This window comes from Miniopterus natalensis, chromosome X (genome assembly GCF_054644295.1).
Source record: "Miniopterus natalensis isolate mMinNat1 chromosome X, mMinNat1.hap1, whole genome shotgun sequence".
In the NCBI taxonomy this organism is placed as follows: domain Eukaryota; kingdom Metazoa; phylum Chordata; class Mammalia; order Chiroptera; family Miniopteridae; genus Miniopterus; species Miniopterus natalensis.
The window spans coordinates 10,855,987-10,926,560 of record NC_142103.1 but is presented as its reverse complement, the minus strand read 5'-3'; the positions used below and the strand labels follow the sequence as shown (position 1 = coordinate 10,926,560).

Sequence of the window (70,574 nt, the reverse complement as noted above, 5' to 3'; positions counted from 1 at the left end):
TTCATAGTATGATGGCAACAACAAAGCATTAGATGGGGGGGCAAGGAATGGAGGGCAGGAAAATGCAGATTTGGGCAGAGCCTTGGACATCATGTGGGCTTGAGAGGACTTGTGGGGGAATGGAGGGAGAGGCTGGAAGCTCAGACAGAACCCCCCAAGATGTTCCACCTTGAGAGGAGGGCTGCAGGGGGAGAGTCAAGCTGGCCAGAGGCAGTCTGGGGCTATAGGCTCCGGGCCACAGGAGAATAGAGGAAACTGGAAGGGCTTCTTCCAAGAGTCCCAGAAGCCTCGGGCCTTTCCTGGCACAACTAAAAAGAGAAGCAGGCAGCTCCCAGAATCTTAATAAAAGACAGCTCAAAGGCTGTTTCCTCTTTCTTGAGGGGGTCACCCGAGATGCCCCTGGGCTGAAAGTTAGGAGGTCTGGCTGCCAGTCCCATCCCTGCTTCCTGGAGCCTTTCACTTTCTTGGGCCTTAGTGTCCCCATCTGTGCAGATGATGAGGCAAGGTAGAGTGGAATCATGATTTTCAAACTTTTTCATTTCGAAGCACTTCCTTTAAACAAAATCTGATGTAGCAGCTCAACATGTAAGAGAAATGAAAATAGAGCAGCTCCAGCCATGCTCCCCTCCTCAGAGGTTTCCCGCAAGTGCCTGAGGCAGCTCTGATCCCCCCTTTAAACATCACTAGTTTAGAGCAGTGGTTTGCAAACTTGACCGTGTATCAGCATCCCCTGGAAGGCTTGTTAAAATACAGATCAATGAGCCACACCCCTGAGTTTCTGATTGGGTACATATGGGATAGGGCCCAAAATCTGCATTTCTAACAAGTTCCCAGGTCATGCTGGTCCAAGGACCACACTGAGAATTACTGGGTTATGTTATACTTATGAACGTTTCTATAGTTCATGTCCAGTCCCTCAGTATTTACATTAATCCACCTCAGGTAGGTTATCTAAGATATTCAAGCATGGGAGAGCAGCTGACATTGTGCCTAGCACATAGTAGGCACTCAATCAAAGCTGGTGATATCTAATTCTAAATGCCCTGCCTGTAAATCTCTTTAGGTGTCAAGCCATGCTAGCAACTGGTCAAGGGATTGACAGAGGCACAAACCTTTCTGTTAATGAGTTTACAATCTGTTAAGGCCCCTCCACCCCCAGGAAATAACACCCCCACTAATTCCGCCAATAAAGGTTATTCCATGTTAAGCATTATTCCTTTCCAGACAATCTTTTTTCCTGGTCAACTCCCTAGAAAGAGGGTCGCCCTTTGGTCCCTGACCCCTCAGCGTTTCTCAGATGCTTTCTACATGTGTAGGGAGCAAATCCTCTGTCCTCTGTGAGTTCTTCAAGGCAATGGCCTTACCTGTATCATTCTTGCCAGCACCTCTCATGGCTTCTAGCCCAATGCTTGGCACCGAATGGGCACTTGATTACAAGTTTGCTGAGTAGAATAAAGAAAGCATGAGAGCCCCAATTCACCTAGTCCGTGCAAGTCATTGACCCACCCTCTGGTCAAGACTGCTCACTTGGGGACTTTGGAAGGGCATGTGGGGAGGGGCTTTCCCACCACAGTCACCGGAGATCGCTGCCCTGGGGGATCTTGTGAACCTTGCTTAAGGAATGTGTGGGGCTTCCCATTCCCCACGCCCTCCTTTGCAGCCTCACCACTTTCTTAACTAAATTGGCACTGACTCTGGTGACAGACTTGATCATTTCCCTTTGCTTCGTGATTGTGTGCAGTGACTGCCAAAGGCCTATTCCTGAGTAGTCAGCACATTCCTCAGGACCGTGAGTGGGAGCCCATCTGCTCTGGGAGTGCTTCCTCTCCTTTACTGTGCTATTCTGGCTTCAACTTCCTATTTGGACAGGAGCATCTTCCAGCCGGTGAGGCAGGGGAGGGGGCGGAGAGGAATGCCACGGCCTTCCTCCAGTTCTTACTCATCCCCCTGGTCTCTCTGGAAATACAGCAACAATAACTGGAGTATGTGCCATGCGCTGCTCTAAGCTCTCTATATGTGTTCATGCACTTAATCTTTATAACACCCCTGTGAGGAAGGTGCAAATACTACCTCCACTCTCCAGATGGTGAAATGGGTGCAGAGAGGTGAAGTGACTTGCCCAAGGTCATACACAATGTAATAGAGCTGGAATTGAACCCAGGCAAGTCTAGCTCTGGAAGCTAAATTCTTCCCCATTGGCTCTACCACCTGGCAGGGACTGGATTCCTGAGGCTCTAGATCTGGGCCCATTGTTGTCTGACTCCATGGCCTCCTTTCCCCTTCACTGTCTGTCAGCAGGACCTAAAGTCACTTGCATTCAAAATGAAATTTCTTGCATAGAAAAAGGTGTTCTCCCATCCCTTGCCAATGACCCACTCATTTAATATTTGTACTCCCAGATCCTAGGCCAGCAGGAGAATGTGGACTCTACCCTAGAGTTAGTTGCAAAGGGCTGATGTAATAATGCAAAACAGCTGTTGGGAATCGAGTACTCACTGCGTGCCCTTCTCTTAATGCATTGCCTCATTTAAGTTACAGGAACTCTCAAGCTGCAGGGAGGAACTGAGGTGCAAAGAGCTCCCAGCCAACTACCGACCTAGCAGTTGTGCACTTCATTGCTACACTAGATGTTAAATGGCTTGGTAGCCTTCATCGATTCATTGTATTGATTCATTCAATCCTCACTCTAACCCCATGAGGTAGGTACTATTATTTGCCCTATATCCCTATTTCACAGAAGAAGAAGCTGAGTTGTGGAGAGATCAAAGTAACTTGCCCAAGTTCATACAACCAGGAAGCAGTAGATCTGGGATTTGAACCCAGACTGTTGACTTAGACTGTAGGTTCTCTGGTGTATGCTCTTAACCACTATACTGCTACCTCTTGGCACTGAGACCACCTCAAGGCCCTTGAGGTGCCATGTTACCATAACCCTCTCTACCTCTTCTTTTCCATATCTCCCTGCTAGTCCAAGTGGACTTCCCAATAACCGTAACTGGAACCTCTGGAGCCAAACAGTCCTGGGTTCAAATTACAGCACTACAACTCACTAGCCATGTGACCTCTGCTTCTCTCTGTGCCTCAGTTTCTTGACCTGTAAAGTGGGGATAATAATGGCAATGACCTTGTAGGGTGGCTGTGAGCATTTGGATCAAGCAAGCTACATTCCCCCAGCACTACCACCACTTCCTCTTCTCCAAGCCAGCCCCAGCATCCTGCAGGGGGAAATGGTGCTTCACGCCCTTGCACTTAACAGTCTCGCCCTCTGTGCCTGTCTTTTCCTGTCCCAAATGAAAGGCTCCCTAGGCTTTTCACAACTTGGTGATTACAATTCCTCCCAGGAGATCAGAGAAACCTATTTTCCTAGCATTCTAAGCAGGAATTCTATTGTCATTTGGTAACTCAAACATGGCCAAGGTGGCCCAGCCCATCTCTTTTCCTCCCCACCCTTAATATAGGCAGAGAAGAGATAACTTCATGGAAACATACTCTAGCAGCATCCCATGACCAGTCTCCCAGAGAGAAATTCACAGCAAAGAACCCATTTCAAATAGTATTTATTTGGAACCCGAGAATTCCTTGCTACACCAGTGACTGTGGAAGTGAGCTCTCCTTGCCTTCTTTACAGAAAGTGTTTAAGTACTGGGCAGGGAATATCCAGTATCTTTCCCCACCTTCCTAAATGTCTTTGTCCCATAATTCCAGTCTCCTCTAGTATAGTGTCTTGTGACTTAAGCTCAGTAGGGGAGAGCACAGGGTGGCCTATAAGCAGGCAGTTGGGATTAGAAAAGGAAGGCCCTCCACTAAGTTCTTCATCCACAAGCTGAGCCCTAACCCTGGCCACTGACTGCCCTTGATCTTGTTCACAGGCTAAGTATAAAAGTGTAGAACGAGGTAACTTGAACTTAGAGAGGTAAAGCACTTGGGCTGCATCACACAGAACCAGTTCTCCATCCCAGTTATTTACTTACCATAAACTTCAGCCCATGGTTTTAGACAAAAAGGACAAGACAACAAGCATGTGGATGTATCAGTGCAAAGAGATCCTTATTGCTAGGGTTCCAACTCAAGGACAGGTGAACAGACAGCACACCTTTGTCTCTGAGGGAGAGCCCACTGTTCCATTCTCCTGGGGCTGTTGAAAAGGAATTTTGCCTAGGGAGAGTGATTTGAATGATGAAAGAAATCAATACATTGCTATTGAATGCAGTCCAACCTCACTTAGTCAAACTAATTGGAGGTAGCCCTTCAAATTAGTAAACCATTTGTATTGAAAGTTACTTGTAAGGAAATGAGCTTTATTGCTTTGAATAATTCACAGTAATACCAAGTAGGCTAACAAATTGTAGCCTAATCGAGGTCTTAGGAGACTTGACTTAATGAAATGAAAAGAATCCCCAACATCGACCATTTGTATGCAAATGGTGCTGACAAAGGAGTGACAATTTGCTGCCTTGAAGTATAGAAACTCAGAGCATAGAGTCCACTTATATTCAGAAGACTCTTTCTGCCCAGAATGGGTAATGTAAGGCCTGACAGGGCCCTCTGTAGCCATTTGGTACTTGCGGAGTGTCTTCTCCCGAAAGTTTTACTGTAAAAGGAAACAATCGAAATGACCTTAGAAGTAGCAGGTGCTCTCCTTCCACTGATGGAATAAAAGATGGTTTTGGAATACTGTCATTTCCTTTTATTTATTTTTCCTAAGAAGACATTGGAGGGAAAAGTTACCAACACAAGTCAAGTACCTCAGTGCTTTATCAAAACCCGGAACAAACACTAAGGAGAAAAAAATCTGAAGGTCGAGGAAGGGAAATAAACAAGAGTAAGTAAAGCATGAATCATTCATTGCCACCTGATAATTCCTTAAAAATAAAAATAAAACGTGGAAGGAAATAGAGTCCGTGCCACAGTCTGACATTTTTCTAGAAGACCTGGCACAGACTCCTGCCCTTTTATTTCATAGAACTGACCTTTGGCTTCTGACTTGGATTGCCTTTTCCTCAAGCCTTCACAAAGTGCAGGGTTAGGTGATGATTATCACCCAGAACCAGTGCTCATTTTGATCCCGGACCCTGAAGTAGAGACAGGAGCAATGCATTTTATTTGCATGGATTTAATTACTTACATCTTGTTTCCCAAAGACTTTGAAGTGACTTACAACAATAAAATAATAATAAAATAGAAACAGAGAGTCAGGCCAGGGATGATATCAATAGAACTTGTAAAAATACAGTGCAAAAAACCCTCAAAGGCCATATAGAGTTCATTAGAAGGGGTTAAAAAGAGCAGAATTAAGATTCAAACCAGGTCAGACCAATGAACCATCTCTTGAAAGAGGATAGGCTTCCCAGATGGACCTCCCTAGAAGTATGATCTTGGGCCCGATATCTAACTTCTCAGAGCCTCAATTTCCCCATTTGGATGATTAATCTAATAAATATTATCTATTTTATATAGAGTATTATAAGGATTCAATGAGATGATTCTATGAACCACTGAGTCCTGCTGCCTGGCAGAAGACACATGTTCAATAAATGGTAGATATGAGAACCGTATGAACAGAGCCTCAAAGCATTTGCCCAATGATAGGTTGTTGTTTGATTCTCACACCAGCCAGGACTTGGGCCCAGGATCACAGAGAAGAGACAGAAAAGGGGGTTTGTGTTTAGGGAAAGCTTTCTGCAGGAAGTGGTACTCTTCTGAAGACTGGATCTTCTGAAGGCCATATAGGATTTGTAGGCATAGAACTGAAGTACAGATGAGGAATGAAATGGCAGTGTACAGGAACAGTAAGAAGATCCTCCCTGCTAGAGCAGGGGGACAGGTAGGAAAATAAGAGTAGGGAGGGGAGGGTAGAGCAGGATCGACTTATGGAATTGCTTGACTCTGGCCAGATTGTGAAGGAATTTGGACCCCATTTGACAGGAAATGGGGAATCATTGAAGGATTTTGAGCAGGTTGAGCAAGGGAAGGATGTGACATGTTGAAAGGGATGTTTTCAAAGGTGGAGTTTGTCTGCTGCTGTCTGCTATGTGCAGGCTGGGATGGGGGTGGAGGGTTGGGAAGAGGAATAGACTGGCAGATCAGCTGCAGTGACCAAGGAAGAAACAGATGGTGAGAGCTCAAGCTAAGGAAATGGGAATGGAAAAGATGGGCAACTTCCAATTCCATTAGGGGCACCTGAGAGGGAAAGATTTGCAATCAACATATTTCTCTTCTAGACTCAACGTTCCATGAGGGCAGGGACTGTGCATGCCTTGTTCATCACTGTACCTCCCAGGATCTAGCATAATGCTTGACACATAGTAAGTGCTCAGCAAGTGTTGAATGAATGAATAAATGTGTTTATGCATGCCTCCATGCAGACAGACACTCAATAAGATTAAGAATAGTTGCTTGGTCAACAATAGGCAATAGTACAAGGAAAACAAAATAGAGGATTGTCCAGAATGTCTCATTGCTTTAAATGACTTTCTTTTACTGTCCCTGGATTCACACTGACAATCTGGTATAGGAAGGTAGCCGAGAAGAGAGCCAGACAGGCTGGTAAAGAAGCCACCTAAAGAAGAACACACCAACCACACATCCTCCAGACAATACAACCACAGAATACAGGAACATCACAAAGCAGGTAAGTTATGGATGAGAGGAGATTTTTTAAAATGGGACTATTTACTTTACAAAATAATTAGCTGATGCGGGAAAGGCCTTGGGAGGGGGTGGGAGGGGGAGGGGGGTCAATGGAGGAAAAAGGAGACATCCACAATAAAGATAAATTTAAAAAAGAATTAGCTGAGCATCCATATAAAGTAGCAAACTGCCTTGCTATTACACTTAATTTGAGACCAGGATATGACTTACTAAAACCAGGTTCCCATCCAAGACACTGTAGATTAATGATAACAGCCCTGACTTGGGAGTCTAGAAACCTAGCCCTTGCTCTAGGCGAACAGCAGAATGTAGTGGTTAATAGAACAGGTGCTGGAGTCAGGCTGCCTGGGTTTACATCCTGGCTGCACCTTGGGCAAATGGCTTAGCTTTTCTGAGCTGCAGTTTCTTCATCCATAAAACATGATAATAAAGCATCTGATTCTTCCTGATAAATTATTGTGAGGGTTAAGTGAGGCAATTTGTTCAGTAGTACCTATAGGATCTCAGTAAGTGTTGACTTTTACTTTAAATCTTAACTATATAGTCTAGGCAAGTCATTTTCCTTCTCTGGGCCTTGGTTTCCTCATGAACCTGAGGCTTCTTCCATTCATACCTTAAGGATGTGGTCCCTACCTGTACTATGAATTCATCATTGAACACACACTATGGTATCTCTACTCTCTAGGGTCCCCAGTTGATAACTCTGCCTTTACAAGGACCACTGGGACTTCAAGAGAAGTGAGAAGGCCCAAATACACACAATACTAGGATAAATGCATTTTCCTTAATATACTTTGTAAACATCCCAACTCACTCACACAGCTCCCACCCTTAAATTATAGTTCTTTTGGCCCCTCGCAAGCTGCCCTACTTCCTTAACCATGTTCATCCCAGGCCCTAATGGAGGCTGATCCCAAGAGCACTTCTCTCCTTTGGACAGCATTCCCAGCCCACCCTGCATTTGGGATTAGAACCCCAAGTTCCTTAGGTTTCTTTTCCCAACCCTACTTCAACCTAGGGAACTGTGATTGCATCAACCTCTGCTGCCCTCTGCTGTCTGGCTCCAAACATGCTGACTCCAGTTGGGCAGGTTAAGTCTGCTTCCAAGCACCTTTCAGTTTCTCCAGTCTCTAGCTGCCAACTTGACCTCAGAACACAGTGCAGGAGTGGGATGGGGAGTACTGGAAGAGATTAACCAAAGAACATATATGCATATATGCATAGCCGATGGGCACAGACAATAATGTGATGAAGGCCTGGTGGGGGGCAGGGGCTGGGTAGAGGGAGAAAAGGGGGAATGGGGGACATCTGTAATAGTGTCAACAATAAAAAATAAAAAAACACACACACACAATGAGGATATCTTCTGCAACATCCACATAACATAAATACACACAGTCTTTTCTATTTAGACTCAACATATCCAAGCCATAGCTGGTGTGTGGTCCATGAGTTTGGAGCTGTAGTCTTCAGCAAAGAAGGCAAATTTCTAGAGTTAGCCATGTTCTCATCTAAGCCTCTTTCTTGAAAATTCAATAATCATTTATTGAGCATTCTCTGTGTGCAGGGTACTATGCTAAATATTGCACATGCATTATCTTATTGTTTCTGGCAACTACCTTACAAGTAGGTAAAATTATTATCCTCATTTTACAGATGAAGGAACTGACACTCAGAGAAGTAGATGTCTTGCCTATGCTCACAGAGCTAGTGAGTGGCAGAGATGTGGCAACTGCCACAGACCCTAACTGGTTTGTTTGTCTCTACTCTTTTCCCTCCAAACTATCCTCCACGCCATGGTCACTGGTTGAGAACACAGACTTTGGAGTTAGATCTGGATGGCTCTAGCAGTTCACCTTCTTTGCTGAAGAAAACAGCTCCAAACTCAAAGACCACACCAGCTGTGGCTTGTGTATGTCAGATCTGAATACAGAAGACTGTGTGTGCATTTGTGTTGATTAGGGGAGAGCACAAATGTTGCAGAAGACAATCATGATGATCTTCAGACGTATTTAGGAAGTGAATTTGACCAAATACGGTGACTGAATATGAAGGCAATAAGAGGGAAGTGTCTGAAACGATTCTCAGCATTCTGGCTTGTGCAACTGGGTGTAAAGGGATGCTAATCATTAAAATAGAAACATTGAACATAACTTGGATGAGGAACATGTTGGAATGCAGAGGAAATGAATGAAGAGATTCATTTAGGACATGGTGTGTAAGATAGCTAGGTGGAGATGGTCAGTGAGCAATTGGTTTTATGAGTTCAGAGCTCAGGAGAGAAGTCTGGACTGGCATCAACTTATAGATGGGTGAGATTTTTCCAGGGACAGTGGGATGCAAGAGAAAAGATGAGGGCTGAAAGCAGAGCATCAATATTTAAGGGGAAGGTAGAATCAAAGGAGTGTAGGTAGATGACTAAGATGAAGCAGACATGGATAGAGGAGAAAAACTAGAAAAAAGAAAGTCAAAGAAAGGGAAGAGTTCTACCAGATCAACTACCATGGAAAGGTCTCTCATATGGTTGCAGTCAGAGAGTGGCTAGAGCTGGAGCATTGTAGGGAGGGAGGTGGTAGGCCAGTCATTTCTCTCTCTTCATATGGTCTCAGGGCCTTGAGAAATCACCTCTCTGCATGAACTACTTTGAGCTTCCTCATAGCCTGGAAATCCCAGGGTAGGTGAGCTGCTTACATGGCAGGTGAGGATCTCATCATGTTTTTATACATCAGCAACAAACAATCCAAAGAGAACTTATGAAAACAGTCCCATCAATAGTAGCATGCAAAAGAATTAAAGTATCTGTCAATAAATATAACCAAGGAAATGAAATAGAAAGATCTCCTGTATTCATGGATTGAAAGGCTTGATATTGTTAAGTGGCAATACTGCGTAATGTAATCTAAACTTTCAATGTCATCCCTATCAAAATTCCAGTGGCTTTTTTTTTTGCAAAATTGAAAAAGCTGAGCATCAAATTCATGTGGAATTACAAAGGGGCCTCAATAGCCAAAACAATCTTGAAGAAGAAAAAAGTTGAAGGACTCACACTTCTGGTTTCAAAACTTACTACGAAGCTACAGTAAACAAAATAGTGTGGTACTGGCATAAGGACAGACCTATAAGCCAATGGTACAGCATGGAGAATCTAGAAATAAACCCTTACATCCATGGCCAATTGATTTTCGACAAGGGTGCCAAGGTCATTATACAAAAATTAACTCAAAATGAATTAATGACCTAAATATGAGGGGGGAAAGTCTAAAACTCTTAGAAGAAAACATGGAGGAAAATCTTTATGACCTTAGATTTGGCAGCAGATTCTCAGATATGACACCAAAAACACAAGCAGCAAAAGGAAAATAAATAAATAAATAAATAAATAAATAAATAAATAAATAAATAAATTGGATTTTATCAAAATTTGACCTTTTGTTCATCAAAAAACATTATCAAGAAAGTGAAACGATAACCTATGAAATGGGAGAAAATATTTGCAAACCTTATATCTGATAAGGGCCTACTATTCAGAATATATATATTTTTTCGAAATTCTCAGAACCCAACAACAAACAAACCAATTTTAAAATGGGCAAGGGACTTAAATAGACATTTCTCTAAAGAAGACATACAAATGGCCAACAAGCACATGAAAAGATGATTAGCATCAATAGTCATTAAGAAAATGCAAATCAAAACCATGAGCTATCACTTCACACCCATTAGGATGGCTATAATTTTTAATAAACAGAATAACAAGTGTTGGTGAGGCTGTGAAGAAATTGAAACCCTCATACATTGCTAGTAGGAATGTAAACTGATGTGGAAAACAGTGTGCTGGTTCCTCAAAAGTTAAACAGAATTACCATGTGACCCAGCAATTTCCCTCTTAAGTATATACCCAAAAGAATTGAAAACAGGTGTTGAAACAAAAACTTACACATGAATGTTGATAGCTGCAGTCTTCACAATGGCCAAGAGGTGAAAACAACTCAAATTTCTGTCAACAGATGAATGGATGAAGAAATTGTAATATAACCATACAATGGAATATTATTCAGCCATTAGAAGAATGAAGTACTGATACATGGTACAACTTGGATGAACCATGAAGACATTATGCTAAGTGAAAGCAGCCATCCACAAAAGGTCACATAGTGCATGATACTATTTATATGAAAAGTCAAGAGTAGGCATATCTACAGAGACAGAAAGCACATTAGTGGTTGCCAGAGGCAGAAAGACAAAAGGACAGAATCATGTGTAACTGCTTAACAGGTATGGAGCTTCATTTTGGGGTGGTGGAAATGTTTTGAAACTAGATGAGGTGGTGGTTTCACAACGTTGCCAAGGTACTAAATGCCATTGTTCACTGTAAAATGATTAATTTTATGTTACGTTAATTTCACCTCAATTTTTTTTTTTTTTTAAGAAAAGGAATGTTGTAGTAAACAAAGCAGCATCACCCTTTCTGATCTAGCCTCAGAAACCACATGGTATCATGTTCACTGTGTGATATTGGCCAAAATAGTTACAAACCCTCCCAGCTTCAAAGGGAGTAAATATAGCCCCACTAACAAGAGAACCTGCAGTGGAGTGGGAGTGGCTAAAATCAGGCACCCATGGTGGGTGAGTGTGAGGATGGAAAAGTTGACCAAAGCACATAAAATACCTGAATTAATGAAATGATATGGTATGTTCCAGGCTAAAAAGACTCGGTCTTATAAAGATAGATATTCTCCCCAGATTAATCCAATCCGGGGAGACTGCATTTAATGCAATCTCGGCTTGAATCATACATAGATTTTTATAGGACTTGAGGAGCCGATCTTGAGACCATCTAGAGAAGAAAATATGTAATCATGACAAAGAAGTATTTGAAAAGGGGGGAGAGAGGCCATAGTAATCAAAACAGCATGGTACTGGCATAAAAACAGATACAGATCCCTGGAACAGATTAGAGAGCCCAGAAATAAACCCACGCCTTTATGATTAATTAATAGATATCAAAAGAGGCAAAAACATACAATGGGGTAAAGACAGTCTAGTCAATAAATGGTGATGGGAAAACTGGACAGATACATGCAAAAAATGAAACTAGATCACCTTCTTACACCAAGAATATACAAGAATAAACTAAAAATGAATTAAAGCCCAGCCGGTGTGGCTCAGTGGCTGAGAGTCGACCCATAAACCAAAAGGTCCCTGGTTCGGTTCTCAGTCAGGGCATATGCCAGGGATGGGGGCTCGATCCCCAATAGGGGGCGTGCCGGAGGCAGCCGATCAATGTCTCTCTCATGGATGTTTCTATATCTCTATCTCTCTCCCTTCCTCTCTCTCAAAATCAATAAAAACATATTAAAAAATAAAATATAAAATGGATTAAACTTAAATGTAAGACTCAAAACCATAAAACTCTTAGAAGAAAACATAGGCAGTAAACTCTGACATTTCTCCTAGCAATATTTTTTCAGACATATCTCCTCAGGCGAGGAAAACAAAAGAAAAAATAAACAAATGGGACTACATCAAACTAAAAAGGTTTTGCACAGCAAGGGAACCATTAACAAAAGGAAAAGACAACCAGCTGAATGGGAGAACATATTCACCAATGACACATCTGATAAGAGGTTAATATACAAAATTTATAAAAACTCATACAACACCAAAAAAATAAACAATTCAATTTTTAAAATGTACAAAGGACCTGAATAGATACTTCTTGAAAGAGGACATGTTGTTCCTTAAAAGGAGACAACAGGGAGAGGAAACAAGATGGCGGCGCAGGTAGCAGCTGCACCCACCGCCTCCTGCAACCACGTCAAAATTACAACTAAAATACAGAACCACCATCACTCAGAGCCTCCTGAAATCTGGCTGAACAGAAGCCCCACAACCAGGGAGTTAAAGGAGCATCGAGAGCGGTAGGAGGAGCGCGGATGCAGATGGATGGGGCTGTGTCATGGAGAGGCGGCCGCAGGCCCACACCCAGAGCCGCAGGTTGAACCCTGGAGGGTATCTCTGCGGTGGATGTTTCCCGGAGGAGGAAGGAGGGAGGGGTCCCAGTCCACAGCAGGACCCCAGCCCAGGGCTCCAGGGCGGGGAAGAGAAATTCCCACAACTCCGGACTGTGAAACCAGTGGGGACTGTCACTGAGCGTCCCGGAGGCTGCAGGAGCCCCAGGCTTTCCACAGACTCACTCAGACGCACTCCCTCTGAGCCCAGCTCCGGGCAGCAGTTTGAAAGGACCTGGGACACTCAGGAAGGAACTAACCTGCCTGAAATCGGGGCGAGAGGCGGAGGGGTAGCTTCCTCCCAGGCAGAAAGGCTGGCAGAGGCCATTGCTCCTTTGGCGAGTCCTCCCCCACAGAGCGGGCAGGCAGGTGCCATATTTGAATTGCCAGCACCTGACTCTCACCTTTGGCCCCACCCTGTGATTCCCAGAGGCCCCGCCCCTCCCCACCTGCAGGCTCATCCAGGCCATTTCCAGGGGCTTTTCTGTGCAAGTGGCCTCTCCAGCCTCATGCTTAGGACTTTCCTAAAATCTCTCAAACAAGCAGCAGCTGCCCCATACGGCTTGATAAGTGACACTAGTGGTAGCCTACATTGGCTCATAGCTTGGCATCTGCTGGACAACGCCAAGCCCAGCACAAGTAGCAGCCAACTACGGTTTGCTGTGTAGCTCATGCTGGGTGGTCCTGGGCAAGGCACTGGCACAAGCTGACTTTGCACCTCCCTGGAGGCCCCAGAGACAATGCACCTGGTGATCAGACTTGACCACGCTGGATTACAACCCTACCACATCCACGAGTGACACTCAAGGGGCGCACTTGGTGAACACCAAAGCTCCACTGAAGTAAATCCTGCTCCACAGGGGTGTCTCCAGCACAGCAGCTCTCTGGATGTACTTGCAGCTGGTCCTCACAGCTGATTGGCCTGGGGGTCAATTCCTCCCAGTGACTCCAATAGCAACCAAGGCTCAAGTACAACAGGACAGTGCACACAGCCCACACAGGGGAGAACCTAGAAGGCCCAGCTCAGGTGACTCTGGAGCCACTGGACCCTACAGGACACCTACTACACAAAGCCACTCTACCAATTCCAGGAGACACAGCAGCTCTACCCAATACATAGAAACAAACACCTGGAAGCAGCCAAAATATGGAGGCAAAGAAACATGTCACAAAGGAAAGAACAGAAGAAATCTCTACAAGAACTAAATGAAATAGATCCAAGCAAGCCAACAGATACAGAGTTCAGAATTTTGTTTGTAAGGATGCTCAACCATATTAGTAAGAGTTTTTTTGTTTTTTAAAAAATATATCTTTATTGATTTCAGAGAGAGGAAAGGAGAGGGAGAGACAGAGATAGAAGCATCAATGATGAGAGAGTCATTGATCGAGCCCTCAACCCGGTCAGGTGCCCTGACTGGGAATCGAACCCCGATGGCCTGGATCCTAGGTCGATGCTCAACCACTGAGCAATGCCCGGCCAGGCTATTAGTAAGAGTTTTACGAAAATAACTGAGAAAATCGATGACATCATAAAGGACCAATTTGAAATGAAGGCTTCACAAACTGAAATGAAGAATAATTTACAGGGAATCAACAGTAGAGTAGAGAACGCTGAGAATCAAATCAGCAATTTGGAACACGAGGAAACAAAAAACACCCAACCAGAAGAGCAAAAAGAAAAAAGAATCCAGAAATATGAAGATAGTATAAGGAGCCTCTGGGACAACTAAAAGAGGCCCAACATCCATATTATTGGGGTACCAGAAGGAGAAGAAAGAGAGCAAGAAATTGAAAACCTATTTGAAAAAGTAATTACAGAAAACTTCCCCTACCTGGGGAAGGAAATAGACTTACAATCCAGAAAACACAGAGGGTCCCAAACAAGAGGAACCCAAAGAGGCCCACAGCAAGACACATCATAATTAAAATGCCAAAGGTTAAAGACAAAGAGAGAATCTTAAAAGCAGCAAGAAAAAAGCAGTTAGTTACCTACAAGGGAGCACCCAAACTACTGTCAGCTGATTTCTCAACAGAAACCTTGCAGGCCAGAAGGGAGTGGCAAGAAATATTCAAAGTGATGAAAAACATGGAACTACAACCAAGATTACTCTACCCAGCAAAGCTATCATTTAGAACTGAAGGTCAGATAAAGAGCTTCTCAGACAAGGAAAAGCTAAAGGAGTTCATCACCACCAGACCAGCACTACAGGAAATGTTGAAGGGTCTTCTTTAAGAAGAAGCTAATGAACAAAAGAATCTGATGAACTAAATAGATCCAGAGACATTGACACATGCAACAGACGATCATATTTCAGAGGAAAGAGGGAAGGGAGGTGGAGGGTGGAGGGTGGGACGAGATTAACCAAAGAAGTTATATGCATATATGCATAACCCATGGACACAATCAATGATGGGGTGGAGCCCTGGGGAGGGATGGGAGTGAGGTGGAAGGGGTCAATTGGGAAAAAATGGGACACACCTGTAATACTTTCAACAATAAAGATAAATTAAAAAAAAAAAAAAAAAAGAGGTCGTACAGATGGCCAATAGACATATGAAAAATGCTAACTTGGCCATAAAAAAGAATGAAATGTTACCATTAGTGACAGCATGGATGGACCTAGAGGGCATTATGCTAAGTGAAATAAGCCAGTCAGAGAAAGACAAATACCATAGGATTTCACTTATATGTGGAATCTAATGAACAAAATAAACTAACAAACAAAATAGAAACAGACTCATAGATACAGAGAACAGACTGATGGTTGCCAGAGGGGAGGGGAGTTGGGGGTCTGGGGTCTGGGTGAAAAAGGTGAAGAGCTTAAGAAGTACAAATTGGTAGTTACAAAAAATCAAGGGGATGTAAATACAGCACAGGGAATACAGTCAATAATATTGTAATAACTATGTATGGTGCCAGGTGAGTACTGGAAATATCAGTGGGACTATTTTGTAAAGTATATAATTGTCTACCCACTATGCTGTACAGCTGAAACTAATATAAAATAATATTGAATGAATGTCAACTGTAATTAAAACTTAAAATTTATAAAAAGAAAAAAGGAAATATTGGTTAAAAAAAAAGTATACACCCTCTCTTGTTCATGATATAATTGTACATCTAAAAATTCCTCAAGAAATTATAATAAAATATTTCTGGAATAAATGAACAAGATGACATGTTGGATTTTTTTGTTTTTGTTTTTCTGTCTACACTAGCAATAACCATCTAGAACTGGAAATGGGGAAAATGTTGCATTCAGAATAATAAGAAAATTAATAAGGAAACAAGACCCATACATATGCTGCCTACAAGACACTTCAGATCGAAAGACACATGCAGACTGAAAGTAAAGGGATGGAAAAACATAATTCATGCAAATGGAAACAAACAACAAAAAAAGGTATGGTAGCAATACTTATGTCAGACAAAATAGGCCATGGTGCTGCCTGCCTGTGCCCTTGTAAGCTGTTGTTCGCATCGTTGCCCTCAGTCTGCTCCCTGACTGCTGACCCTCCCCATGACTACGCCTGAGGTGCCATTTCTGTGCCTCTCCTGGCAACGTCTGCCCCCTTGCTGCTCCCCAAGGCTACCAGGATGCCCTCTGCCACTTTGGCCAGCTGCCTCTCAGTTCTAGCAGAGGGTCCCACAGCATAGCGGCTTGGAAGCTGGTCGCTTTACGCACATTTTCTCAGTCAAATAGATGAAATGGCCTGTTACCGTGATCTGAACTCTGACTCAGGATGCCTGCTGTCACTGAGTGGGAGAAAGATGCAAGTCGGGTAGGTGCATTCAGATGGAAGTTAGGCGGCATTGCTGCCCAGAGTAGGCAGACCCAGTCAGAAGGCAAGGTGACAAGCCTGGCGAGGGATTAGGGTGCAAAAAAAGGCATAAACAGGAAAACCTCTGGAGAACTTCTCCAATTTCAGAATTTGGCTTTGAGGTGAGCCAGGGACCAAAAAGTGAGACCAGTAGAGATGGGCTGCCTGAGGAGGCCACAGCAAGTCTCCAGTGACCTTCCAAACATCTTTGGTACAAAGAGTCTTGGTAATTCACCCTCCCCACCCTGAATCATTGCTTTCACTTCAGGCCTGTTGCCAACTTGAGTTCAAGTCCCCAAAACTGATGACTAAAGTCATTGGTTTTGAGATAAGGAGATAAGGGAGGAGCTGAGCAGGAAGGCAGGTGAGGTCAACACCAGGGGAAAGACAGGGACCGTGAGGACAGAACCAGAGGGCTGAGGACTGTGCGGAGCCTGAGTAGCCTCCGAGACCATCCCTGGGGCAGAGTCCAGAAGATGGGGAGGGACACCAATAGTTTTATTTGCTTCCAGAGCTGGCACTTCAGCCCAGCTGATCTCTGGTATAATATTAACTGCCATTTCAGCAGTGTTGGATGCCAGGGGCAGAAAGAACAGGGTATAGATGAGGCAGGTATGAGTTCTAGTTATGGGTTTGGCTCAACAGACTCTTATGTAGCATTGACTCATTATGGCAAATAACATTCTGAAAGCTTCACAGACATTAGCTCATTTAATCATCATCACACTCCTAAGAAGTTAGTACTGTTATTACCCCATTTCACAGGCAAGGAAACTGAGGGATCACAGAAGTGAAGTCACTGGCCCAGTATCACGCAACTAGTGGGTGCTGGAGCTGGGATTGAAACCCTGGCAGTATGGCCCTTAGGTTCACTGGTGAAGGCAGGGCTGTTTGTCCTAAACAGCGGTCTTCAGGGTCATCTCCCCCCTTTCCACTCCCACCCCCCGCGTCACTCCATCAAGTTGACCTGCTTGCCCCTCAGAGAGTCCCAGAAGGCCCCCTTTTCCTCTTCAAAATGGTCTATTCCATTGTATTTGGATGGATTCTGTTAAAGCTGCCTTAAATTTGTCGGGCATGTAAGCAGAGTATAAATACACCAAAAACAAAACAAAACAAAACAAAATAAAATAAAATAATAAAATAAAATAAAATGAAATAAAAAAGGAATGAGTGGTTTGCCTCTAGGGCCCTCCAGGCTAGGTGAGCACCTGTCCATTGGGTCTGTGTGTGTCTCGGAAGTGTTCCGCTCCAGCTGAGATTCTAGAGGACATTTACTGGGAGCTGCTTTGGCACTGGTGCAGTGAGCTGTCATCTAATGCAGTGGCCGTAGGGACAAAGCTGGCCGCAGTTTCACCACTTCCTTTGTAGGGAGTCCTGCTGGGTAGGAGTGACCACAGGGGACGAAAGTCATGCTCTAGAAGCTATGGCAGAAACTCCATGTCTACTTAACCAAATTTGTCTCCTGGGAGCCCCCAGACTCCCTTCTCTGGGTCTTCTTTCCTCTTCAGTGGTATCCCCTGATCCCTCCAAACAGGCCTCTGGGCCTTGTTCCCTCTCAGGCATGAATGGCATTAACAGTCCCAAGAGAAGGGCAGCCTTCCCCTCTGCCAGGGGCCAGCCGCACTTTTACAGAGTGGGCTCTCCTGAGGGGACTCGCCCCAGCTCAAGAAAGTAACTCTCCAGCTCTAAACAACTTCCCTGGGGTGCAGTGGGCTTCTCAAGCACTAGGGAGAGAGGTCACTGACTTTTTCTGACACAGGCCACCTTGGAGAAGGAGGAAGGCTAAACATCCATCTGGAAGCAAAAGTGGGACTGTAGCCAGAGCCTGGGGTGGGGGAGCTAATGGGAAACAGCTTGCCGGAGGGAGGGGGACAGCATTCAGGAACGGCGGCCAAGGCTGGCTGCCGTACTTAAAGGGGGCTGGGAGAAGCAGGTTGATTGAGACCAGCTGCTGCTCCTCGGTCTCAGATCTTTGGACTCTGCCCTGGGTCAGGCTCACACCTTACTCCAGGAGACTGGGAGCCAGCAGAGGCTTCTCTGCCCACCCTGACTCCTGGATCCCTCGGAAACAACACACCAGAAGGGGGTTCTTCAGCCACCAGCCGCAAGCCTCCTCCGCATCACCAGCCCCTGCCCCGGAAAGGCCTGGAGGAAGAGGTCAGGGAAGGAAGAGACCTGCCCACTTTCCCAGTCCCGCCATTGACCCAGCACCAGCGTCTGGAGACTCCATGGCCTGGGCTTCCTGGGGCTACTGCCCCTGGCTTGTCCTCCTCTCTGGTACGTGCACCCCGGTCTCTCCACCCCCTCCCACGCTGGGAGGGCAGGTCCAGCTGGAGAGCAGCTCTTGCCTCCCCTTGTGGGCTCAGAAACGGTTGGAGTGAGGGCTGGGGCCCAGTTGTCTCTCTTTCTCTTGGTCTGCCTCTCTGTCTTGGGGAAAAAGAACACCAGGGCCAGTCCTCACAGACCTCAAGACTCAGGTCCAGTCTGGTTTGACACCTTGCCATTCCCATCTGTTGAAGAAAAAAAAATATCCTGGCACTTGTTTTATAAAGTAAGGAAGAGCCCTGGCCAGTGTGACTCAGTCGGTTGGAGCGTCCTCCTGTACACCAGAAGGTTGAGGGTTCAATTCCCAGTCAGGGCACATGCCCAGGTTGTGGGTTTGATCCCCGGTCGGGGTGTGTGCGGAAGGTGACCAATCAATCAATGTTCTCTCTCACATCGATATTTATTTCTTTCTCTCTCTCTCTCTCTCTTCCTCTCTCAATTTAAAAAAAAAAAAAAGTAAGGAAGATTTTATTCAAGACTATTGCAATAGGGACACTGCAATAGGGGAGGAAGATCAGGCCCAACTCTGAATACAGCAAAGATGGCCAATGAGCAGAGTAAGGAAGTTCGTGGATGGGCAATTCCTAAGAGGAGACATGAAGGGTAGGGAGATTCTTGCTAAACTGACTTAATGGGATACTTGTGGAAGGCAGGCCAGGATGATCAGAGTGAGAGTGAGGAATTTGATCAGGGGTGATCAGATATTAAGGGTGGGGAATTCTCTCTAAACTCACTTAGCAAGATTCTTTCTAAGACTGGTTGATTTAGGACCATCAAGGACAAGATGAACATGGCAGGCCAAAGTCAAGGCCTAATCGTGAAGAGGGCTCGGAGGAGCCTAACTAAAGCTTGATCTTTGTCACCCCTTATGGTACCCTGTTTGTCCTCTTTGGTCACAACTAACTGCCCAGCTCAGCATCCTCCATACCCACTCCACTCCCAGCTTTATGGAGGTCTTCCTTCCCTTTGCTCTCTGTCAGTAAGACTTTGCTCTTTCATTCAGTACCCAATTCCTGACCACTTCTCCAGTGCCGGGCCCTGTGTCAGGGACCACAGAATGATTCAGCTGCAGAGCCTTCCCTTGGGAGCCACAGCCTGGGCCTCAGAGAACAGCAATTTGGGTGTCCAGAAGACATAGGTTGACTGAGTCTTGCTTCTTATATTGTCATCTTAGCGCCACCATTTTGCTAGAGATCTGTTCCTGCAGAAGTAAGGGTTCATTTTCTTAAATCAATAAGATGTGGCTGATCTCCCCCTTGAATTTATAAGACCAAGACAACCAGGCAGGGCATTCATGGTGTTAAACCCCAGTCACCCTCCTTCCATCTATAGCTCAACCCACTCAGATGGGAAAAGTACAGTGTGAGTGTCCATACACAGGCCCCCATTACCCTTTGGGGAGATCTTCCGCAAAAGGTGGGGTGCTAGAGGGAAGGACTATCAGAGACCACTGGACTTTTAGGGCGCAAAGCCTGTAGGACTTAGCCCAGTGCCTGGCGTACAGTAGGCACTTAGGAAATGTTTGCTCAATGAATACTGGATGACTCCCTTAGGTCACACCAAATTTGGGGCACAGCCCAAGTCGGAAACTAAGTCTCCACGCTTCTGTCCTTCCATGGTTGGATTTTTGTGCTCAGATGGCCCGGATTCAAACCACTGCCCTACCACTGACTTATGGTGGCAAAACTTGGGCACATTACTAAAATCTAGGCCTCAGCTTCCTCCTCTATAGAAAGTAGACAGTAATATTCACCTCACAGAATTGCTACAGGTATCAAATGAGATGCTATAAATCAATTGCTGACTTCAGTGTCTGGCACATAGTAGTTCTTTAATGCTAACCCGCCTTTCCTCACCAGGTGATGATGTCAGACTGAGATTGCCTGTCTTATATACTTAAAACTAGCCTGGAATGATAGGCAGAGATTTGGATTATAAGAAATGGTACAAGTGGGCCTGGAATTTAAGTAAACTCAATGTATATGAAATTAGATTTATAGGAGGGTAAAGTGAAGATAGGGTTATTATTTAGCAAGAGCCTCTAGAGCATTTCAAAGAAAATTTGATTACAAAAATGTAATTTACACACAACTTTTCCAGTTCAGTAGACCCTGAAGAGACCCAATTAGATTAGAGGGAAAAGATTGATTTAATGAGCACTAAAGCCCTTGCAAAAGTGGCAATCACTTGTTGATGGATCAGGTTTCTTTGATTGTGACCCAGGTTACCAACCAATTCAGCTGATTTCCTATGAAACGTGATTATTTTTATCCTCAAGGAGAGTTGGACAGCATCGCGTGTTTCAGGAATGGGAAGGAGGGTTGAGGGAACATGTCCCTGCACTCCCTAGAAACTATCTGATTGCCAAGTGACCCTGGATTCTTCTCCTGGTTTCTAGTTTGTGCCTGGGGCCATGCAAAGCCAGTGGACCTGAGAAGAGAGAACGTGAGAAACTGTTCAGCAAGCCCTCAGGTGAGGCCCTGGCTTAGCCTGCCCTGGCCCCCACCCCAGCCCCACCTGCAGGTCCCATTATCCTCTCCATCCCCCACTGGCTCAGTGGCTAGCCTCTCCCTCTACCAGCCTGTCTCCTGATTTCTGGACTTTGGGGCTACTGTTTCTGATTAACATCCCTCAGGAAGGGCAGCTCACTCTCAGGTGTCTGCTCTCTGCCCCTCATCTCTCCCTCCCTCCCATCAATTCCCACAGCAGGTTATCTTCTGTTCCAGCTTGGACCTGGACAGCCCCACTGGAGGGAGGGAGGAGGGGGAAGGAGGAGGGTGGGAGGCCCCTGGGTAACCTTTGACTGAGTCTAGGCAGAGGCCAGGAGGAGGATGGGAAGAAAGAAAACAAGAATTCTAGAGGAACAGCCACGAGGGAGGCAAAGAAGGGAGGAGGGAGGAAGACAGAAGGTTAGAAGAGCCAATGGGAGGGCAAGAGAGAGTGGTCTAGGGTGTGAAGACCTGGAGAAGGCCCAGTAGATTGGAGCTAAAAAGTCATCAGCTTCTTGGCTGGAGACCAAAGTGATTCTTTCTACAACCAACATAGGCAAAAGAGCTTCCCAGGCAGGGGTAGGCCAAAAAGTGAGAGCTAGTGGGCCTGCCAGCAGCCACTAAACCTCAGGAGCACATCTGCTTACGTTGTCGACTTCATGCGACCCCTGGGAAAGACCAGTGTGTGAGCCAGCCAGATTACTTTTACATTAAAGGAAACATGGATATATTGCGGAGTAGAAGGCAAAACAAAACAAAATAAACAAATAAAAAAACCCCACACTTTATTTTAAAGATAAAGCAGCCTTTTAAAAAATGTCTGGCTTGGAGGGGATCTTTCTGGACAATGTCCCAAACTCTTAGGGATGCTCATTCACCCTCCTCTGCCATTTGAGACCAGTGAATGGAAACTTGAAAAAGTCCTCAAGGTAAGGTTGCCAGATGAGATACAGGATGCCAAGTTATATTTGAATTTCAGAGAATGCATAATATTTCATACAAGTATGCCCTAAATAGTGTATGGGATATACTTATACTAAAATGTTATTCATTGTTTATCTCCAATTCAAATGTGACTGTATTGGCATCCTGTATTTTTATTTGTTAAGTTGGTAGTACTACCTCCAGGGTATCCAAAGAGAGACTGTCCCCTGCAACTTTCACCCATACCCCTATCCTAGACTCAGGTCCCATTACTGTCACAAAGGGCCCCTCTCTAAGCTCTTCAACACCTCCATCTCCACTCATCCCACGTACTTTAATCTAGACTAACCCATAACATCAGCTGCCACCCCATCCCTCTACAGGCCAGCCCAGGCCAGCCCAGCCCAGCCCAGCCCAGCCTACCTACCCTACCAGCCCCCAACCCCTGCCGAAGAAGAGGCTGGTTGGTTCCTCCGGATGCTAGGGGCCCAGGCGTCACTTTCTCTAAACAATATATGTCTCTGTGTGTGTCTTTGTGTCTTCCTGTCCCATGTCAGTACCTTCCAGTTACTGTGGTCAATACCACAGTGCAGCTGAAAGCCCTACGCCAGCAGATGCAAAACCAGAATCTCTCTGCCTACATCATCCCAAACACGGATGCCCACATGGTAAGGGATGGCTCCCACCTCCCCACCCTTGCCCTTTCTGCTACCCCAGCTCAGCCTATGAGAACAGGCCACAAACAGGAGATTGTTATGACTCAAAAGAAAAAGGCAGAGGAAGGATTTGACAGGCAAAGGGAAGGAAGTGGGGAGCTTGGACATGGGAGTTTAGGGCAGTTGAAAGAATATAATCCTTTACATAGGAAAGAAGACATTGCCAAATCTTGACCTCAGGCAATGAAACTATAAACAACTTCAGAATGGATTTTGATCACTTCCTAGATGGCAGATCCAGAATGAATGTTTAAGGCACCCTGCCCTAGGAGATTAGAATGTGGGCTGGGAATTGGACTGGAAGAATGCTAATAAGCTCCTTTCCCACTCAGCCCTTCCAGAGCCCCGGATTACACGAGTATGGGGTGTAGGCTGGGGGAGGGGGAGCAGACAGGAAACAATATGGTCTGAAGAACTGCTTTTCCCAAAGCAGCACCCCTGCCCACCCATCCCACCATTTCCCACTACTCTTTCCCCCTCCACCCCAAACACCTTTCCAGCACCAGCCCAGTGGGAAGAGGAGGAATTTTCAGTATCAATAAGATTACTTGAATTAGTTTTCCCACCTGCTGGGAAAGGCTAAGAACCTTGGGTAAGTGTCTGAACTTCTGTGAGACTCAGTTTCCTCTTCTGCAAGATAGGAGTAATGAAGCCTGTGTCTGAGGATTATAAGGATCAAAATACAATAACTATAAAGCCCTCTGCAGAAATTAGTTATGATAGACTCAGTGTACTGTGCTAGACTGGGGAGATGAGGGGACAGCTGGAGGGAAGAACCCAGAAGAACCAAAAGACGTGATCCCAGACTGCACAGAATTTGCATTCTGGCCAGGGAGACAAGACTCTTTTGCAGAACAGTCCAGTGCTCTGTTGTGAGTTTTAGACTCTAGGAGGTACAGTTCTTCAAAGGAAGAGAAGATCCTGAGAGCTGGGGGAAGTTCAAGAGAGCTTCCTGGAAGAGGTGCCCAGCATGCCTGGGCTTGTAGAACTGCATAAATCTGACCAAAAAGAACTGGGATGTGGTTGGGAGGCTTCCATGTGGGGTCTGACTTCATGAAGAAGGCTAACGACGGTGCTGTTGATTTCCTAGAGCGAGTACATTGGCGAACATGACAAGCGGCTTGCATGGATGACAGGCTTTACGGGGTCTTCAGGTAACAACTATTGCTTTGCCCTCATTGCTTGTGTTGGTCGACTCAGAGGTGGTCACAGGTGCTCTAGTATGGCTAGTTCTCAGCAGCCAGGACCCCAGGACCTAGTGTCCAGAAGCTGCTTGCTACTCTGCCTCCCCTCCACCACTCCAAAAAGGGTCAACAGGGCAGGTGCCCCATCAGGTTCCCAGTACACACATCTATCTCGTAGTCCACCAGCCACACTTCTGCATGAGGCAGCTGGTCCTCCTAGCTTGCCTCCCGTTCTCACTGCCTCTGCCGCAGCCACCCCAGCCTAGCACTCCCTGGGCTCCTTTTCTGGGATAGTCGCAACTCTTATGTCTAGTCACCAGGAGCCCACTGATTCCCTTCATACAATGGCTCACTTGGGAACAAAGTTTTGCTTTGCTGGTCCTTTTGGAGAAAACATCACTGCACAAGGCCAAATGAGACACAAATGTAGAGGCCTTATATGAGGTCCCAGTTTCTGAAGAGGCCTCCCACCCTGATCCTGGCCCCTTGAATGAAATCCAAGATTCTCTTGCTGATCCTTAAGCATTCATCCTCTGGGCTTCAAGCTGCCTTGCCCTGCCCATCATGGACCCTTCTCTTTACCAAAGATGCTGCCTTTGGCTTCTCTGCCTCTCCTCAACTAAGTCCCTGGCTTAGTGTCCCTCTAATCCACTGAGTCTTGATACTGACTATATAATCTTTCCTGAGAGCATCCACATGCAGCATTGACTCTTTAGACTTCCAAAAGCCGACCCCACTCCTCCTATTAAAAGTCCTAATGGCTCCCTTAGGAGAGGCCCTCGACAAAAAGCAAGACACCCTTTCTGCTGGCTTTCATCATGATTCTCTTTCCATCTCCTGCCTCGTTTCCTTCCGACGGAGGAGAGAACTCTTCCCAGAGGCCCCTGTGACATTCTCAGAGCCAGCACTGTATTGCACATGCACTAATAAAACCACATCCCTCACCTTCACCCTCACCTCCAAGTTTCTCTGTTTTGCCCCAGGAACTGCAGTGGTGACCATGGGGAAAGCAGGTCTCTGGACCGACAGTCGCTACTGGACCCAGGCTGAGCAGGAGATGGACTGCAATTGGGAGCTCCATAAGGAAGGTAAAAGGGTCACATGGATTTGTGCCCCAAGCCCTGGAACCCAGGCTAAGTTTGGGGACATACAGGTGATGGGGTGCCTTCTTCAAGGCTAAGTTGGGTCCCTATGGGAAGCTGGGGAAATTTGAGACCATCCCTAAACTTTGAGGCTGCTGTCAAGGAGGACACACATGGCAGGACTGTCACAGGCAGAAACCTGGCTAGAGAGCCTGGGGCTGGCCCTAGAGGTGACCTCTGTTCCTTCCTGTCTTCCTCTAAGTTGGCACTTCCCCCATTGTCAACTGGCTCTTCACTGAGATTCCTGCTGGAGGGCGTGTGGGCTTTGACCCTCTTCTCTTCTCCATTGGTAAGTTCTTCCCTCAGTCCCTGTTTTTGCCCACACCAATGAGGGTGACCCAGCTTCCCTGGGATGTGGAGAAACATACCTTGGCAGAAGGAAGGGCAAGGTGACTAAAGATAGAGTGTTTGAACTTGTGGTTGCAGTATATTTTGCAACAAGAATGTATTCATGAATTTTGTAATGAAAATACATTGAAAAGAATGAATATAGACTTTTTAAAGTCATGAGTGCAGAGGCCCATCCTAGAAGTCTCAGGAAACTATTCAGATCTAGCAGTTGAATAGTCTAGGATGTCCTTCAACCCGGAACAATCCTCTGTAACCTGGAACTCTACTGATTAGGACACTAGAATCACTTACTTGGTAGCCCTCTTCTGGAAGGCAGCTTGGAAGGGTCAAAGGAGTTGAGAGAGTTTCTGAGTAAAGAAGCACAGTCCCCCCCCCCACACACACACGCTAGGAATACAGCTCCCTGAGCTCTGGGGCCCCAACTGACTAGCCAGCCTGACCCCAAGGATGGAGTCCTCCTAAATATGCACTAAAGGCTCCCATTTCAGAAATGACTTCTTTGACAGCTTTTCCAATGGCCTGAACATCACCATTCCTTTGGACTGTGACCCTGAAGCTCATTCAAAATGAATAGTACCCAAAGAGGGCCCCACAGCCACCAGCACTTAATGAGTTTAGCCAATTGCGTATGGGCAGTATTGAGGTGGGCGCAGGAAAATTAGGCTTTGCAAGTGCGAAAAGGAAGGTGAGAGTGCATGACTCAGGAAGGCTAGACTGCTTGGACAGGCTCTGGACAGCTGGGGCTACAGGAGCAGAACAGGAGACAGAGTGCATAAGGACTAATTGTGCCTGAGTCACAATTTTTCCTGAGGTGTAAGTGGGCAGAAGCCAGTGACTCCTTCCTGTCTCTGCAGGTACCTGGAAGAGCTATGACATGGCTTTCCAAGGCTCTGACAGACAGCTGGTGTCAATCACAGCCAACCTTGTGGACCTGGTATGGGGGTCAAAGAGGCCTCCAGTTCCAAGCCAGCCCATTTATGTCCTGCAGGATGCGTTCACAGGTGATTCCCCAAGCCAGCTCTCCTTCCCAAAATGTAGCAACACAGGTCCCTGCTGCTGCTACTTTGGCTGAAAAAAAAAATTGTCCTAAGAAGTACCAAAGCAATGGTTCTCAAACCTTCATGTCCACCCAAATTGCCTGGGATGTTTGTTTAAAATGCACATTTCTTGGCCCCCTCAAAAGTGACTCTGAATCGAAAGGCCCTCAGAGCATATTTAGAAAATGCTGGAATAAAGAGTGTTAGGATTTGAAGCAAGAGGGAGCAGGGAGAGAAAAAACAAGGGAGTCAAAGAAAGATGGAAAATAACACACCCTTTTGAAGAGAGAAAAAACATGATGTGAGTTGCTGACGTGGTATTGGAGACCAGCTCATATTGAATCATTCAAACCTTGACTTCCAGCCCTCTTGTGATGAGGAATTTAGATTTAAGATTGCTGGGGTTGGGTTGGCCGGGGTGGACAAAGAGAGTAAGTAAGGTCAGTGTGTGGCACAGATTAGGGTTCAAATTTTGGCCAGACTACAAAGGAACGTTAACTGACCCCAGTAATCCTAACATCAGTCATTAATCTTAACACTGCTGACGCCAACTAAATACGTCATAAAAGAGCAGTATGCTCTATGATTCTTGTAAGTTGTAACTAAAATCTTGGCTGGACCAGGCTACTGACTAAATCAGTGTCTTGGCTGCCACCACCCTCTGCCTTCCCAGGAATTCTGAACAAGCCAATGGAATTGGATTCCTAGGAATATTGGGCAATCTGAGAGGCCCCTTTCCACATGCAGGTCCATGCACATTTGTTGTTTGGAGAGGAGTCAAAACAGCAGGAGGGAAATTTCAAAATAGCAGGTCTGATGAAACAAGTTAAAATGGTGTCCAATTTTCTTTATCCATTCTGATATAACTTACAGAATCATTCTTTCTGCATCTTGGCAGTTTTTAAAGAAACTTGCTATCCAAGGCTGTTCCATCAAACATATAACTTATCTCATTCAAATAAAGAAGAGCACCATTATGTCAGGAAGGGGAGGGAATAAAGAGAAAAACCTCCCAGGAACTTGGAGAAAATTTGCATGAGTTTTGTCACTTCCCACAAGTGAAGGGAAACCGAGCCATCGCAGGCTGCTGGTCCTCAAGGAAGAGCCATCAGGTGCCAGAGCTGGGTCTGGAAGCCCAAGAACAAAGTTCTTGAGTCTCTAAAGTTATAGAGATGAGAGACTGTTTCTCCAGAAACTCATAGGTTGTTGGATTTTTTTGTTTCTTTTTAAATATGTCTTTATTGATTTCAGAGAGAAGGAGGGAGAGGGAGAGAGAGAGAGAGAAACATCAGTGATGAGAGAGTCATTGATTGGCTGCCTCCTGCATGATCCCGACTGGGGATGAGCCCGCAACCCGGGCATGTGCCCTGACCGGGAATTAAACCACAATCTTCTAGATCCTCGGGCGATGCTCAACCACTGAGCTACGCCAGCTGGGCACAACTCATAGGTTTTGAAGGACCGAAAGGGCAAAGGAAAGAACATGAAAAGTTAGTCAAAGATACCTGTATGTATCAGACAATTTAAATTAGCTTTCATTATTTGTCTCAAAAATGTATCACATTCATAAACCTTGAAAACATAATTCTAGCCTGGCTAGCATGGCTCAGTGGTTGAGCATCAACCCATGAACCTGGAGGTCATGGTTTGATTCCCCATCAGGGCATATGCCCGAGCTGTGAGCTCAGTCCCCAGTAGGGGGCGTGCAGGAGGCAGCCAATCAATGACTCTCATCATTGATGTTTCTCTCTCTCTCTCCCTTCCTCTCTCTGAAATCAATAAAAACATATTTTAAACAAAACAAAAAACATAATTTTAGGTGAAAGAAACCAGTCAGAGAAGACCTCATATTCTGTATGAAATATCTATCAGAGGCGAATCCACTGAGACAGAGAGCGGATGAATGGTTTCCAGGGGCTGAGAGGAGGCCGGAATGGGGAGTGACTGCATGAGGGCTGCAGGGTTTCCTTGGGGGATGATGAAAAGGTTCTGGAATTAGACAGTGGGAGTGGCTGCACAATCTTGTGAGTGTTCTTAAAACCACTGAATTGTGCACTTTAGAATGGTTAGAATGATACATTTTATGGTATGCGTATTTTACCACAATAAAATAAAATAAACTTTAAAAAGTATCAGACCCAAGAGGAAAATAAAGAAGAAAAATGTATGATAGCCAAAGCTTTGGTTCTTACTGAATCGTTTTACCTGTTTGCATAAAGTTAGTTTTTCAATATGTCTTTTTATTGATTTCAGAGAGAGGAAGGGAGAGGGAGAGATAGAAACATCAATGATGAGAGAGTCATTGATCAGCTGCCTCCTGCACGCCCCCTACTGGGGATCGAGCCCACAACCCAGGCATGTGCCCTGTCAGGGAATCGAACTGTGATCTCCTGGTTCATAGGTCAACACTCAACCACTGAGCCACACCGGCCAGGCTAAAATTATTTTTTTAATGGCATTCAGTTATTCATGCTAATCTCTGAGCCCAACTAGGACCCTATTAAGGGTTTATGACCTTCTGCCAGTAAATTCCTAGCCCTGTTCCTAGCAGGTTCTTCACAGGCATTACAGGGAACAGGAATAAAAGATGCAAACTAAAGTCCTAGCACCAGGATACAAACACCCCAGAAAGGACAGCTCTGTGACACTGAGTTTAAGGACAGGTTTGGAGATTGACAATGTTAGCAAGATAGTCCAGTGTCTGTACAGATTAAGAGTGTGAGCCATGTGGTCAAACGAACTGAGTATGAATCTCAGCTCCACCCCTTGCCAGCTATAAGACCCTAGATAAGTCACTTTGCCCCCCCTGAGACTCTGTAAAATAGGCCAAGTAAGAATTAAAACACTGTATACAAAGTGCTTAGCTCAGATCTGTGGCTTATTAAGCACCAGGGTGACTGCAGGGGAGAGACTTAAACATGGCCCCATCCCATTCCTTTGTCCTTCAACTAGGGCTGCTCCCCTGATCTCTGTTCTGCGTACATATTTATTGATGAAAAAGTTGTATCAGACTTACCATACACCATTCTATGTGCATTACAAATATGAATTCAGGGTAAAGGGGGGGATAAATGGTGATGGAAGGAGACTTGACTTTGGGTGAAAACACACGATACAATATACACTTGAAACATATATAATTTTATTAACCAATGTTATTCCAATAAATTCAATAAAAAAATTTTAAAATAGATTAATTCATTTGACCCCCATAGCAACCCTACTGACACTATCATTATGATCCATCCTCATTTTACACATGTGCAAAATAAGACCCAGAGGTGCTAACTAATTTGCCCAAGGGCACCCAGCTAGTAATGGCAGAGCGAGGATTTGAATCCAGATAGTCTGGGTCCAGAGCCCATATCCCTAACAACTACACAGATAGAAGTTTGATGAAAGAGTTCTACTGCTTTTTAAAATATGAAAAGCTATTGCCCTAAGGGAGCCCCCTCAGAAACAGCGTCAAAGAGAAGATATGTTACTCATGCTTCCTCTGGGCTCCTTTGCTTCCAGGGAGCAGCTGGCAGGAGAAAGTATCCAACATCCGCAGCCAGATGCAAAAGCATCGCAAGGCCCCAACTGCTGTGCTCCTGTCGATGCTTGATGAGACAGCCTGTGAGTACAGCTTTGCAGACTGCATGTGCTTTGCATGTGGGCACCTGGATCCCCCAACCCCCACACCTCCCTGGCCCTGCAGTGAAGGACTCCTCCCCCAACCACCAAGTACCCCCCAGATCTGAGAGCTCTGTGGCTATGGCCTATGGGAACTGAGGGGAGGCAACTAGGAAACCCAGGAAGATCTGGGGCCAGCTTCCAGGCCACCGCAGGTATTTGCTGACTACAGCAGCAAAGGTTTCTGTCTCATGGAGGGGAAGAGACCCACTAAGCACCTCGCAGCTGCCCGGCCACCATCCCATGGCACTCACACACCCAGCTTTATCACCTGGTGAAGCTCAGTTCTGTCCCTACATGACTCAGGGCTCCTTACCTGACCCCAGCTCTTGGCTTCAGATAATCTGGGAACCCACTGAAACTATGTGCTTACTGCTGTCTGGGTGTCTGCATTTTTCTGGGAGAAAAGGTCTGTAGCTCTCATCTTTGCGTCAAAGACACCCCTCTCCCACAAAGAATAAGAAACATGCAGAGGTAGATGAAACAGGCATGCTGCTGGCCATCTTTGAGAGTCCAAAGCAAGGTGTGGCATAGATAGCAAAGGTGCCGGCCTCAGGCAGTTCAGCCTCATAAATAGCCCCCATTCTCTTCCCCAGGGCTCTTCAATCTGCGCAGCAGTGACATCCCTTATAACCCCTTCTTCTATTCCTACACACTGCTCACGGACTCCTCCATCAGGTAGGGCTTTTCCTTGGCTTGCTGTGGTGGACTTCCTCCAATTTCTACCCCTCACTGCTCCACCACTTACCTTACCACAAAATGCAGCCTTCCCATGAGCTTGGAGCTCTTCCTGACCCTTTGACCCCTGTTCCTACCTATTGCTCCCGCTCCCTGACCTCCAGCAACAGAGGGCCTCTGGTCCTTTGCGTTGTCCTTAGAGACTCTCAGGACCCTCTCGGTCTTGTGTACCCACCCAGGTTATTTGTAAACAAGAGTCGCTTTAACTCTGAGACCCTGCAGTATCTGAACTCCAGCTGCACAGGCCCCATGTGTGTGCAACTCGAAGATTATAGCCAAGTCTATGACCGTGTCCAAGCCTACGCCTCAGGCGCCGTGAGGATCTGGATTGGGACCAGCAATACTATGTATGCCTTCTACAATGTGATACCTCAGGTGGGTCTGCCAGGCTCCGGCCAGGCCAGGCACTGCCCCATTCCAGCCCTGATAAGTCTCATCTAAAGCAAGGTCCACAGCCCCTCATGCAGTTGGCCAGTCAACAGTGGTGCAGTGAGTCCCCTTCTAGGCCTCACTGGGAAGAGAAGGAAGAAGAAGAACCAGATGTCTGTCCACAGAGAACTCAGAGATTGTCGAGGAAGCTAGAGGGAGTCCAGCCTGGTAGAGCAGAGGCTTTGAAGTCACCAAACCTGAGACTGAGTCCTGGCTTTGCCCCAAACTAGCTGTGCAAACTACCTTGGACGACTGACTAAGCCAAGCTGGGCCTCTGTTACCTCAGCTGTAAAATGGCGATAAGAGTCCCAGCCTCAGACAAATTGCTTTGAGGAGTGTTAGAGGTGGTAGTGTTTGTAAAAGCCAGTGCCTGGCACAAAGCAGGTGCTCAGTAATTGACAGATGTTAGGGTGTGGTGTGTATAGGAAACTCACAGTGTCAACAGCAATCCATCAACCAGCAGGGGCCAGGCTCTGATCCACCCCAGAGCACTGGTAGGATCTAGAGGCAGGAAGTGAAAGAGGGGCGAGGAAGAGGGAAGGTTAAGCTGGCTGTGGCAGACTAGGAAAGACCTGCATAGCCCAAAAGCACACAAGGAAAAGTCATTGCCACCTAGGGAGGGGCAAGTCTCCCCTCAGCCAGGCTTTCTTGCCAATCCATTTCAAACTCCACTGTGCCCTGGAAAAGGTTCCCAGACCTCTTCTTCTCTGCCCACGACAGGATAAAATCATAGCAGAAACCTACTCCCCAGTGATGGTAACCAAGGCGGTGAAAAACAGCAAGGAACAGGCCCTCCTTAGGGCCAGCCACGTAAGTCCATGTGCAAGAAGAATAGCCTTTTGGGAGCTCCCGGTCTAAGGGGTTAGAAAGGAGACCCTGCAGGAGGAGCCTGAAGAAGCCCCTTCACTGAAACAGAAAAGTAGACACAGAACCCCTGGGCACCCACCAGTGCTTTACTCCCTTACTCCCAACATGGTACAATGGTTCAGAAGGCAGGCCCTGGAGCTAGGGCATCAGTTCAAACCCCAGCTCCTCCACTCACCTCCTAGCTGGGTGACCTTGGGCAAGTTGCTTCACCTCTCTGGGCCTCAGTTATCTCATTTGTAAAATGAGACTTATAATAGTAATCTACAGCAGAAGGCTGTTTAGAAGATTAAATATAAATGAATATATTATACAATATATATTATACTATATATGATATATGTGTATATAAAACACATATAATATCAATAACAGTCATCCCTCAATATCCACAGAGGATTGATTCCAGGAACCCCTCAGATACAAAAATCTGCAGATACTCAAGTCTCTTATGTAAAGTGGCATAGTATTTGCATATAACTTACACACATCCTCCCATATACTTTAAATAATCTCTAGATTACTTATAATACCAAACGCAATGCAAATGTGGTATAAATAGAAGGTGGGGCAAGAGTAGGTTTACAGTTGTAAGTACGTGAAATATAATTTATTCTTTGTATTATTTAATTATTGTATTATTTTCCATATGAACAACTGTAAACCTACTTTTGTCCCACCCTGTAGTTATTATACTGTATAGTTTAAGGATCAACTTTCTGAATTTTTTTTTCAAATATTTTTGATCCATGGTTGGTTGAATCTGTGGATACAGAAACTGTGACTACAGAGGACTGGCTGTATATAATACATATTGATAAGTGATTAATATATGTTTAAATTTGTTCATTATAATATATAATTAATATATAATACATAATCATATATAAATGTGAGTATGTATATACAGTTACATGCATATAATGTGTGCATACATATAAACATATAATTATCTAAATATGTAATAATCATATAAATTATATAAATGTGTAATTATATATAATTATATGCATATAATTACTATATTAAATGATCTGTGTATTGCTTTGAGTACCATCTGGCACATCCCAAGTGTTAAATAAGTGTTTACTGTGATGATTTCCTCACCCTGGAAGAGGACTGCTCAGTCTTTTGGATATTCCTGATAAAATAAGGGCAAAGCACCTCATTGTAGAAAACTTTTTCTTATGGAAAATCTGAGACATACGTGAAGGTCGAGAAAATAGCCTCATGATTCCCATCGCCATCGCTGAGCTTCAGCCGCCATCGAGCTATGGCCAATCCCATTTTGTCTGCAAGCCACATTCATTTCCTCCACTCCCCACCTCCTGCTGCTGGGTGAGCTTAAAGCAGATCCCACATATCATATCCTTTCTTCTGTCAGTGCATCAGTAAGTATCTCTAAAAAATAAAGACTCTTCAAAGCATCACCCCCCTGTGATCATAGACATAAACACTAACAAGAATTCCTTCAGATTATCCGATAGCCGGTGAAACCATCATGCACTTAGAGTTCAGCTCCCAGAGCAGCCACCCAATCCCCTCATCCCGGAGCCCTGCCTGAGGCTGCTCCTCAGCCAGCTTCTCTGCTTGCCCCGCTCCAGGTGCGGGATGCTGTGACAGTGATCCGCTACTTGGTGTGGCTGGAGAAGAACGTGCCCAAAGGCACGGTGAACGAGTTCTCAGGGGCGGAGCGGCTCGACAGATTCCGAGGGTGAAGGACCACAGCTGTCCTTTGGGGCTATCTTTCAATGTGGGGGATGGGGAAAGGGAGGGGAACTTGGTCTCCATACTTAGCGGGGAGGAAGACCCTACTTGTATTTGGGGACCTCTCTGGAACAAGAAGTGACCGGTTCTTGGGTGGTCCTGGAGTTGGGCAGGGAGTGTTGGATGACATTCTCCAGTCCCCGTTGACAGGACAACTTCAAGGGCCACAACCCAACGTCGCCCCCTAGTGTCTGCTTCACCACCATTCTCCCTGTGGGTAGCTGGTTCAGGTCTGTTGGCCTCTGGACCACTTGAGAATATCAAGTTGAGGATGGAGGTTTCCTGAGGGCATGTTTGGCCCAGGCCATAGGCTGCAGGCTGTAGGTCTGAGGTGCAGGATGCTGTTCCCGGGCTCAGGAAGTTTCTAAATACAGGGAGCTAGGTTTCTTCACTCTTGCTTTACCAAGAACACGCTGTAGGTCATATGGGCCTTGGTTCCCCATCTGTAAACTGGAGGTTGAGGAGGAATAACAGGTGTCTACAGTCCCTCCTTCTCTGACCTTGAGTGCTCTATGAGTGGTAGGTCAGGATTTGGGAAGATGGAACCAAGAAGTGGGGCTAGGGGAGTCTGGCTAAGATAGAGGGGGCTGTGACCTTCATCTGCCCTTGTTAGATATCCTGAGCCCATTCAGTGACCATTCCTGCTTTGTACTTTGCAGAGAAGAAGAATTTTCTTCGGGACCCAGTTTCCAAACCATCTCTGCTAGTGGTCTGAATGCTGCCCTGGCCCACTACAGGTACTTTAGGGGAAAGAATTTTCTAGGGCTCTGTGGGGGGATCTCAGTGTATGAGCAGGGGGAGTGGTGGTGGAGGAGGGAATGCTCTGGAACCTGAGTCCATATTTAAGCTTTGAGGACTTAAGTACCCTGGGGGCTGGGGGCAGGAGGCAGGGAGTGGAGCCCAGTGGATGTGTTGGGGGTCTCCTTGGAATTAAAAGGCCTGAGCAATTTTCCTTCAAGAGGCTGGGACTTTGTGGGCACTCAGGGCTAAGGGATCTGGAAGGAAGGCAGTGCTGCTGATGGATGCTTTTCCTTGATGTCCTGTGAGTTATTCATCTTAGTTAATTCCTAATGCTCACAAGCACATGAGGAGAAAGGTCCATTCATTCAGCCTGAACCAACTAAGGTGGGCCCAAGATGTAGGCTGGCCAAATGTTTGGCTCCATAGAAAACAAACACCTGTAGGCCTGCATGATGAAGTTTGGGGGCTCAAGCTGACCAGATGCCTCAACCTGGTATGGGCACAGCAAGGATAGGTCAGACACCCTCCAAGAGCCAGCCTGGCCTATCCCAGAATCCCCTCCCCTGACATCTCCCAAGCCCTCATCTGCCTTGGCCTGGGTAGGAACTCCTCAGCTCTACAAACCTGCTCTCCAGCCCTACACTTGGGTGCCCTCCCTTCCTGCATCCTGGCTTCTCAGGCCCCTCTGCTCTAAGAGACAGCAGGGAGTTAGAGAAAGAGCCCAGGCCCAGCTCCCTCCTGGCTTTACCCTGTGACCTTTTGCAACCCCCTTGGCCTCTGCAGACCGGTTCCTCCTTATGTGAAAGGAGATGACTGCAGTGGGTGCTCTTTATGGCTCTCCCAGCCCCCACATTCTGGGCTCTTCTCTCCTGCGTGGAGACCAGGGCCTTGCTTGTGAAGTAGAAGATAAACAGATACACGCTGAGGACATTAGTGGCAGAAGCTGAGAACTTTCTAGGGCTCTTTGGGAGATCATGACCTCCCCAAAGGAGTCAACCTGGAAGTCCAACCCCCAGGGGTGAGGGGGATTTCTCTGCTTTCATTCAGGATCCCCACCCCACCAAGCGCAGGGATAGGCTGCTCCTTTTCCCAGCATCTCTCCCCTTCTCAGCCCGTCAAAGGAGATACACCGCAAGCTGTCTTCAGATGAGATGTACCTGGTGGATTCTGGAGGACAATACTGGTATGTAACCCCCACCACGCCCTGGCCTGAATATCTCAGCCCAGGTACCCTGGGCCCGCCAATAACTAGCCAAAGCTTTCCTTTCCTGGGCTCAGATTCTTCATCTGAGAAAGGAGAGACCTACATTGAATGAGTCTTCCCATTTTTATACGGGGGGTGGGGGGTGGGGGGTCTCTCCACAGTGGGAAACACACAGAGACCGAAACAGTGACAGTGGGGCTGCCCATGCAGTGCCTCAGTGACAATCAGGAAGACTCCTCTTGCTCAAATAGAATGTTTTTAAGCCCACATATTATTACACAGTCTGAACAGCCATGCTTAGCAGCCCTGCCTGGCTACACAAACAGTGCACCCATACTCTCACCCACTCGTGCATCCCCTGGACGCGGCGCACACACCGCCAGGATCATGCATCCTCCTCAGCCCCCTCCCCTCACACCTGCATGGGTGAGGTGACCGTGTCAGGTTGAGGGTGGGGGCAGAATAAGGCCTCCAAAAGCAATAGGCAGGCAAGAGAAGCAACCTCAGGGGACACTCAGAGCACAGTTGGGACAGCACACTCATCAGTATGTGTATGTACCTATGAGTAGAAATGTGTGTGTGCTCCTCTGAGTGCACGCCTACCACGTGTAGTTTTTTTATGTTTTTTAAAATATGCTTTTACTGATTTTAGAGAGAAAGCAAAGGAGAGAGAGAGAGAAATATCGACGCGAGAGCGAAACATCAATCAGCTGCCTCCTGCACGGCCCCCACCGGGGATGGAGCCCGAAACCTGAGCATGTGCCCACACCAGGAATCAAACCAGCAACCTTTTGGTGCACAGGATTACACCCAGCCAACTGAGCAACACTGGCCAGGTTTTGAGCTCAATCTCCAGTGGGGGACATGCAGGAGGCATCCCATCGATGTTTTGCTGTAAGCTGTTTTGATGTAAAAGGGTGCTCTCCCCCTGCACCAGGACTCCACACTGTGGGTGTCCACCTGCGTGCTCTCATTAAAATTAGTACAGAACCATGAAGTGAACGGCATCCTTTTAGATGTGTTAGCCTTACACAGTGCACAACCTGAACACCGGGATGTGACAGCCATGCAGAATAGGCTAACCCCGTTCCTTCCAAATACCTGAGCAACCATTCATACAGCAGCCGAGCTGAGAGGAGCTGGAAGAGTTTCCCTTTGAATCTAAGAAGCAAGTGGACTGTGGGAAGCTTAGAGTGCGGGAAAGGAGGGGTGTTGGAAGGGATGAAGGAGTGAGGAGGAGTTTCAGTTTGCCTTCCTCAGGCCTGTAGAAATGGGGAATGTGCTAATGACAAAGGCACTTGGAATGTTCTGAGCACAGCTCTGGGAGCCAGCACAGCAGGCACTCAGCCCAGCAGCCTTTCCTAGAGGCCAGTGTGGCTCTTCGTGTACAGGAGACAGCCAGTGTGCAAAGGGGAAGTGCATTTGTGAGGTGTTGCTGGACTGGGGCATGCTCACAGCAGGGCGAGGTCAAGGAAATGGTCCCCTCACTTTTGTCCTGAAAAAGTCTGCCACACCTTGTGTCCTGCTCCCAAAGAGCATTCCCCAAGGCCCTGGGACCATTTCTCCCCGCCCCCCCTCCAGGGGGCAGCCACATGGGCCATCCTGGGAGAGCAGCTGAAGCTGGTGGTTGGAAGTCAACCTTTTTGGCTTCTGGTTTCAGTTCACTGGGACTCAGAGAGGGACACGGCCTCTCAGCTTCAATTGCCTCATCTGTGCAATGGGGATAATGAGGCCTTCTCTATCTCCCTTCCCAGGGAGCTACCCAAAGTGTTCTATAGATGGTAAATAACTGTCTGAATGTGTGTGTTCCGATGTCTCCAGGCCTCAGTTTCCCCATCTGTAAAATGGGACAAACCCCTCCTGCCTCTCACGAAGCCTGGAGGAAGCCTTGCTTTTAGAGTCAGCCTGACCCAAGCAAAGCCAAATCTATAAACAGCCAGAAGGGGTGTGGGGCATGGAGGTAGGGTGTGTTTGTGAGAAATCAGGACTGCCCGACAATATAGTGATTTGAACTTGATAGCTGTGCAGAGCTCCTTCACGCATTAATACTGAAGGTGGGCATTTGATGAGGGCAGCCATCTTCTTCCTTTCACCTCCCACCCCACCCCAGTCCCAGCCCTGCCACTCAAACCCCCGTGGAAAGCACACGGCCCTGATCCCTACCCCAGGTGTTCAACAGAGCTGGACATGTTGCTTTTCCTTCTACACAGGGACGGAACCACAGACATCACCAGAACAGTCCACTGGGGCACCCCCTCTGCTTTCCAAAAGGTAAGCATTGGGCCTAGACTTCCTCTACCCACCCTCATGCAAGGGACACCCAAGACATCACTCCACTAAGAGCCCTTTCATTGTACAGGATATAAAGTGAGGCCCAGAGAGATCAAGGAGTTTGCCCACATTCACACAGCAAGTTAGTACGACAACAGCCAGTGCTCCCGGGGAACTTCCCCAGAGATGTTTTCAGGACTTCACAATCCGTGTGGCTACTTGTGTGCTCTCATTGAAATTAGTACATAACCATGATGTGAGTGGCATTCATTTAGATGTGCCCAAGCTTATCATCTCATTTCAGTAAATCAATGAGCAAATGTTTATTTGGTGCTGTGTGCCTCGCCCTGTGCTCAGCAGGAAGGAGGAAGAAAGGCATTCCAGGAGGAAAGTCTTAGAGGTGAAAAGGAGCTGGAGCTTCTCAGGAAGCCATGAGGGGTGATCTGCCTGGTGCAGAGGCTGGGACCTCATCTGTGTGTACTAGGGGGCCTCTAGGGAAGGTGGGGAGCAGGGGGCTGCATTCACACATTCAGCAGCCAGGCTGTGGAGCAGGCATTGTGCTGGGAACAGAGAAAAAGTCAACACTGATTAGGCCTCAAGGAGCTCACAGTTTAGCAGGTTGAGTCCGCTGCCCTGGGCTGTCCTGCTGGAGATGAAAAACCTCTGTGTGTGTGTGGTGAACAGGACTCACCATGTTGCCACAGAGAGAAGAGGCTGCTCTCCGCCCACTTCCTTTCTTTCTTTTATTTATTTATTTTTAAATGTGTTTTTATTGATTTTAGAGAGAGAGGAAGGGGGAGAAAGAGAGAGAGAGAGATAGAAACATCGATCTGCTGCCTCCTGCACACCCCTCACTGGGGACCAAGCTCACAACCCAGGCACGTACCCTGACCAGGAATCGAGCCAGTGCCCTCTAGGTTCATGGGTTGATGTTCAACCTCTGAGCCACACCAGCATGGCAGCCCACTTTCCTTTCTTTTTCCACAAAGTAACAGCCCTGACCAAACAAGCCTGACCTGCCAGGTTATCAAACCCCAACCCAAACCTAAAACCTTAAGAAAACTGAAGGATGATCATGATGATGGTAATGGGGGCACTAACCTCAACTGGAGCATTTACTCCACTCGGAGCGCCTTACATGCAGGAGTCTCCCTACTCCTCCCAGCGACAGTACGAGCTGGTACTGTGGCTGTCCCATTACAGATGAGGAGAGTGAGACACAGAGAGGTTCAAGTTGCTTGCTTAAGGTCTCAGAGTCTGTGAGTGGCCAAGTCAGGATTCCAGCCCAGGGAGTTTGCCTCCCAAGCCCCTGCTGTCACTGCCTCAGCTCCCCGTCATCTGCAAGCATCCCATGGGCCAGCCAAAGAGAACTGCATGGGCCAAGCCCCAGCTTTGGGCAGGTCCCCCTCAGCCACCTCTGGCCATCTTCCAGAACCTGGGTGACCACACATGAACATGTACCTCCGTTCCAACACCCCCTCACACAGGCCTAGGCCCACCCACCTGCATATACACAGGTCAAACAGCTGGAAGCTCTCAGGCTCTCCTTCTTGTATGCCACATTACTTCTTCCTGTCTCCCCCATCAGGAGGCATATACCCGTGTGTTGATAGGAAATATCGACCTGTCCAGACTCGTCTTTCCTGCTGGTACATCAGGTATGTTTCAGAGACCAGGCTGGACCCAGAGTCTTTAAGCACTGATTTCACTAGACTCAGACCACCACCCGGGGGGGGGGGGGGCAGGGATTATATCATCATCTTATCTATATTGTATAGATAAGAAAATCCAGCCCAGAGAGAAAAAGCGATCTGCCCAAGGTTATATAGAGCGTCACTAGGAAGGCCAGGCCTTGAACCCAGATCTCCTGCCTCTTAATCTAAGGGTAACCCAGGTTGAGGAGGTTAGTGTGGGCTGCAAGAGGATTCCTGGAGGAAGTAGGTATCTTGACAGAAGGGGAGACATTGTAAGAGTCATCGATCCAGGTAATGGGTATGCCGTAAGGTGCCCTGGTGATAGTACCTGCTCACCCGCCCCTCTGGGGCCCCTCTGCACAGGCACCATCCTGGTGGTTGGCTCTGAGACCAGGGAAAAAGAAGGAGCAAGGTGAGCAATCTGGGGTCCAGCAGACTGACTGTGGGCCATCTCTTTTCCAGGACCAATGTTGGAAGCATTTGCCCGCAAAGCCTTGTGGGATGTGGGGCTCAATTATGGCCACGGGACAGGCCATGGCATTGGCAACTTCCTGTGTGTGCACGAGTGTAAGTATCCCCTCAATACTCCCTCAGGGTTCCCCTTCTTCTGAAAGTGGTAGAGCCTTTCACAGTTATGGAAATGACCAAGACCCTCAAAGGTGCAGTGACCCACCCAAGGTTACCCAGCTGGTTGGAGGTGATGCTCCATGGGGTAAGTGAGAAATGATGGCAGTTTGGTCACTCCTGCTCCCTGCCTGGCATCTGGGAGGGCACCAGAGAGAGGAGTAGTAGGTCAATACCTAGTAGCTGACTGGCATAGACCCTGCAGAAATAAAAGCTAGAGTCAATCTGGTCTGTACCAGCCCCAGGCAGACAATGAGATGGTGGACAAGTGCTGCTAGAGGTGCCCAGGGATCCCCAGTTACCTGCTCTTCCCCGGAGCCTGCTAGTTTCCAAGCTGGTGAGTACAGGAGAGCTGACACCTTACCTACATCTCCCTTTCCAGGGCCAGTGGGATTCCATTCCAGCGGCCTTACTATGGACAAGGGCATGTTCACTTCCATTGGTATGACTCTTGGGCTCCCTCACCCCACCCCCCACCCCAAGAATAGCCCAAGACTGTAGTCTAGGGAGCATGACAGGCACAGGTACTCCCAGGCTCCACTGCTGCCCTCCCTCTACTCCCCATTCCCAGTCCCAAATGGATTGTCCCACCCTAACCCCAGACCCCTTCAGCCCATACCCTCATTTTGCTTTTGGGAGTTGGTTCCCAGCTGTACATCCAAACTATAGAGTCTCCAATCAAACACTGGGGTAACAAAACAGTGGCACACAGGGAGATGGGAATACCTCTGGGACCCAAGTGGGCCCTGAAGTCCTCCCCAGTGGGCTACAAAGGAGGGTGAGGGAGCTGAGGCCCAGTAGGTTGCCTCTGGGTAGCCAAAGAACATCTAACTAGTGGTGGGTCAGCCCCAACCACCAGTCAAGGGCAGCAAGGCAGCCATACCCTGTAGCCACTCCTCAATTGGTACAGGAAACCTGGGCTTGGGTCCTCCCCTGCTTAATGCCTCCAGCATTTCTGTGTCTCCCAGAACCTGGTTACTATCAGGATGGTGAATTTGGGATCCGTCTTGAAGATGTGGCCCTTGTGGTAGAAGCAAAGACCAAGGTAAAGTGCCTCTGAGATGGGCTGAGTTTTAAACAGCATGGCAGTATGTGTGTGTGTGTGTGTGTGTGTGTGTGTGTGTGTGTGTGTGTGTGTGTAGGAGCATGTACAGAAGGTCAGAGGAGAAGGACATCTGAATGTGTGGACATAAATTTATTTGGAGCCTTCCTTAGCTCCAGAAAAAATCCATAAATCAGAGTTTCTCAAACCTGTTCGCATATTAGAATATTAGAACCACATAGAGAGCTTTTTTTATGTCAGTGTCCAGGTCCCACTCCAGACCAAATGAATCAGTATTCCTGCCCTAAATCATTGGTTCTTAATGCACATAATAATCACCAGGGGAGCTTCTTAGAAGTAACAAACCTATATAATAGCAACCAAGACAAAATACCTAGGTACCAACTTGTAAAAACTTACATGGAGCCTGGCCAGCTGGGCTCAGCGATTGAGCATCGACCTATGATCCAGGAGGTTGTGGTTCAATTCCTGGGCAGGACACATGCCCGGGTTGTGGGCTCGGTCCCCAGCAGGGGACCTGCAGGAGGCAGCCGATCAATGACTGTCATCATTGATGTTTCTATCTCTCTTTCCCTCTCCCTTCCTCTCTCTGAAATCAATAAGGTTATGTTTAAGAAATAAAATAAAACTTATATGGAGAAAATCTGTACTCAGGGACATCAAAAAGATTTAAGTAAATGGTGCTCTCTGGAAAGAAACCCCAATATTATGATGCCGCGGTGCATGCAGGAGGCAACAAATCAATGTGTCTCTCTCACACTGATGTTTCTCTCTCTCTCTCTCTCTCTCTCTCTCTCTCTCTCTCTCTCTCTCTCTCTCTCTCTCTCTCTCCCCCTCTTTCCCTCCTTCCCTTCCACTCTCTTTAAAAATCAATGGAAAAAATATTGTCGGGTGAGGGTTAACAACAACAAATTATGCCTGTACGTTTTGTCTCAGCATTCCCTCTGCCAGATATATATCTTCTAGATATAGTTACAAAGGGTCATCAAGGTGTTTATATACAATGATGCTGATTGTAGTATCGATGGTAATAGTTTAAGGAGTAGAAACAGCCTAACTCACTGGTTAAATAAATCACGATCCACGTACTATGGATCCTTACACAGCCCTTAGACTGAGCTGCATCTCCCTGTGCTAGTAGAGTGCTCTCCTGGGTTTACTACTGAAGTGGGGTGGGGAAAAGAATGTGCAGAGTGGTGTATGATAGGGTGCATTTTGCATGAATTTTAAAAATATATACACATATAAACTGTAAATGCCTAAAATGTTTTCAGGAAGGAAAGTAGGCAGGAGGAGACTTTCAACTTTTATTGGGTATCTTTTTGTAGTTTGAATTTTCGAAGCACATACATGCAAGAGCTCGATGAGAGATGAAAATTATGGGCTATTTTTTCTTCTTTATACTTATCTCTATAGACAGATTCATCAATAGATATGTAGGTAGAAATATAGATAGAGATATATACAAATAGAGATTAGACAGATAGATATAAAAATCTAATACTTACCTTTAAATTACTTAATTGTAGGTTCCCAGCCCTGCCCAGAGATTCTCACTCCAGTAGTTTGGGGGGATGGATCTCAGAATCTACACTTTTATTTTATTTTTTAATATATCTTTATTGATTTCAGAGAGAGGAAGGGAGAGAGAGAAACATCAGTGATGAGAGTCATTGATCGAGCCCACAACCCAGGCATGTGCCCTGACCGGGAATTGAACCCTGATCGCCTGGATCCTAGGTCGACGCTCAACCACTAGGCCAGGCAGAATCTACACATTTAACAAGTTCCCTGGGTGCTGTGTGGATGCACACACTCTGAGAAATACAGGCCTAAGTCTAAATTTAGGAATCAGGAAGGAAGCACCAAAGGTGGGGTGCTAAGTAGTAGAAAGCAGGGTAGCCAAGTGCATTGTGGGAGGCTTAGGCTTCCCCAGAGTCTGTCAGCTCCCTGTGCCTGGCTTCTGGGTGGAGTGTTCCAGCCCTTCCTTCACCCTAGCTCCTCCCCCTCACTTACTTCCTGCTTTCCCAACTTCCCTGTGGCCTCCCAGTACCCAGGAACCTACCTGACCTTTGAAGTGGTGTCCTTGGTGCCCTATGACCGGAACCTCATTGATGTCAGCCTGCTGTCCCCCAAGCAGGTGAGTGCCCCTCAGCACTGTCTACCCTTCAGCGCCTTAGCCACTGCCTGCCTTCTCCACCCTGGGCCTCTCTCACCTCTGCTCCCCCTACCCCAAGGCCCTCTGCCCCTTCCTCTCTGCTGGGCACACACTGGGGTCTTCCTTCCTCACTCACTAGAGACCCTGGAGGTTCTAGAATGCTCCAGTTAGACCAGGTAGTAAATTCCTGGAGAGTCTGAGACTAGGTCTCTGGACTCTGCCATCTCAAGTCCTAGAACTAAAATCAATCCCTTCCCACTCTGGCCCACAGTCCTCTCTTCTGTAAAGTGGGATAATGCCTGCCCTACTTACTCTCCTTCCTGGGCCTGCAATCCACTCCCCCCACCCACATCCCAAGAAAGTCACCATGACATTAAACAGCCATTGTGTCAAACTGCCTCTGAAAAGCCCGGGAGGATGCCTGAGGCCTGATGATGGCTGGGGAATTGGGAAGGAAGCACAGAAGGTGGGGTGCTAAGTGCATAAATCCCCTGTGGGGATCTACAGGGTACCTATGGGTACGTGGGCCAAAGGGGGCAGCTGAACTACCACAGCAGGGGACCGGATGGTACCAAGACCTCAGCTCTTGGCAGCTCACCCTGGGGATGACCTCCTCCCTCCTCCCTTTGCAGCTCCAATACCTGAACCGGTACTACCAGACCATCCGCGAGAAGGTGGGCCCCGAGCTGCAGCGGCGCCAACTGCTGGAGGAATTCGAGTGGCTGCAGCAGCACACAGAGCCCCTGTCTGCAAGGGCTCCGCGCGCCACCTTCTTGGCCTCTCTATTGGCAGCCTCCACTCTTGCCATCCTCGGCTGGAGTGTCTAGAGGCCCAGGACTCCCCTGCTAACCCTCTTGCTCAGTTCCCTTCACCCTGCACCACCCATGCCCCAAGAGCTCCTGCTGGCCCCAGGGTAAGAGAGCCAGCTAGTTCCTTTCCTCCAGTGAGGCCAGTAGGCCAAACCTTTAATCTGGCAGCCTGTTGCTGCTGTCCCCAAAGGCCAATATAGGGTAGTGCCTTACCCCCAGGGGCCCATGGCCCTGGGAGAGCCCCACCCCAAAAGCACCAAAGCTGTTCCTGGACACTGGCTCCTAACTCCTTGATCTTTCCATGCCCTTGAGGCTGCCTCTGGCCACCCCCACCTGTACCTGGCCCTACAATGACCTTCTGGCTACTGCCCACTGGCTGAAGCAAGGCCTGCTTCCAGGCTTTCTGCTATGCCTATAGAGGGGGAGGAAGAGAGGGTGGTTGCATCCTCTGGTGCCTTACTGCCAGCCCAGGGTCAGGGAGACCAGCCAGGGAAGGGGCGTGTACACCAGCCCTTCACCCAACATGTGAGCCCATCGCTCCTAAACCCTGGGTGGGCTCCATGCAAAGTGACAGGATAGGGAGTTGAGCCCTAGGGATTTGGCCATGGTGCAGGAGGGGATGCGGGAAGCCCTCTGCAATATGAAGAATATGGTCCTACCCGAAGTGAGGAACAGCCCGAACAGCGACCCCTACTCACTCTCTCAGATTTCCCAGCATGCAGGAGCCCATTTAATTTTCCAAAGTGCCACCACAGTGACAATGCTGTTAATCCCTCGGCATCTTTGGATGACCATTAACCTGTGAGACAAGTGTCTGGTTTCCCCATTTTACAGATAGGAAAACTGAGTTCCAGAGAGGGTAGGATCTGCCCAAGGACACATAGTGTTTGGTTGGGACATGGTGGGACCAGAATGGGACGGCAGTCCAGCTCTTTGGACCTTTGGCACCACGGAGGATCCCTTAGCCTCCCTCCCAGCCCTCTCCTGGCTCTCTGAGCCCACTGTTGGTGGGGGTGGGGAGCGGGCTTTCTGGCCAGCCCAGCCAGCCGTTAGCCACCTGAACTCACATCCTGCTAGATACTTAAAACAACCTGGCAACAAAGCCTGCAATTGGGTTTTGCATTGTGTCTGCTGTGTTGCTGGGGACTGCTGTTACCTGTGGCTTTTGTGGTTGGGGAGGCGAGGTGGGGGTGGGGATGTGAGGCTCCCAGAAGCTCGGCTGGGGAGCACATGTGCTTGAGAATGCGCCTGTGAGCATGCGTGCGGTGTTCCTGTGTTCACATGCATGCCACGCCCAGTCCACCACCTCCTGTGCTAAAGGTCTTGGACCCCATTGGAGGGAACAGAGGGGAGCCTCACACTGGGGCACTTGTCCAATGTGGTCCAGGCAAGTTGGGACCACCACCTTTGCTCAGAGGAGCATTGTCTGGGAGAAGAAAGAACCAAGTTTCTGAGGCAGAGTGCTGGGTGAAGGCACCAGGTGGAGGAGCCCCCAGCTTGGGACCACCAGGCCTAGTGTGCCTGTGACACTTATTCCCAGCAATGCTTGTGTCCAAAGGCCCCAGCTCTGAGCCAGCCTCACTGAGGCCCTCAACACCCAACAGTGGGCCTCTGTTGGCTGAGTCATTTGCTCCCTCACATGATCACCCCATGGAGACAGCTACTAATAATAAAATTACAGGTTCCACCACCAACGTCGTCATCAGTGCTACCGTCTACTGAGTGTTTAGTATGTACCAGGAACTGTGCTTTACATGCATTCTTTTAAAATGTTTTTATTTTATTGTGGTAGGAACACTAAATGTGAGATCTATCTTCTTAATAAGTGTTTAAGTTTTTACATTATTGCATTTTCTCAATTCCCACGGCCTGTGAGAAGGTTTCTTTTATTCCCATTTTATGACTGAGGCTCATAGAGATTAACCAACTCGCTCAAGGTCACTCAACAAGGAAGTGAGAAAAGCAGGATTCAAACCAGTCAGATGCCTCTAGAACTCACTCAGTGAAGGATGAGGAATGTGGCTCGCATCATTTCATGGATGAGAAAACTGAGGCGCAACCAAGATGAAAGAGCTGATGAGCTCAGACCCAACCAGTGTTTCCCACACTGCCCCGCTTCCCCAGCGCCTGCCCGCCCAGACCTTTACCTTTGGGCCCTGACACTTGTTCCTGCGGTTCCAGCAGGCTATGGGCAGCAGGGGGGCCCTGGGTGTCTGACCAAGACCCACTCACAGGCCCTTCAGCCCAAGGTGGCTTACACGCTCCTCTTTCTCCACTTTAGTGCAAGACCCAAGGTTCTGTCTCATCTCCTCCCTGTAACTTAACTGCCCCTTCCAATCCACAATCTTGGGTTGAGAAACCCTACCCCAGAAGCATGGCTGCAGAGGGGGCTGCTGCCACCCTGGATCATCCCTTCCAGTGTCCCCTCCAGGCACACTGACCATCCCTTTTTAAGGGTTGCACTCTGGGTCCGGCAGGGAAACACTCAGAGCACACACAGCAAGGCTAACATAAGCAGAGGCACTTGACACATCCTTCGCCATGAACTGAAGATAAATAAATGCCCCTTGGGCTTTGGTCCTTTGTCTTTATGCTGGAGGGTGGGGCTTACCCCTCCTTGCAACGCCCCCCCCCCCATTGCCACTGCGGAACAAGCCATGTGGAAAAGCCCTTCTTCCTAGGAGTTAGGATTCTAGGGTTCTAGTCCCAGTTGTGCCAGCTATGTGACCTTGAGCAAGTCCCTTCATCTCTGGTCTTTAGTTATCCCTCCTGTAAACACCACGTGCCACCTGCCTCATGAGGTTACAGTGAGAGGCCCATAAAGTCCGGATGTGACAGGACCCTGTAAGCCAGGCAGGCACATAGACAAGAGATGATATGACTTCAACTCTTGCCTCACCTTTGGAGGTAGGTAAGGAAGAGATTTGGGACCCAAATTTTATATAGAAATCATCAAAACTAGACAGGCTTTCGAGCAAGTATCGAATTTGTGTTTTGCCAGCTCTGCTCCCTAGAGCCTGGTCTTCCTCAGAAATCTCACAAGACCTGCCACAGAAAGAGCTCCAGCCAACAGCAGCCCATGTGGGCTTCCCATCAAATAGTATTGGAAGCAGTTGCCGGGCCAGCTTCATGGGTCATCTGCCCATGCAGTAAGCACTTGATTTAATCATTTTTGAGCAAGGGGCCCCGCATTTTCATTTTGCACCAGGCTCTGCAAACTCCATAGCCAGCAGCTCCATGAACAAACAAACAAACAAAAAGTGGGTTCAATCCCTTCATTGTACAGATGGGGAAACGTCAGAAATAGGAAAGGACTTGCCCAAGATCACACTGCCCGTTGGGGCCAGAGATAGGACTAGATCCCCATCGTCCTGACTCAGCTTTGTGCTGCCTCCTTCCTCGCCTTCAGTGGGTGCTTCTGTCACTCCCTTACTGCCTCCGATGAGCAAATTGGGGCCCAGGGAGAGCTGTGTGAGGTCACACATCTATGACAACAGTGGTTATGATGGCATTGAGATACACATCTTGATGCCTTAAATCCTTTTTGGAATAGGAAAGAGCATGGGTAAGATGCTAGATACAGACATACATACATAGAGTCTGAACGGTTCATTTCAAAAATTATAACTAAGGCCTCACTCATTTGGCAGCCAGCTGGCTCCAGGTCTTCATGGATTGAGACTGTGGAAGGGGTGGGGCTGGCTAAATCAAGCCCCGGCTAAACCAAGTCAGCAGTGAATTTTACCAACTCACTGGTCACTTCCTCAAATCAGTGGTTGGGCACTCTTGAAGCCAAAAAAAAGAAGAAAGAAAGAAAAAGAAATGTGAAAGATTTAATAGCAACTGTTTCCTCTCTGTCCATCCATCCCTGCCCTCCAAGGCAGTTTCAGCTGGGAGTGGGAGGTGTTCCCCAACCCTGCCCAGCCAGCCAACCCTTGCCCTGAGGCCGCCCATCTTCTCACTTCCTTGTTTCTTTGTGAAACAGGAACTGAGCAAGTAGAGTAAAATGGGTAGTTGAGAAAGCCCCAGTGGTCCATGGCAAGGCCATGAAGCTGAAAAGCTGATTTCCCTCCCAGCAGTCCCACGTAAGTAGCAAGTACTAGGCCCTCTTGCTTGTCACACCTCCTGTGTTCTAAAATAGCTTGGACCGGGGGACCCTGCCCTTGACAAGGTGGAGATACAAAGATGTGAGCCACAGAGTCATGGAGCAGTGAGTCAGATGGGGCCCAGATGAGATGTAGAAGCAAGCGCCAAGGCAAGAGAAGAAACACTGGGTGGAGCCTGGAGTAAACTGAAATGGAGTCACCTACTGGGTACCAAGCACTTTCCATGAGCTGGGCACTGGGCTGAGAGTGCTCTCTCTGTACAAGTCATCTGGGTAACTCTGGTTACTTACACACACACACACACACACACACACTCACCATTCTCCCTCCCCAAGCAAGGCTCACATCATCACTGTTTCTGTCTTCACTGGAGCTCACTGTCGGAAATCCTATAGCCCGTAGATGATGTGAGGTGATTCGAATGCAGTTCTCCTGACTCCATTTCTTCTAGGTCTTCTGCTCCTTCTCTTCCTAGAGCCTTAGACAATTGGCCCTTAGACTGATCAGCAACCTTTGTCCTTGTAACCCTGGGACAGAGGCCTAGACAGAGTAGCCCAGTCCCTCCCAGTCTCACATAGAAAGGGCCTCCAGTGAGTTTTTTATCTGAGCACCAAAACCCAGCCTCCTCTTCTGATGGTAACCACCACAGCTGCCTGCAGGTGTTTTCTTGTTTTTAAACCAAGAACTTATCAAGAATTCAGAGATTCAGAGATGACTGTCTCTCCCTTCCATCAGCTCCTGCTACCAGGAGCTCCCCAGTGTCCCCAGAGCTGCAAGCTCTGTGTATACTGTTTGTGTGTATGAGGACTCTCTGCTTCTCACCGTGGGCCCTTGCTCACCTCTGCTCTCCTCCCCCCTGCATTTTCGCTCTCTGGCCCTCCCTGCCTAAGCTCACCACCACGAAATCCACTAATGGGGTGGGCTACCAAGTGGACTTCGCCTTGGAAATGCCCAGGTATTTTCAAGGAACAATGTGGCCTCTGCTTGAGCATTTCTAGAGATGGGGAGATCACTGCTTACCAGAGCTCAGGTGGTGCCATTTTAATATTAAAATTGTCTTCTTTGGAAAGAACGCAGCTTTCCAACAGCTATTTGAAATCAACTTGCTTTCCTGCCCAACCCTCTAGGCCAAATACTACAGATGTTGAGTCCTCCCCAGGTTGACAAAGGCTCCCTTTTAGGTCACCCCACTTAATCAGCCCTAGCTATTCAGCTCTTGTGCATATGAGGTGACTTCCAGATGCGAACCCCATCCTCTTTACTCCCTTCCGGGCCTGCTTCAATGTGGCCCTGTGGCACCTAGTCTGGCACCCAGCCAATGTAGGGTGTCAATTCTTTCACCTCCTCTTTCTGAAACTCAGCATCAGAGGCACTTGAGACTAGTGGTTGATAGCATGGGCTGTGGACCAAGACCAGACCTATGTTTAAAACTCGACTTCTACTGCTTCCTAGCTGTGTCTTACACAGTTTGCTGAGTCCCTCTGAGCCTCAGCTTCCTCCCTGGAAAATGGGGATAGCAATGGTGCCTGCCTCAGAGGGTTGTAGTAAAGCCCACTGTGTGTGTGCATGTGTGTGTGTGTGTGTGTGTGTGTGTGGCAGGGAGAGGTGAGAATAAGAATCATTTGGGAAGTTCTTCTAAATATAGGTACCCCTTGCTATCCAAACTCTTACTTTCTCAAATCAGCACTGTACCCATTTGGAGAATAAGGGATACTTTCACACGTGTCAGGGTTCCACCTGGCCCAAATATTCTACCTGTGATATTCTACTAAATTCTGTGTCCACCCTCTGAGGGTTCAGATAGATGTCACTATCAGTGGACCACCCCCAACACACACACACACACACACACACACACCCTGCACCGCAATACTGGTGCTAAATCAAGGCTCTCTTGTCCCACATTTATACTGGGCACATCTTTGCAATAATCATCTCAATTTAAACTGTAGTCAGCCATCTGTATCTATGGATGCTGAACCCACGGATATGGAGGGCTGACTAAGGGACTTGAGCATGCTTGGATTTTGGTATCTGCTGAGGGTCCTGGAACCAATCCCCCCCGCATACTGAGGGATGACTACTTAGCTCATGGGGTTCTGTAGGGATTAATGTGCTTAGCAAAGGAGGAGCACCCGGCAAATGTAAGCTTGCCGTCCCACCTAGGATGCAAGGTCTCAGGCACAAGGGCCCTCGACAGCTATTTCTATCCCATCTCCTCAAGGACCTAGTCTAGCACAGGTTGTGCCCAGAGCTAAATCCAAGGTCCTGTCTGCCAGCCCATTATCAAGTTTCAGGTGGCCTTGTTCAGTGAACTACTGACCCGCAGCACTTCCTTAGCTGAGGGCTCTGTGTACCTGAAACATAACCTATAAAATGCAAATGTGCTGCCCAGAAGGGCAACCTATTTAAAAAGTGTTTAAGACCCATTAGCCAGCTGGGGGCTTGACCTAATGGGACTCAGGCCAGGGCAATCTGCTGGGAGAAAAAAGTTGGGGGCAAGCAAGTCCGGATGGGGGAGCCCTAGACCCCCCAACGGGGTCTGCAGAGCAGAGGAGACAAATCTGAAAAGGCGAGGAGGGCGGGGCTGAGAACACTCCCTCCCCGCGTTCCCGACTGCCCTCACTTCTTTCTGCACTTCTGTCCCCGAGGTCCCCTCCCACACCCGCCACAGGCTGCCTTTCCCAGGCGGCCTGGTGAGGTGGCTGCCTTTGAAGACTCTGCGGTTACAGTGTGAGCTCAGCTCGCTGCCTGGGCTGAGCAAACAGGAAGTGGGCACATCCTGCGCGCGGGCAGGGGACACGGAAGGCTCGGCGAGCGGCTCCCTGCCCCGCGCTCCTGGCGCCCAGCCCCCGGCGCCCCCAGGCCTCGCGGCCCCCGCGGCCGCGTCCTTCGCCGGCAAGCGCCCCGCTAGGCTGCGCTCCCGCCCCGATCGCGCCCCCCCCCAGGGCCCAGCGGGTCCCCCGCACCGTTGCCGGGTCTCCTTCCCACGCAGCGCAACCTCAGCAATTTACGCGCAGGTGGCCTGCCGGGGGCTTTCAGCCTGGAAAGCGCAGCCCGCAGGGAAGCAAACTGGGGTGCCTGTCTTTTCCCGCGTCTGCCCGGCAGGCTAAGCCAATGAAGTGTGGTTTCAGCCTGGGGGACAGGACTTAGTCGTTCTTGAGTTCACCCCAACCGATGGGTGGTCGGAGGGCATGGGGCAGGCTACGGGGTAAGAGGGAGGAAGTCACGAGAACATCTTGGGAACAGGGGAGGGCCAGCTCTGGATTTCACAAGTGCCACAGTGGAGAGCTTTAAAAAGATGGGTACCTTTTACTCCAGGATTCCCCTTCTGGAAATCTGTCTTAAGGGGGAAATCATGAATGTGAATATTTACCTTAAGGATGTGCAATGAAGAGTAAAAAAAAAATATTAAGCCAACCCAAGTTCATCAGTCCAGGGGCCTGGTATAACCATCATGGCACAGCCACTCAATGGGCTGCTTAGCGGCCATTAAAATCACATAGTTGAGAAATATGTCATAGCATGAGAAAATCTAATCTTCTGTGTGACAAGCAGACACCAACACAATGTGTGATGTGTAACTTTTATAATTTTTATAAAAATATTAATAATTAACCAATAAATAATAAAAAACAAAATAAAAATATATTAAAACAGTTTTATTTAGGTATAACTGGCCTACAATAAACTGCATATTTTCAAAGTGTACGATTTGAGTTTTGACATGTGCACACCCGTGAAGCCATCACTACAACCAACACAGTGAACATATTCATCACTCCCAAAAGGGTCTTTGTTCTCCTGAGCTCTCCTTCCCCTCCTTATCCTCTTAACCATTGATCTGCTTTCTGTACAGTGTGATTTTTGAAAACGCAAGCACACACACACACACACACACACGCACACGTACACACACACACACACAGTTAAATGCTCAAAAACAGAAAAAGATATCCATCCAAACACTATGGAGGATAATAATTATGGAGAATTTTTTAATTTTCTTTTTTGTGTGTATCTGTGTTTTCTAAATTGTATATGATGAATATGAATTACTTTTTAATAAGAATAAGTCATTGGAGTGCCCTGGCCAGTTTGGCTCAGTGGTTAGAGTGTCGGTGCACGGACTGAAGGGTCCCAGGTTTGATTCCAGCCAAGGGCATGTACCTCAGTTGCAGGCTCAGTCCCGGTTGGGGCAGGTACAGAGGCAACCAATCGACGTGTCTCTCTCACATCAATGTTTCTCTCTCTTTCCCTTCCACTCTCTCTGAAAAGCAATGGAAAACATATCCTCGATTGAGGGTTAAAAAAAAAAGAATAAGTCATTGGAGTTATTAAAATATCTGCCACAGGCAATTCGCAAAGTGAACATTCTAAACTTAGTACATAGGCATTTGAGAAATCCCTGTTGAACAGGACATTTGCTGGTGGTGTGGAGTTGCCTGCAAATGCTTTTCTTTTTCAAGGTGATGGCTGTTGGGGTGATAAATGTACAGGTGATGGCCAGAGAGGTTCTACTCTAAGGTGTGACAGCTCTGGTGAGGATGACTGTAGGTACACTGCTAGCAATGGGGCTGAAAGCTGTAGGGTTGATGACTGGAAGAGTGATGATTGTAAGCGTTAGGGCATCAGTGGGCGTGACTGGTTGTAGTAATAGTGTTTGTAAGGATAATGGCTGTGACGATGATGGCTGTGCAGGTCATAGTGGTAGTGATGAGGCAGACTGAGAAAGATGGCTGAAGGGTGTTAATTTTCTTTTTTGTGTGTATCTGTGTTTTCTAAATTGTATATGATGAATATGAATTACTTTCTAACAATGTAGTTCTAACAATGATGACTGTAGCAGTGTTGATGCCAGTTGGAGGGATGGCTTCAGGGGTGATTGTTACAGGAGGGATGGCTGTAGGGGTGATGGTTGTATGGGTAAGAACATTGTGGGGATATTGACTATAATGTCTGTAAGGGTAACAGCTGTGAGGAGGAGGATTGTAAGCATGAAAGTGGCAATGATGATGACTGTAGGGGTGATGGCTGAGAGTGTTGACTGCAGGGGTGGTTGCTGTAGTGATGCTGACTGTAGGTGTGCTGATAGCAGTGGAGATGACTAGAGGGGTGATGATTATAGGGGTGATGGCTGTAAATAAGGAGTTATGGCTGTAGGGGTGATGGTAGTGATGGCAGTGATGGCAGTGGTGACCTTGGTGATACAAGGTGACGAGGAACATTGACCCAACAAGCAAAGAGATGGTCCAAATTCTGGTTCTTGGATTCTGGTCAAAGAGATAAGAGGGCCGGGCCGGGTGTGCCTCAGAGGTTGAACATCGGCCTAGGATCCAGGAGATTGCAGTTCAATTCCCGGTGAGGGCACATGCCTGGGTTGCAGGCTCTATCCTCAGTTGGGGGTGTGCAGAAGGCAGCCAATCAGTGATGACTCTCTCATCATTGATGTTTCTATCTCTCTCTTCCTCTCCGTTCCTCTCTCTGAAATCAATAAAGATATATTTTTTTTAAAAAAAGAGAGATAAAAGACCTGAGTAAGTTATATAATGTCAAGTTGATTGGCCACCTCTGGGGAGATGGAGCAGAAGAACTGGTGATGATTGACATGAGAGGGCAAGGTAGGGACTTTTCTCTGCCTGTTCAACCCAAGAGCCGTCTGCATCAGAATCTCTAGAGACTGAAGCTAGGACTTCCTTCCTCCCTAGGGGCCGACAGGGGCTGCGATTGCTGTAAGCAGGTCACGTGGCAGGGCTTCCTGTATGCTGCTGCCTCCGGGTGTCCATGGCCCTCGCCCCCAAGCAGCTACGGCAGCAGTCGGAGTGGCAGCCAGAGGTTCGGTCCATGCTGTGCCCCCTGGACAGTGCTGGTGAGGCTGAGCAAGAGGCCTCCACATCTCGACACCTAGGAGAGTAGGGAAGGAGTGTCACCAGGGCACAGGACCATGTTGCGCCGCAAGCCCTCCAACGCCAGCGAGAAGGAGCCCACTCAGAAGAAAAAGGTGAGGAACATCTCTGGGAACTCACTTCTTCCTTCCCTCTGCTCACATAATCCAGCCCCTCGACTCATAGAAGTAGAAGAGACAGAGGCCATACCTTGAGTCTGTAAATAAAGGCAATGGTATAGGGACCCAAAAGTTACTAGAATAACAGAAATCCAAAAGAGACTTCCAAAATTCTAGCGAAATTGAGTTACAGAATAGACTCTAGAGTTATAGAATTCAACCCTACGATGATGGGATGGGAACCTAAAACTAAGGGCTAGAATCCTAGACTGGAATTTGAGAATCACAAAATGCAATTCTCAAGTTGAATCCTAAGATCGTACTTAATTGCCTCTCCCCTACACTGGTCCTGCCACCATTTCTGTCTGAGCATGGCCTCTCAAGGGCCATCTCACTCAAAGGGTCCTGCTGGGCCACCCCACTTCGAGCCATGATGCTCCCGTGACCCCACCCTTTGGCTGTAGCTGGATTCTGCTCACTTGGTTCAGCTCTGTTGTAACTTCCCTGGTCCCCTGGCATTGGGGCCAACCTGGAAATAGGGCGAAGGGCCTCCAAACCTGTAGTGGAATGCAGGGGCATACAGGTTCTTCCAATGTGGAGAGAAATTATTTGTGAAGAATGGAAAACGAAGCCAGTGAGATGGGGAGTAGGAGTGAGGGCTGAGGAGGGAAAGTCTGGTGGGGAGATTTTAAAGGCCAGGAGAAAAGCAGCTTCATGGACAGCTGAGGTGTTCATATTCCCGGAGCACAGGCCCATCTAAAAGATCCCTTAAAGGCCCTGCCAGATCTAAGCTTCTCTAGATGGATTTGAGGATTTCTAGACTTCATTCTTTGACTGATTGTAGGATTCTCCCAGGCCGTCAGCAAGTACATCCCGCACATCCAGCAGAATCCTAGGACAATCCCAAAGCAGGCCTGAGCCAGGTCCAAGAGGCCCAGGCCTAGCCTCAGGCCAAGTTCTGCGGCCTCCAGGCTCTCCCTGTGTCTTGTCAGTTTCCTCTGGAGCTCAGCCCAGGTGCCCTATTGGGGAGTCCCCTTGTCAGGAGAGCACCTCCCAGACCGAAGCTGAGCTTCAGGTTACTGGTGTGTGCATCCTGCCCCATCTCAGCTCCTGGGGTGTCTGCCACTTCCTTCTATACTCTCCTCACCCCAGCTGCTTCTCTAAGGTTGCAGTGGAGGTGGGTTTGGGGGGAGAGATTTGTGAGTTTTCCCACAGGCTCTGTCACCTGCCTGTCCGAGCCCTGCACCATGCTGGACCTAGCCGACTTGCCATTGGCTGCCTCTCTTTGAAGAGCAGTCGGCTTCCCCTTGCTTTTTGCCTAGTGGGGATGGGAAGCTGAGACTGCTCTAGACACGGCTGGGCCCCAAACCACAGGGGAGCTGAGCTGGAGGAAAGAGTCTGAGAAAAAGCTGACACTTTAACACTAGGACCCTGTGCCACCTCAGACAGACGTGCCAGGGGCACACAGAAGCCACGAATCCCCGTCTTCTTTCCTCACTTCCAGTATCCCATGCTTGGCCACTGGGCCTCTGGAACTTCCCCCAGGCCTCTCCCAGAAGAAGCAAGTCCCATTTGGTTCTCCAGGGGAAGGTGGCCCAAGCAAAGCCTCTCCTCCCTGCCAGAGCCTGGGCCAGCCTCCAGAGCCACTCTCCAAGCCCCAAACCTTAGAAGTGCCCTTAGAAAAGCCAAGGTATGCCTCCAGGGCCTGGAGGTAATATCTTCCTTAGGCCTGGAGGCAGTGGCGGGCACCAGCACTGTGACCTTGAGCAAGTCCTTTCCCTCAGAGAGTAAAGTGACGTGGAGGAAAAAACACAAAGGCAAGCAAGGCCTCTCTCTCCTGCCTCTGCTGCTCCTCGCAGGCCCGCGAAATGGAGAAAGTGCTGTGCAGGGCCCAGGAAAGCAGAGTTGGAATCCTACCAAGTTCTAGCTGTAGGACCTTGGACAGTTCATTGGCTTTCTTTGGGCCTCAGTTTCCTCATCTCTGAAAAGGAGGGTAGCTCCTGATCTGTCCACCTCAGGAGGTCACATAGATCACCTGGGACAATAAATGTGAGAGTGCTCTGTCAAGTGCGTGCATGTGCACACAAGGGGTTGCATGCTGTAGGCACGGGTGGGGGTGAGGAGCACACGACAGAGAAGAACAAACCTGGGTCCCAGCCCTGAACTGGAGAAAACAAGGCTTAACAGCATCAAGAGCCAGCACCGAGTGAGAGTTCATCAGGTACCAGGCGCTGTGCTGTGCGCTCCACCCATCTCTTAGCTCCTTGGCCCCTCCTCACAACCTTGTGAGTTAGGGGCAGGTATTGTCTTTATCCCTGTTTTATGTCCGAGACTCAGACTTAGCCAAGGTCACGCAGCTAGTAAGCTGCAGAGCAGAAATCCAAGCCAAGATTCGTCAGTCTCCAGAATGATGATCCCTTCTCTCTCAACTCTCTTGTCCCCTACTGATCTCAAAACCACTAGAAGAATCTGATGATAATGAAAGACTCAACCCATCATTAAGAGAGCTCTGCAGGGGAGACCCAGATGACTGTCGATTAAGGGACCTTCCAGGCAGCAGAGGCGGGAGCAGGCCCTGTAGGATGGTAGGGTCAGGATGTGGCACCTGTTGGTCATCATGAAGGACTGGGGAGGCCTCTGAGTGGGGAGAGGGGACATACCCCTTGACAGATTTTTGCCTCTATCAAGGTCTCTCTCTGCATTCCCTTTCATCTGTTAGGGTGTAGGAAGTGGACAGGTGTTTGTCCTGGAATCGCACCCCTACTTTCCACCACACCTCAAACCTATCAAGGGAAAGGGAAAGGAATCTCATCTCCCATTCTAGTGTCCAAGTGTTCCCTCCTTCCAGTCTCTCCCTGCTTCTCTCTCTCCCAGCCCCAGTACAGTACATCCCCCTGGCTCCCTTCCTACAGAACACTTCCAGCAGGACACCCCTACCAGCATGCATTCTCTGTTTCCAGTGGCTCCTCATTGCCCACAGGCTAATGCCCAAGTTCCTTGGCATGGCTGGCAAGGGTCTCTCATAACCTTTTCTGCTCTACCTCCCACCACATGCACTGGCATACGCACAACTCCATCACCACACTGGAACGTCCCTAATTCCCACAGTTGTTTAAACTTTTCCCAGCAACTCGTGGAGAAATCCTGGCTCCCCTGCATGGCCCAGCTCAAACATGCCTCCTCCTCTAGGAAGCCCTCTTGAGCCCTTCCTCCTCCTTACTCTCACCTGCTCTCCCTGTAGCTCCCTCCAAATGCCACCTGAAGTCGCCGTTGCACTCGATTCATTTCTATAGTGTGCATGTGTGTATGGGGGGGCGGGTAACTTTGTGAACTCTGAGCGCAGCAACCTACACAGGCTTCCAGAATCACATGCATGGGTCCGGCCCCCTGCTCCTTTCTGCTGCCAGCTGTGTAACTCTGCCTAGGGCGCTTCATTTCTTTGAGTCTCAGTCTCCTGAGCTTGGAAGTGAGTATGTAAGACAGGGCTGTGGTAAGGTTGCAGTGAGCTGGGACACATGAAGCACCTGACAGGGTACCAGGCACGGGACAGGTACTTAATCCCTGGTTACTGGATTCCCATGCATGCGTGGACCAGTGCCTGAAGCTCAGAGGGTGCCAGGTATATGACTGGGGTAGGAATGAGCTGAGAGCGTAGTTGTGGAGACATTTGGGGAAAGCCAAGCTTGCTCAGGAAGCAAGGGAAGAAGATGCCAATGGGGGCACTGTGAGGTTCTGAGAGGGTGATCGGGGAGGCTTCCTGCAGGGACAGTGCCTTTACAACTAGATTTGAAAAACCTATTTATTGAAGTATAATATTTGTATAAAGAAGTGCATGAATCGTAAGTGTACCACTCAACAAATTTCCATGATGAACACCCCATGTAACAGCGCCCAAATCAAGAAACAGAGTACATCCAACCTCTAGAGGCTTCCTTCATGCCTCTGGCAGGCACTACACACCCTCTTTCCCCAAGGGTAACCGCTATCCTGACTTCCAACAGCATACATTAGTTTTGCCAGGTTTTGAACTTTCTATACAAGAAACCATATAGTATACTCTGGTGGCCGACCCCTTCTGCTCAAAAGTGTATGTGTGATTCATCCATGTTGCTGAGAAGAGCTGTACTGAGCTCATCGCTATGTCATAGCCCCCTGTATGACTGTCACTATCCATGTATCCGTTCCGCAGTTGATGAGCGTGTGGGTTGTTTCCAGTGAAATTGGATTTTGAAGGAAGAGAGAAACTTTGGTTGACAGAGTGAAGGGTGGAGTGTTCCAGGTGGGAAAATGCCCTGGGTAAGAATCTGGAGGTGGGTCATGGGAAAAGCTAAGCCATACACAGACATCTGGACGTTTGCTGAGGGGTTGGCTGTGTCACTCCTTTCATCCTCACAGCGACACAGGGGGGTGAGTGCTCTTGCCTTCATTTTACCCCTGAGGAAATGGAAGCCCAGAGATGTTGAGGAACTCACCCAGCTTTATGCAGTTGGTCAGTCGTAGAACCAAGATGTGAACTTTTTTTAAAATGTTTTTATTGATTTCAGCCAGAGGAAGGTAGAGGGAGAGATAGAAATATCAATGATGAGAGTCATTGATCAGCTGTACACCCCCTACTGGGGATCAAGCCCAAAACCCATACATGTGCCCTGACCGGTTATGGAACCGTGACCTCCAGGTTCATGGGTTGACACTCAACCACTTGGCCACACCAACTGGGCCAAGATGTGAACCTTTACCGGCTGACACCAAGTGAAGATACTGAGGTTCAAGGAGGTTAAGTAACTCGCCAAAGATCACACATCCCAAAGCTGAACTCAGCAACATCTGACATCAGAGAAGTACTTCTCTCCAAGAAGCCCACATACTCCCCTTAAACATGAAAAATAATGTGCAATACTACCACCCCCCTGGGCAGGACCCCCTGGAAGGCCTCACCCCAAACGGAGGCCAGGCAGGAAATCCTGAGGCTCAAGGATTCCAACTCATACTTGGGTGGAGTGTTGCTTCGGAGACACTCCAATGCATTTAGGATATTTGGGGTTGCCCCTGAGGTTGGGAATAGGCCACTCTGGTAGCCCCCCACCCTTAGTCACTTGAAGAACTGTGTAACCCTTTCCATGGCCTTGGGCTGAGGATCTGCCAGCTGGGCCCAAGTCCCAGCACTGCCCCCACAGTCCCTTTGGATAGTTTCCTCCGCTTGGGCTAAAGCTGGGGCAGAGGGGCCCTGAAATAAGGTCCCAGGAGCCAGAGGCCCCCCTCCCAGCCCCCTAGACGGCAGATTAATGACAGGAAAAGGAAAGAACCGCGATTAGAGGGAGGGCTGGCAGTGAGTTTACTCTGCCCAACAAAGCTCCCTTCCGGCCCCACGCCTGCCCTCCTGCTTGCTTTCCAGGCTTGCCAGTCCCTGGGGCTTCTGGGGCGACTCTGAGCCTCCTGGTGTGCGGACCAGGCCAAGAAGTGATGGAGAGAAGGTCACGATAGGCCCCATCGGCCTATAAATAGCAGCCCGGTCTGTTGTCCGCCCTCTCTCTGTTCCCTCTTTTCCAGGCAGTAAGAGGAGGAAGTTATTGGGGCAGCTGCATCCTAGCCGTACAAGAGGAGGAAATCAACGGAAAGCAGGGGAGAGAGGGGAAAGAAAGGGAGAAACAGAGGAAAGAATAGCGGGTGGAGAGAACCAGAGAAGGAGGGTAGAAGGAGTACGTGGGAGCCAGAGCAGCCACTCCACCGTCCTGCTTTCCCACCCCCACTCGTGGCCCCCTTTTCCAGCCCCCCAGTGTAGCGTGGAAGAGGCTCCCCGATGCAGGCTGCAGGTGCCCCACCCAGGAGGCCCGCGTGGGCGTAGCGGCCGCTTGGCCTGACTGCTGACCTAGTTTCTGGTCAGCTCGATTGCTGCAACCTCTGGGGAGGTGTGGCCCCTGGCCCTGATTGCTGACTCGCCTTCGGTCAAGACCCACCAAGCCCAGCCGGGCGTGGCTCAGCGGTTGAGCGTTGACCCAGGATCCAGGCGATCGGGGTTCGATTCCCGGGCAGGGCACATGCCTGGGTTGCGTGCTCGATCCCCAGCAGGGGGCGCGCAGGAGGCAGCTGAGCAATGACTCTCATCATTGATGTTTCTATATCTCTCTCTCTCTCCTTTCCTCTCTCTGAAATCAATAAAGATATATTTAAAAAAAAAAAAAAAAAGACCCGCCAAGAACACGGAAGGGCTCCACTGCAGTCTCCAGGAGGTGGGGCCCATTGTGTGTGTGTTGGGGAGCAGGTGATATTGCCCCCGCCCTGAGAGGTTGTCACTAGAACCCCCTTCCTAGGAAAGAGGATGTGAAACTTTCGGCTTTGTGCGGATTTGGAACTTGGGTTCCTCAAGCCCTTATCTCCGGTGTCTGCAGTCTATCCCGCTCTATCTGTCTGGCCATCTGTGAACCCTGGTTCCTGTGTGTGTCTCTGGTCTTGACTGTTGCTCTTGATTCAGGCTCAGCCTCCAGTTCTTGTGTTGAAAGCCCACCCTCGTTACCTGCCCGGCCCTGGTTTCTGCGGCTGTCTTGGCATGTGCACACGTATACAGTTAAGAAAGCTCATTTCCTGCAAACAGTCTCATCAGCACAAACAATAGACTAGGCCAGAAAGTCCAAAGACTGGCACTTGTCGACAGTGGTCATCTCATCACATTAGTGACTGAGGTTAAAAGCTGAGGTGAGACAGGCCTTGTGGCTCACTGGTTAACATCCACCCATGCATGCACCAAGAGGTCACCAGTTGGATTCTGGGCAGGGCGCATGCCCAGGTTTCTGGCTCGATCTCCAGTAGGGGGCGTGCAGCATCCGGTCAATGTTTGCCATCCATGTTTCTATCTCTCTACCCCTCTCCCTTCCTCTCTTTAAAAATCAATAAAAAATATGGGTGTGTGTTTTTAAAAAGCTGAGGTGAAGAAAGAAAATGGCAGCTTTCTTTTACGAAATTACTGCCAATCTTTTGTGTCTCAAATCTGTGGGCACCTTCTCTGACTGCCTCTACTGGGCTTTTCCAAAAAGCCTAATGCCAGGTCTTACTGACTCCTGAGGGGAGTGTTTTGCTCTTCTCAGGGCACAGATTCACCGGGCTGGGGGCCCCCAATGTGCACACTGCAACCACTGTGACCAGAAACCATGCTTGGAGCCGGCCCAGAGCATGGAGGCCAGGCTGTGGGGTTTGGGAGGTTTGCTCTGTTACATAAAGGTGATGCTACTGTTCATGCCACCGTATGTCTCTGGCAGGAAATACGTCTTTACTCTGACTCGTTTATTCTTTCACCTCAGGGTTCTGGGGACCGAACTCCAGGTACTGGAGAAAATGTGGGCTTAGCCTGAGGCTTAACTGAGGTCAGAGGCTCTTGAGGTCAGGAGCTTGCTCTGGGGCCAGCATTAGGGGCCATTCTCTGGCAAAAAACAGGATGAAGCCAGGTATCTCCAAGGGCATCTTGGTGTTTCACGTCATTAGTCCTGGGACCTCAGGGCACAGGTGGCTCTGTCCAGCCCTGGAGCATGTGCAGGTGTGCTGGGAATGGGAACAGTCCTTACTCAACCAGCCCTTTGAGCGCCACTGATTGCAACACCTCTGCTTCTTCCAGCTCTCGCTGCAGCGCTCCAGCAGTTTCAAAGATTTTGCCAAATCCAAACCCAGCTCCCCAGTGGTGAGCGAGAAGGAATTTAATCTGGATGATAATGTGAGTTTCAGAGCCTCCTTGGAGGCCAGGGGTGGGGGCGGGGGAGGTCTGGGTGCAGGCCCCGGTCAAGGGAGTGGCTGGAAGGGAAGAAGGGAGGAAAGAAGAGGGGAAGGAGATTTTAGGACTGTTGAAATTAAGTCTGCTTAAATACAGAAGGCCCACCTCTCTCACCCACCAAAATCCTGGGCCCCAAGAACTCACCCGCATTAGTTTCAGTTACAAATTAATTATCAAATTAATTACAAATGAATAGGGCTGAGGGCAGGGCTGGAGCCAAGAGGGAAGGGGACAGGAGCTTCCCACCCCCATCCCTCCACCCTCTGCCAAGGCTCGAAGGCCTTCTAGCCCCAGGTCCCAGACACAGGCAGTCACCAGGGTCCCTGGACCTCTTCATTTGTTGTCACAGATTCCAGAAGATGACTCAGGTGTACCTATGCCAGAGGAAGCTGGGAAGAGTGGCAAAAAGCTGGGGAAGAAGTGGAGGGCCGTGATTTCCCGAACCATGAACAGGAAGATGGGCAAGATGATGGTGAAGGCCCTGTCAGAGGAGATGGTGAGGCCTGGGATCCAGGGGAGGGGTGGGGACAAGGAGGACAGGCGCCACTTTAACAAGGTGTGAGCATGCTTACCCTGACAGCCACTGCTCAGATACCATGTCTGAAGGCTTGATTAAATGTGAGAAGGAAATTCACGTGGGAGGGGAGCCCACTCAACCATGGACGTGGCAGCGAGGCACCGTGGTCCAGAGGGCCCAAGGGTGGGGCCTAATGAGAGATGAAAGTTGGAAAAGCTTCCTGAGAAGGCAGGCTTGAGGAGAGTGCGCCCCTGGGATTGGAAGGCTTGCTTCAAAGAGGGGCCCCCATGAGAGAAAAGTAGAGAAGGCTGGCTTTGGCCCAAAGAGGGAGGCATGACAGACAGCTGGAGGGCAGTCACAGCCAAGCCGCTGAAGTCACGCAGCGAGTCTGGCGTTCTCGTGGCAGTGGTGTTCTGGAGCCAGCTAGTACTGGCTTATACCAGCTCAGGACAGCAGCTGGCCAAATTTTCAGGCGTTTTGTGAGTCAGGCACGAAACATAACATTATTGAAAATCAAATTATATAAACTTGGAATTAAATAAATTATATTAAAAATGAAGGGACCACAATAAGCCAATCCTCAAACCTGACCACTTGCTAATTCTTGGACTGCCTTTCATTATTCTCTGTGCCCCTGAGGTTATTTGCATCTATTGTTTCTGTGTGGAGGAAACAGCCTATGACGATGCGCTGCCTGGTCAGTGAGTCACGGTGTTAGCATGATATTGGCCATGGCGGGGAGTATTTACAACACAGGAATTGATGGCCTTTAGGCAGGAGAGCTTTTACTCCCGGAGAGCCAGTTGTGGAGGAGTCACCTCTGCACTGAGGTATGGTGAGGCGGGAGTGCCCAGGGTTCAGGAGGACTTGAATGGGGTCTCGTGCATAGCCTTGGAAATGTTCCTCCATTTCTTCTTATCTGACAATTTGGGACAATCAAGCACTTGTCCTTAAGTGAGGACTGAATGAAATGACAGTTGTGCTTGGCACATAGGAGCATAGTCAAAAGTAGTAACTCTTGCCTGGTCGGTGTGCTCAGTGGTTGAGCATCAGCCCATGAACCAAGGGGTCACTGGTTCGATTCCCTGGTTAGGGCACATGCCCGTGTTTCAGGCTCGATCCCCAGGACGGAGAGTGCAGGAGGCAGCCAAGCAATGACTTTCATCATTATTGTTTCTGTCTCTTCTCTCCCTCTCCCTTCCTCTCTCTGAAATCAATAAAAACATTTATTTTTTTTAAACGTGGTAACTCTTCAGCACCACTGTCTACTTGACTGTGTCCCAGCGACAGCTCTGAGTTCGTGCTCTGGCACCAGCTTTCTCTGTATGTACGTTGGCACTTCAAGCTGACAAAGTACATTCACTGCACCCCAGTTATGCCTCATTCTGTGAGGCGGGCAGGGCAAGCACTTGTCAGTCCCACCTTACAAAAGAGGAAACGGGGTCTGAGAGTGCCATGCCGCCTGCAAACTGGGGTGCCAGCAAGGGCCCAACTCTCTGTCAACCCCAGGCCTATTTCCTCTGCACCTGGGCTGCCCCACGTGCACCCCAACCAAGGCTGCTCAGGGCTTCCTGTCTCCCCTCCCCTGCAGACAGACACTCTGGAGGAGGGCTCGGCCTCCCCGACATCTCCGGACTGCAGCCTGGACAGCCCTGGCCCTGAAAAGATGGCACTGTCATTTTCTGAGCAAGAGGAGCGTGAGCTCCCAGCACTCAGCCGCCAGACATCCACTGGTAAGGGGCCAGGGGTGAGGGGGGGAGCATCGGCTGAGTTTGGAGAAAAGGGCCGAATTAGGATTATGCCCATGATTGGCTGGGAGGGGCCTAAGAAAAATGAACCTTTACGATTTGCCTGCTGGGAACTTTCCTACCCCTCTTCATGTTAAATCTTCACAACAATTTCATGGGGCCAGTTACTATTATTATCCCTACTTTATTGATGTGAAAACTGAGGCTCGGGGAGGTTAAGGGACTTGCCCGAGGTGACCCAATCTTGAACTCGGTTCTGCCCTAAAGGAGCTCCTTTTGCTGTCTTCAGGCCCTGGAAGGCCCAAGGACAGAAGAAAAGTCCCCTTGCCCACTTGAACCGGCCCACCCCCATCCTTCAAAGGGGAGCTAGAGGCTACAGCTGCCAGGGCCTCGACATCCCAGGCTGGGGTGGGAGTATCGCGTCTCCAGCTGTGAAGACTCAGCCTCTTGGACCCCAGGCCTTGGAGTGATGAACTTAGGGCACCACTTGACATCTTCTAGGTGCCCTCAGGGCTAGGCAGGAGGTTCTGGCAGCCCTTCCTAAAAGGGGCTATGGCCGCTGGGCTGCAAACATTCAGATGCACTGCCTTTCCCACCTCTCAGGCTAGTTCCAAGTTCCCCGTTCTTTCTCTGGTTCCCCAGACCTTCCTGACCTCCCCCCCTGCCGGTCCCCCGGCCCACTGAAAGCCATTTAAAATAAGCTCCATCCTGGTTTTCCCTGAGAGAAAGAGCCCGCCTGAGTTTCCGGTTAACTAAACACTGAGTTTTATTAAGTAAAGAAAGTAAAATATTAATGCAGGGTGTAGCTTCCTGGGTGGAAGGAGCACTGGAATGGGAGTCAAGAGAACTAGAGTGTAATAGACCCAGTGCTGCCAATCATAAGATGAGAGGCCTTGGGTAGGTCAGTTGGCCTGTCTGGCCTCAGTATTCTTCATCTGTTAATTGGGGTGTCGGCCCAGTTGGTCTCTAGTGGCCCTCCCAATGTGCCTAGTCTTTGGACTCTGAGCCATTTCTCCTGAGGCCAACTGTTTTCATGTCTTAAGGCCTCAGGAATGAAGCTCTGTTCCTGCAGGGTGGCCGATGGCTCAGGTCAGAATCCCTGCTGCAGTGTGAGACAGGCCAGCACCCGGCTTTTCCCCTGGCATGTAGCCCTGGGACTTCTAGACAGACTCCCTGCAAGGCACCTGCTGGGCATGGCCCCAGCAGTCTTGGGATAAAGGTGTCTCTCCTCCCTTCCCCACATCCTGCAGGCAGTGAGCTCTGCAGCCCCAGCCCAGGTTCTAGCAGCTTTGGGGAGGAACCACCTGCCCCCCAGTACACAGGACCCTTCTGTGGCCGGGCCCGAGTCCACACCGACTTCACTCCCAGCCCCTATGACCACGACTCACTGAAACTACAGGTAAGAGTGGCATCTGGGCCTCACTTGAGCTTAGCAGGCTGCACGCAGAAAGGCGGCTGGACTGAGTCAGGGTAGGACAGTGTCAGCAGAGGCCGAGGGATCCCCCACCCCCCTACCCCGGTCTCTCTCCTAATTCACTCTGCTCTGCTCTCCTCCCGCAGAAAGGTGATGTGATCCAGATCATTGAAAAGCCGCCTGTGGGCACATGGCTGGGCCTGCTCAATGGCAGGCTGGGCTCTTTCAAGTTCATCTACGTGGACGTGCTGCCCGAGGAGGCTGTGGGGCCCGCCCGCCCCAGCCGCCGACAGAGCAAGGGCAAGAGGCCCAAGCCCAAGACTCTGCATGAGCTGTTGGAGCGCATTGGCCTGGAGGTTTGACCTTGAGCCTGCACTAGCGTCTAGGATCAAGGGAGGCGCCCTTATCCCAGGGATGGTGGCCAGGACACGTCAGCTATGTGGGGAGGGAGGGAATTGGGGGGGTGGCTTGTAAGCGGCCTAGCTGGTGGCTTGCCTCTGCCCACAGGAGCACACGTCCACCCTGCTGCTCAACGGCTACCAGACACTGGAGGATTTCAAAGAGCTGCGGGAAACACACCTCAACGAGCTGAACATCACAGACCCACAGCACCGGGCCAAGCTGCTCACTGCCGCCGAGCTGCTGCTGGATTATGACAGTGAGTGGGCTTCGGAGCTGGGTGCTGGTGCCGATGGTGATCCAGGGAGCGGAGGCCTCTGCCCTGGGGCCCTGTGCAGGGAGTGGGAAGGCACTTTCCACACTTTAATCCCAGTCTCAGGCCAAGTTTGTGGGGAGAAGGAGATTTGGGGATGATCGGGCTCGACTCCCTTTGGGATCCAAGGGGAGACTTAAGGCCAGAGCAGGTAAGGCAAGTACTCAAGGCCTCAAAGCTGGGCAGCGACAGAGACAGGATTCAGGTGCAGGTTTCCTGGCTCCTGGCTTAGTGCTGAAGAAGTTTAAGTTCCTGGGTCTGGAAACCACAAGAAGGGCAGAGATGGCGGCAGGTACTCAGAGGGATAGACTGCCTACAGTGTCCCTGCCCCCGGGGTCTCTATTTCCACACAGGGCTCCCTGAGGCCTCTGACCACCCTCCCTCCTAACCCAACGCCCCATATTCCATCTCCCACCCTTGTCACTGGCAGCCGGCAGTGAAGAGGCAGAAGAAGGCGCCGATAGCAGCCAGGAACCAGCGGTGCACACCCTGTCAGACCCCAAGGGGGACATCCCACGCGACTCAGGCTGCTTCGAGGGCTCAGAGAGCGGGCGTGATGAGGCTGAGCTGGCGGGCGCCGAGGAGCAGCTGCAGGGCCTCTCCCTGGCCGGGGCGCCTTGAGCGGAGGAGGCGGCGGGTCGAGGCTGGGCCCGAGCGGCACATGCAGCAGGGATGGGCCTGGCCTCCAGAAGTGGCCCGGGCTGGAGGACTGGCAGAGGACTGGCACCTAGCCTGGCTCTGCCCCCTTCCCCTCCCCCCAGGGCGCCCAGGGCCCTGCGGGCTTGGCTGGAGTGAATAAGGACCTGCTGGGGGCACAGCACGCCTGCCGGGCCCCTCTCTCCACCAGCTACTGACTGCACAGCCCACTGTGGCCGGCCACGGCCGCAGCAAGTGGGCCACCGAGGGGGCACCCTGCTCATGTCCCTCGGCAACAAGGTGTCAAATCCTCCTCACTCCCGCAGCACCTTCCCCTGTCGCACTGTTCCTGAAAAGGGGCCGAGTATTTCAGGCCCGTGTCAGGACCCTAGGGAAGCTGGGTAAAGCCAGATTGTCCCTAATACGGTTTGAAGAAAGCAACGTGTACCTTCCCTACTTTCCTTCTCCTTGACTTTCTGGGAAGTTTAGCCGCAAAATCACTATGTGAGTCGAATCAAGTGTCTTCCCCAATTTGGGTCTAGGACTGGCCGCGATTAGAATGGGTAGACACTGAGAGCCTTGCCAGCTCTGACATTCTGGGACATTAAATGTCTGCTCTACTCTTCCTTGTGGCCCAAGATACCAATGGGGTTTACTAAGGAGGCTAGAAGGACCTGAGGCTCCCAAATGAAATGCCTCTTCTTGTTCCTCAGTTCGAGATCTCTGCACGTAACTCAGGCCAAGCTGCAACTTAACTCCAGCTTAAAACAATGCCCATACCTCATACAATGTGCGCCCCCCTCCCCCTTTTCACTCTTGGCCTCCTCAAATGATACTTCTCTCCAGGCCAATGGCAGATGGTCAGACCTGGCTTCCAAGGATAGGACGGTCCCTCAGAAGCCAGATGCAGGTCTGGGCCCTGACGTGGCCTCTTGGGGGTCCTTACAAGCCAGGAAAGCACAAACCTGACATTGGGGAATCCATTACCCCAACTTTGCTTGCTAAAGGTTTATGATGTACCCTGAGCTCAGGAGGGGAGGGATAGTATCTATTGGTGGGGGGCCTCCCTTGACCCCAGTATCAAATTTGTGGCCTGAATTCCAGAGTAACCCTTCCCCGGGGCCAAGCTGGCTCAGGCACAAACAGTGCCTGGTACATCCAGGACAGCGGCTTAATGGACACACTTCTGGACCTTCTACCGGGAACTCTGGTAAAGCTAGCATGGGGGAAGGGTTTAGTGTAAATATGAGGGGGGTGGGAGAGGTAGGTTGGCAACAATAAACATAAGTAGAATGAAATTACCGTCTCCAGTTATCTTTCTTATGGAGAGAGGGTTGGGGGAACAGATCAGTCTCCTTCAAAGCGTGACTCAGCAAAATGCCCCCCATTGTCCTTTCAGGGCCATCTGTCCCCTAAAGATGTTCAATGCACACACCTAAATAAAGCAACAGGCCCTAGCCTCTGGCCTCCAATCTGGAGTGGTAGCAAAGTCATCTTCCTGCAGCCTTTGGCTCAAGCCTCTGGGAAGATAGGGAGTGGGGAGTGAAAAATGCCCAAAAAGGTTTAATCCACAGACACACCACAGGGAACTCATCAAGGGAGATTCCCAACTCCTTTAAAACCCTGGGTAACACCTATCTATTAGGTGTAAGCTGGGGAAAGGAAAATATCAGAAAAAGAAAAATCAGACTGAGAAGTATGTTTTGAACACCGCCTGTGCCCTGGGTGGGGGGAGCATCTCAGAGCTCTCAGGCTCCAGTTGCGTCTATAGGCTGAGTGCAGGCTGAAAGTGGGCAGTTCTGCTAGGACTCTAATGAATGCAGGTGAAGAGGGGCAACGAGGAAACGTAGACAGCATGCTGGGGCCTGAGGGGTCACAAAGGCAGTGCCAGGTGGGGCTACAGCCCAGGGCCCAATGCTCTTCCTCCAGGCAGGGCTGCTGGAACCTCCTGTCCAGCCCCACGGACATCCAGAAGATGCCAAGTGGCTCCCTGAGCCCAGCAAACCAAGATCTGGTGTCCGAGAGGCTGAATCTTCACGGATGGAGACCCTATACCCCGCCCCAGCCTGGAATGGCAGAGGCCCAGGCAGCTGTAACCTCTAGCTTTGCTTGAAAGGATGGGGGGTGGGCTGGTTCAAGAGTGCAAGGGGGCTCTTCCTCTGCCCTTGAGTCCTCCAGGGCCTGGGGACATCAAGCAGAGCTCCTCTAGGGCAGGTGAGGTCTAGCGGTTAGGAGTTAGGGCCTACTACCTGAGTTCAAGTCTTGGCTTTGTCACTCACTTAACCGGGTCATCTTGGACAAGTCGCTTAACCAACGTGAGCTTCACTTTCCGCAGCAATAAAGTGGGGTTAACAGTATTAAACCCAAGGGGTTGTTAAGAAGATTGAATGAACTAGTGTATGTGAAATACCATAAAATCAACTTTCAGTGAATGATACACACATGTGTCCCTAAATCCACAACACCCTGCTACCTGCACTTCACTCCCTTCCAGGCCAGTCTCATCTTGACCCCTAGGTTAGTGTAGTGACCAAGAGCACAGGCTTTGGAGTAAACTAAAGTGTCTTCAAATCCTCACTCCACCATTTACTAGTTACCTGACTTCAGGTAATTACATACATGCACATTTCTTTTCTGTAAAATAAGAAAAATGATCTATATTGCAATATATAAATGTATCAAGTCAAGAATGGTATATAAACTTATACAATGGTATATATTAATTATATATCAATGAAAATAACTTTAGCCTGGCTGGGCGTGGCTCAGTGGTTGAGCATCGACCTAGGATCCAGGAGATCGCGGTTGGATTCCCGGTCAGGGCACAGGCCCTGGTTGTGGGCTCACAGCCGATCAATGACGACTCTCTCATCATTGATGTTTCAACTCTCTCTCTCCCTCTCCCTTCCTCTCTCTGAAATCAATAACGATATATTAAAAAGAAAATAACTTTAAAGATTAAAATTAAATTTAAAAAAGAATAATGACCTAA

General features: G+C 48.8%; 2 protein-coding genes across 2 annotated transcripts; both read left to right on the top strand.

Annotated features, from left to right (window-relative positions):
• Positions 1–18,431: 18,431 nt before the first annotated feature.
• On the top strand, positions 18,432–45,309 carry XPNPEP2 (X-prolyl aminopeptidase 2). The gene is made up of 21 exons (XM_016215942.2): positions 18,432–18,761; positions 21,208–21,281; positions 22,780–22,890; positions 24,029–24,092; positions 25,106–25,210; positions 25,467–25,553; positions 26,470–26,616; positions 30,169–30,270; positions 30,924–31,005; positions 31,245–31,440; positions 32,215–32,304; positions 33,963–34,072; positions 34,785–34,862; positions 35,978–36,049; positions 38,281–38,341; positions 39,930–39,999; positions 40,498–40,602; positions 41,042–41,101; positions 41,628–41,704; positions 43,773–43,862; positions 44,513–45,309. The coding sequence occupies exons 1-21, from the start codon at positions 18,713–18,715 to the stop codon at positions 44,705–44,707; spliced, it is 2,025 nt and encodes a 674-aa protein (XP_016071428.2). The 5' UTR covers positions 18,432–18,712; the 3' UTR covers positions 44,708–45,309.
• A 9,430-nt stretch (positions 45,310–54,739) lies between these two features.
• On the top strand, positions 54,740–67,567 carry SASH3 (SAM and SH3 domain containing 3). Its single transcript, XM_016215944.2, has 8 exons — positions 54,740–54,796; positions 62,403–62,498; positions 62,905–63,051; positions 64,664–64,805; positions 66,071–66,219; positions 66,381–66,590; positions 66,742–66,892; positions 67,377–67,567. The coding sequence occupies exons 1-8, from the start codon at positions 54,740–54,742 to the stop codon at positions 67,565–67,567; spliced, it is 1,143 nt and encodes a 380-aa protein (XP_016071430.2).
• The last annotated feature ends 3,007 nt before the right edge of the window (positions 67,568–70,574 follow it).

What these genes read in the sequence shown, in the direction of transcription:
- SASH3 (XM_016215944.2), top strand. Translation starts at nt 54,740, where the DNA reads ATGTTGCGCCGCAAGCCCTCCAACGCCAGCGAGAAGGAGCCCACTCAG. An exon ending in AGGCCCTGTCAGAGGAGATG is followed by an intron (nt 63,052 to 64,663) that starts GTGAGGCCTGGG and finishes CCTCCCCTGCAG; the next exon opens with ACAGACACTCTGGAGGAGGG. An exon ending in ACGACTCACTGAAACTACAG is followed by an intron (nt 66,220 to 66,380) that starts GTAAGAGTGGCA and finishes CTCCTCCCGCAG; the next exon opens with AAAGGTGATGTGATCCAGAT.
- XPNPEP2 (XM_016215942.2), top strand. Translation starts at nt 18,713, where the DNA reads ATGGCCTGGGCTTCCTGGGGCTACTGCCCCTGGCTTGTCCTCCTCTCT. An exon ending in TCTACAATGTGATACCTCAG is followed by an intron (nt 31,441 to 32,214) that starts GTGGGTCTGCCA and finishes TGCCCACGACAG; the next exon opens with GATAAAATCATAGCAGAAAC. An exon ending in GATTCTGGAGGACAATACTG is followed by an intron (nt 36,050 to 38,280) that starts GTATGTAACCCC and finishes CCTTCTACACAG; the next exon opens with GGACGGAACCACAGACATCA.